Source organism: Gavia stellata, chromosome 11 (genome assembly GCF_030936135.1).
Source record: "Gavia stellata isolate bGavSte3 chromosome 11, bGavSte3.hap2, whole genome shotgun sequence".
Taxonomy (NCBI): Eukaryota; Metazoa; Chordata; class Aves; order Gaviiformes; family Gaviidae; genus Gavia; species Gavia stellata.
This window is the reverse complement of record NC_082604.1, coordinates 25,676,960-25,748,381: the sequence shown is the minus strand read 5'-3', so window position 1 is coordinate 25,748,381 and position 71,422 is coordinate 25,676,960. Positions and strand designations below refer to the sequence as shown.

Sequence of the window (71,422 nt, the reverse complement as noted above, 5' to 3'; positions counted from 1 at the left end):
ATAATTTTGTTCAATATAAAAAGCCGTGTTTTAAGGTGAAAGGGGAAATATATCTCATCTCAGTGAGACATATAATGGGACAAATCATTATTGCACATCAGTCAACAGGAGTGCTACATGCCACCAACTTCACTTATGATACGATTTTGTTTTCTCTTTCACGCACCCACAGATAAGTTGCCAAATGCAAGAGAAGGCAAGTTAAGTCCATTATTTTTTTGAAAAGAAACTTTCGAGAAAAAAAATCTCAAAACATCACTTACACGTGATCTTTCTTTAGTGTCAGAAAAAGTCTACTTCGTCCAGAAATTGTTGACCTACATTTTATTAGAAAAATCAGATTTGATACTGAAACAAGTCTCTCCTAAACGAAATAAAAATGCCATTCTTCATTCCATAAACATCTCTTTTTATTACTTGATCCAAAGACCATAAAATCAATGGAAAGACTCAATCTTCAGTGCCAGATATTGTCATTATGACTGCAAGCCCATTGTTTTTCCAGAAGAGAGGACCAAGTTTCAGTACTTGTTGCTTGGTTACAGCCCCTCCAACCCTCTTGGAATTCATGGGTTTACAACACCTTAGAAAACCAGACATATATAGTTTTCACTTCAATTATTTATGCAGCTAGTTGTTGATTCCTTTTTGTCTGGTAACCCTGATGAAATATTTCACTAACTCTGTTCTTCTTCTATCCAAGGCTTTATTCTGCTGTACTTGGCTTTTCCCTGTGAATGCTCTCCAAGTGGGAGCCAAGTAGTTTACTGGAATCCTGAATGGGCAGGACAAAAAGGAATTTGTTGCCTAGGTAACTCAGCAAAATAACCAGTTAGTTTATGCAAGTGTGCCTGCTTATCTACTGAAGCACAAATGAGCATATATGCATTTAATATTGTGTTCCTTTTCTAGTGCTTCCTATGAGTATCCATGCAGATTGTACTAATGAAATATTCAAAGAAATTCTCTCTCTCTAACTGATTCAGCCAACACAAATGCCGTGGATTCCTGGATATAGTCAAACCAGGTAGGATCAATATAGAAATTAATTTTCTGCTATCACTATAATGTCGTTAAGTTTTTAGATCTGATTTTACTGGTGGCATCAACCTAATGGTTTGATATCACCAGTAAGTATCAAGCTAACACTAAGTAAAGTAAGAATTTTACATAAAGAACATGAAATTACATCAACAAGCTGGTTTTTACAAGCTGCTGTATCCCTGTATCAGAAAAATGTTATAATAGAGAAGTGTCTTAAGTATTCTTTAACGATGATTAACATAATGTCAGATCAGAAAAACTCAGCCATTCAAATGCATAGACTTCAAAGCCAGATTGTTCATCTAGTCTGATCTTAACGAAGTCAGTCTCTGTGAATCCTGTATGAATGCTGACCCTATTATCTTTAACAGTTTTTGCTGTTGACTGCCACAGCGCCAGGAATTCATGGCCTGAGCATTTCAGTTATTTCTGTATAAAAGGGGGAGGGATAATATTATTTTCTTTCTCCTGCTCTTTGTCTCTCTGCTCTGTTCAATTAGACTACAAACTCTCTGGAGCAAACTCTATTTTACTGGCTTTCTATGGTGCCCAGAACAACAGGGCCTCTTGTGGCCTACAGCAGTCATAATAATTTGGATTGTTTCCGTCATTAATCAGATCTCAGGATGAGACGCATTCTGCCCTGTTCATACATATTTCAGGAGTGCACCAGCTGTATCTGTAGGACATGCAGGGAAGCATCCGACTGGTCAAATGTAGATGGGAGAGACACGTGGTAGAGACTGATGCCCACCCTGTATTTGTCCTACTCAGACATTTCAAAGACAAAATTGCTGATCAAAATTGGATAAAGTGGGAAAAACTATTTCTTTCTTGCAGGGATAGGACACGCTGCTGAATTTCTTGACAGAAGCATATTTTTACGGGCAGGTTGTAAAGATCTGAAAAATAGTGTTTATAATGGAAAGGCCGATACCATCTTAAATATGCCATTTCACTGAAATAGCACATAGATAATTTTTCATATGCTTTATGAGAAATGCATTTGCCATAGAAGATCTGAAGCCTATTAGGCTCTGATGTGGACTAATACCTTTCATTTTATATATAGAGGAAAAATGGTAAGTAGAAAGGCCTCAAATCGCAGTCCTGTTTAATTTAGAAATAAGTTGTGGGTTTTTTTCTTAGCAGGTAGAGAAGAGATGTGCTCAAGTGACCTGATGAAACTCTTAATACCCCGTCCTCTGCCCATCCTGTAATAAACTCAGCTCATACCACCTAAAGTTTTAGAGAAACCTGTGTGGAATGGTTACTTTGTTAAATTTCAGATAATCTGACAATTCAACATTTGGAACCACAAAATACCTTTGCATAGGAGCTGAAATTTTCTGATAAACATTATGCTCCTGTACTTTACTGGCACAGTGAAGCTTGCCAGCAGAATTTCTAAGAGAGTGTTTTGGAGACTTCAGTCACTGTTGGGGAAAGCACATGCCTTTATATACAGAAAGATTTTATAATGATCAGCCTTTGTAATGACCAAGAAGAAGAGAAAAGAGAAATCTGAAGGAAAGGGAGGATAGGGAATAATTTTTCTGTGAAGAAATGGAAAGGTGGGAAGGCTGAACCATAGAGGTTTGTGACTATATGGTATTTCCAGTTGAATATCCCTGGGCAGAGGGGTTTACGGTGTACTTTTTTCCACATTGATCTTAATCTATTTATCCCCTCTTCTTTCAGTGTGGAGCCTAGGAGCTCAAGTGAAGAAGGAACTATGCCTGCAATGTGGGAGATGCAGATCAGTAGGGCATGATTGACTGCTCTATTATAACCTTACACAGCACAGCACTGAAACTTGGTTCCCGTAACTACTGTTAGAATTTAAAAGCCATCTGTAAACTTCAGCAGGGACTAACCAATGCCCGTAACAATATTGGGCTGCTGCAATTCCATCAGTGGCACACTGCCAGCGTCTACACTTTGTCTGAGTGAACCAAACGAACATTTTATCAAGCACATTTTGAAGTGAATAGCTTCACTAGACTTATTCTCAGAACCTATAGCTTTAATGTTTTAAGAAAAATATAATATAAAAATAGACACAAAACTGACCTGTCAGTTCCCACCAAGAGAAGAGTCTCTTGTTTTCATTCTCAGATGCAAACTTGAAAAAGGAAGCCTGGAAAATTGTGTGTAAAATGGCTGAGCACGTTCAAACGGGGCAAGGACATTCAATAGAGTGAAGAGATGCACATGAAGAACTTTCATGAACATTACATAAAATACAAGACTCTTTAAGCATCAATTTTCTTTTCTTGGATTAATTAATAAGGCATTTACTAATGAGGCAGGGGATCTTTTAAGCAAAGACAAAATAAACTTCAAGTGGGAAAAATGAGAAAACAATTTAGAAAAGTGAAGTCGCTGGAGTGAGCACACCAGAGATTCATCTGGATGATCACATATCTTGCTACAGGTATCATCAACCTATCTTTAGCCACCTTCTGGAAAGACGGTTCATTGATACCAGCTAGATCAGCACAGGAATTTGTTTGATGTGCTTAAGAGATTGGTAACAATACCTCCTAACGTGACTGCGTTGCGAGGTGACAGTGTTTCCCTGGAGACAGTGAATCCATCCAGCCCCAGCCAGGATCCTTGCAGGTTACCCCTCTTCAGAGGATGTAGAACTACCTCTCTGTGCAGGGGCAAAGATGGGAAGATAAGCTTTGACCGTAGACAAATAGCCTTATGCAAGATGTGAGGATTTTATGCAACAGCAAGACATGTCTGAAAGGTAGGAGGGTGAAAGAAGAGAAGTAACTGTAGTCATTGCACAGCTGGCTTGACATGCTTTGACAACAAAGATAGTGTTACAGGATTGAGTATCTTTTTAAAATGTACCAACCTGTGTTGCTGGTGGAGCTCATTGTGCAGTGAAAACAGGAAGAAAAATGTTTTTTTTCTTGGTGTCATTGGCTGATTACTGAAAGACAAAAGATGTCTCAACAAAAATGTATAATTTGTTGTAAAAATTTGTGAAAGGCACATTGATTGAGATGTGGAATTTATATCGTTGCAAGTTAGATCCATGAAGAGCTGCGTGGAAGGTTAGTTAATATGCTAGGAATATATAATTATGGTGATAAGACTTAATTATATTAATCATGTCTTGGGGGGGGCAATTTTATGATGCATAAAGCAGGATAATTGATTATACAGCTAACAGCAAGGATGCATTGTAACTGTAACTTAGAGGTGTGCTTGTCACTAAATTATGCTCAAAAGAACTGCTTCAAAATGTTGCATAATGTCTCATAAAACTCCTATAAAAAATAATTGAAAGGTAATAGACCATGTAAACACAATGTCCAAGTCCTCTACTACTCTAACGTCAGAGAGTTCTTATAATAAATGTTTGCATACAAGCAACATCTGCTACATAGCATTAAATTGTGTGCATTTTGAACAAAGCACAGCCTGAATTCTGAGTTTGCTGCTTTTTAAATACCTATACAAATTGCATTTGTAAGTTAACCCTGCAGTTCATTTCTGTTGATCAGCTTTGGCATGTGCAATTGACTGAGACAACATAAATAACTGGGTGGCTGTATCATGCAAGGAAACAGCTATTTGTGCAAGTGGTTTGGACGGATCCATAACCAGCTTTCTTAGAGCCTATGTGAAATCAACAGCTCTGACCTAGATATAAGAACTCTTCGCTTTGGGAGGGTTTATTGCCCTTTTCTCTGTTATTTGCTTGTTTTTCTTTTTCTTAAAGATGATCTTGAAATTCATCAGATTTGGTTCCTTTAGAATGATCCATGTTTTTCACTTCCATAGTAGCAGGACTGAAAGAGCTCGGGGCACTTTGCTGTTAAATAGCAATCTGACCAGACTTCCGCTGAGGCTAACCGCACGGGAGCCCGAGGGCCTTTCCATCATGTATGTGCTCTGGTTTGGTGGGATGTGAAACTGTGGCGAGCACCAGAGGAATTCTGACTCTGAATATGTGTAAGAGGTAGTATAAATAGCCCTACTACTTGTTCCCAAATCTTTTATCAAGGGTATTTCATATTTACAGGGAAAGCAGCCATGGTTCAGTGAAAGCTGAGCCTGCTCGGGGCTGCTGATTCATGAAAAGTAGCTGGAAGCTAGACCAGACCCCAAAACTCCTCAAAACACTGGGACAAAAGCCTTTCAAATCCCAATTACAAGAGTTTGCTTATAACCTTCTTTATCTTTACTCCTCTTCCACTGAGCTTTCCATTTGCCTTTTTCTGTCAGGCAAAGCTGAACCTGTGCTGTAGAGTCTAAGATGTTTGCTTATTGAGCCTGCTGGTTATACCAGGAGAAAGAAATCTTTTGACTGATAGTCTTCTCTTCATGGCCAAATATACTTGCACTGCAGTTAGGAAATCTACAGCATTTTGTTGCATATGAAAATTTTGCCAAGCTGTCAGTGGGAGGAGAAGCAGACCCGTTTCATGGACACGTGACTGACACTGACATCTTGATAAAGTTTGACTTTTATCAGTGAACTATATAGGAGTGCATGATTTTCCAAGATATGGCCTGATATAAATCATGTTTTGAAAACTGCAGTAGCTGTTCTGTATTCATTCTTTCCAGTTTACAAGATATTTCAGCCACTTAATTCCCCACTGGGACTTCCACTGAGGAAAATGCATAAAATACATTGGGTTAATCATGAGTACTTTCACTTACCCCCACAGTCCATGCTACCTCTATTCAGCTCATATGCAGCACGCTAGATTTCAAGGTGCTAGCAAAGAATTTCTTTGTACAATTTTTTTGTGTGCTTGTTTAATTAATTAGATGAAATTTCTATTTTATATATTTCAATGATGCTACATGGAACAATGATTTCCCTGAGCTTTTCTGAAGTGATCAGAAGTCCTGCTATTTCAAAGCACCCTTTAGGCACTTAAAGTGGGATCCTCCTCATCAAACTTGAGATGCCTTGAAGTTGTGTCCACTCTTAGGAAAGCCTGTGGGCTCCTCGTGTAGACAGTGTGGACTGTGGTCCGCTCCAGCTGAAAATAATAGGCATCAAGCCTGGGTTGATTAAGTGGGTATCTGGACGTACCCACTTGTCTCCACCGACTGTAGAGGGAGCCAAGAAAATTTGCTAAGCCTGGCTTTGCAGGCTGGCAACTCCAGCTAAATGCGAGAAACATACTTTAACCAGATGGAGGGTTTAGGTATTTAATGTTGACTTGAGCATTCTGAAATTTTGTCCATGGATCTGACATCATGGCAAAGCTGTAGCCATGGTAAGAACAACTAGACTGAGGACTAGCCTCAGAAGTTAGAAGCTGGTCACACACAAGATTTTTCCCCCTTACCATTTTAAGTTTCCTTTCCAATCCTCTTTTATAGGATTCTTAAAATATAGTCAAGTATCTCTGCTTAAAAGACATCATAAATACCCTCCCCCACTCCAAAAAGAGAGAGAATGGAGGAATGCTATTGCCACAGAGGGTTTCCATTAGTGAAATTAATTCCTCTCTCGTAAGAATTTAGGTCTATGATTTACGATAACCACCAATTTTTCACTGCAGGCAAAGTGAGAGGAAATGACTCAGCCTGGACAGACATCATGAATCTAATTTTTTTCCCCCTAATGCTTGACATAATCTAGTGTGCTGCTCCCAGAGGTGTCATTGGAGATTCATATCCAGCCAAAGGGCCTCACAATCAAGGCAGAAAATTTTGTTACTTTCATATATTGTGTGATCTGTAATTGTTTGGCATTGCATCCTGCCTCATTCATTGCCATTTCTTTTGCATCAATTTTGCAGCAAAATAGTAAGGAAAACAAAGCAAGGGAAAGAAAAGCAATGTTGCACTTGCTCCTTCAGAAAAATCTTCTGTGACATAATGTTAGGGTCCAGCTGGTGCTTATTAAACTCAGGCAGTTTTGAGATGAAAAATGCTTCCTTCTGTTGCTCTTTCCAATAGAAATCTCACTACCCACCTGACTGGAGAAGTCTTATCTACCCCATATTGATTCTGGAACTTTATGGTTTATTTTCTATCACCGATACAGAATTTTGTGAGTGGGCTTCTGCCAACAGATCAGAATAGATATCACGTTAAATGGTTCCGCTGAAATGTTTTATCCCATATTTTAAGGGACTAGGAGTGTATATTCATGTCTCAGCAGAGGAGGTAGTATCTAGCTGAGAGGAAGGTAGGGTTTCAAAAGTCTTGCAGTTATAGTCATTTGAATACATCCTAACAAATTGCTTCCAAAACTGAAAAGAATAATAGATTTTTTTTCTTAAATATTAAAGAATTTCTACATATTTCTCTGGTACGATTTCATTTAACATATAAGGAAGCAGAAGCAAAACAAATACCAAGATAGGGCTAAGCAAGAGTTCCCAACACTTTTTTTTTTACTTTTTTTTCTAAACTGACCAAATGTAAATCCTCCTTTCACACGGTTGCTGTGTGTGTGAATGCCTGCTGATCTGTAGCAGCACACACACATGAAAATGGTCTGTTTGCCTCAGGATGACCTCTGAAAGTGCCTAAGTGAGTAGCTGTTATTTTCAGAAACGCTGAGCTTGCTCAGCTTCCTTTAAGTCACCTACAGTTTATTATGGCTGGTTTGATCCCATTAAAAAAAAGCATAAACCATGAAGGGAGGAGTAGTTCCGTATGTCAGTACTGTTCTGTGCAGTCTGTATGCACTTTCAGGCAAAAGCCAGGGAAGATATAATATTGGGGTTTGGTGATGTTTAAAAAAGGCAAAACAATCTTAGTAAGGTCAACAGAATATGTCTCTTCATGATTATTTGCTAATAATCTGTAATCGTAAGTCTTAACTGATGTTTTATTTAGCTTGTCTGTTACTCTCAATATGAAACTTTCATTACCATCCTCACTAGACCATTTTAAAGCGGCATTTTTATTCTCCATTTCTGCTCCTGACTATAATTGTTTTAATGATGCTTACTGACAGCTGATACTTTCTGGCAAGCTCTCACCGAGCTTGTACGGTAAGTCAAATTCTAGTGCTGTATGTACACACTTACTAAGTTAATTTTTTTTTTTTTTAAGTATTCCATGGTAAGTTTCTAAATTGCAGCTGCCAGTCTGCAAATTCATTCTCTCTGAAGCTCAGTTGGAGAAATTGCATCATTTGGGGTATATAAAATGTACTTTTGAATGTGTTTTTAGGCGATGAGCTAGCAAAGCACAGGAGGAGCACATGACTCTATTGAACAAAGCTCAACTCATCTTTGGAGCCTTGATAGTCTACTAAAACATAGTCATGGGATTAAAATAAATATTCACTTGAGGTATCTTTTCATACAACCTGGATCCATAAAAGCTATAGAGGATAGAAGGGGACATATCATGCTATTGAACAAGTTCAGTTCTTCATTTTCTCCAAGATTGAGTTTTTCTAACAAACTGCCAGTAAGTTCCTCTTTCTAATGTTTGGACATATCTGTGAAAACCTTGTCTGTGTAAGTAAATGGTACTTAGGTGAGAGGTCCTATTAAGGGACTGGAAGGGATTGCCCTACCTATGGTTTGACCTCCGGATCATGTGGCTGTTGTCTGGTGGTAAGTCCTACCCCTTGCTACTCTGTATTTTCTGCTATTATAAAATAGTTTGCATTTCTCCAAACAGAATTGATTATTTGTTTAACATCTCCTCTCTAGTTCCTCAGGTCTGACTACAAGCAATCAAAAATTCTGTAAATCCTATTCATCCTGCTGCTCCACCCTGAGCAATACACACACTATTCCACCAATTTTATCAGAAAACAGAGGATTCATCACGCAGAACTGTGATTCTGGGCTACCTTCCCCAGTAAGTGTTTGGCTTATCAGTCTGATTACAAGTTTATAGAAGAGAGACACTTAACAAGAGTAACTAAGGCTGAAATCTCTTCCTCAGCTTTGAAGCTGATTACATTTTGCCTCCTTTTATCTTCCAAAGCTAGAGCAGATGATTATAAATAAGATTATAAGACGTGGTGTCAGCAGTGGCAAGGGATTTGACTCAGTGGCCCAGGAAGCCTTTGAGCACTAGGCACAGAACTGGATGCAATGGGCAAGTATATAAGAAGTCCTGTAGAGGCTGTGTACATTTGCTATAAAATGACATAACCAGGATTGCTATGAAAGGTAACAATACAGATATTCTGTGAGAAAAATCTCTTTCCAATATTTGAGCCAATTTGTAGAAGTAAACCAAATGGGGGTGTGGTAAACTACACCTAAACTGTGAATCCCCACAGCATTTACCAGCTTCTGGATGTGTGTATAGCTCAGTTCTAACTGGAGGGAATGAGTCAAAGGTGCATGCTCCATCTCTGCTCCCCCCTCAACTCCACCATCGTGGTTTTCAGTGAAAGAAATGCTGGAATTTTGAGCAAATAACCAAGCTGCATTGCACTGAGAGGTTCCCCCGCTATAGGCAATCATGGTGCTGTGTCTGTTGGGCATGACAAAAGTCACACTGACTCCATACGCTACAGGCAGAGTTAGAAACTTTGTTCCTTGCTCCCTCCTGGGAGACTGATACCCTAGAAATATAGAACATGTTTTAGTGGAAAAGCAAAATGGGCAGAAACCTTATATTATCAACTGCAGCGGCAGGTTTTCTGTATTTAGATTTAGTGCCACAGTTGCATTCAGGATATATTGTATGTAGGCTTGTGCCAGAAATGTGTTTACGTGCATATGCATTCAGAAATGCATGCCATTGTATCCTCAATTCCATACATCATTTTGCTCTTCACCAGATGGTATTAAGGCAGAAGACATTGTAAACATGTATGAATATTATTTCTACTATAATAAGGCCAGAAATACGAGAAACTATAATGCCAGAAAAATCTTAACTGATTCTTTTGTATCTTTACTTTGCTTTTTTTAAGCTTCCTTCTGATTCCTTCAAGTATCTTGGCTGGTGTGACATAGAAGAACATGATGTTCGAGGAAATCAGCTTCATTGTCCCCGAGTGAGAGAAGGTAAAGATCAAAAAGATATATTCACATTTAAGCCTTAACTCTATTTACTCAAACAGCATGTCCTTAAATGTTATGAGCTTAAATCATGGAGTTTGCCATTGTTTTGAAAAGGGGCAGGATTTCATCCCATATTGTACAAGTTTACTTTTTTTAATCACTAGGAAAATTCCCTTCATAATTTTGAAAATGGGAAACAAAAGCCAGAACTGTAGTTCGAAAATGTTTAGTATTAATGTGGTGTCAATTACTTCTCTCAAAAGTTCATGAATGTTTAAATACTGTTCAGAATGCAATAGCCATATGCCAAACAAGAAGAGGAGAGTGAAATCCAGTCCTGCAAACAGTGGCACGTATATTTTATTTTAAGACAGAATTGGCCCAATTGCAATCTATAGACACACTCAAGAATAGAGAATGAAAGCTGGATTTTAAAATCCAGTGTTTGCACGTTTGGGACTAAGCAGTGGAGAAATTCCACACTGTCCTTGCTTTAGTTAGGAATTTGAAGATGTCCATAGCTCTAAGCATTTCAGTAGACCTTAAGACTTTAAGTCTTCAGCATATGTTGTTCTTAATACAAATGAGGTTTTGAGTATCGCTGTTGATCCCGGTTGCAGTTGTCAGTGGACTGGAAGCTACAAACATATCCCTTTCTCAGGACAATTAAAGGATAAGTACATAACCATTATATAAACTCATAACGTGAAAGAATATATAGAAATAGTATTTTAGAACTCAGATGCTTATGCTCAACATTCAGAAAAAGCTTTTATTCTGAGCTGTAGAAGAAATGTCACTTACTAACCATGTACCAAATCATCATGACCTTAGATTGCTTGCTGAATTATGGGCCCAGAAATAGTAGAAAAATCTTCACATTAATTTACTTCTCAGAAGCCTGGAAACCTATGCACCTATAATATTATATATGTTTCTTCATTTCAGATATCTTCCCAGCAGTATATATCATCTTTCAGCAAGTAACAATGTGCCAGTTCCATATCACATCCATTATTGTAAATCTTTTTTTCTGAGCAGGGCCTTCAAAAGAAGAGCTATTTTTCAGAGGAGAAGAACATACTTTGAAAAAAAGAAAACAAGTAACTGACACAGAGAAGTGGCAAAAGAAATTGCAAGAGAACTGGGAAAACTGTGCTGTAAAACTTTCTCATTAACTCTTTGTACTGTAGTAGTAAATAAGCCAAATAATAACATGCCAGGTGCTCCTTGCAGTTAGCAGTTTTAAAGCTCAGGTTGGCACCAGGACATTGTAAAACAGAAGGTTTTTACAAGCTGGAATAAGCACTGGAATATATTGTAATTTGGGTTCTGACCCCATGCAAAGAGTAAACTGCTGTGCTGTGACAGGGCTTCATTTGCGCTTGGGCATATAAGAACTAGTGATGTTCTTTGTCTGCTTAGTGCCTGATGGTACAAGAATGGTTAGAGAATGGAGTAGTTTAATTTCAGCTCTTTTACTCTCTCCTCATACCAGCCTGAGTAGTTCTTTTGGCTGGAGGTACTACATTACTGCTGGTTCTCATCAGCAGTAAATTGTAACCTCCCTACGATCAGGTAGTAACTTCATCTAACACTGAGATCCAGTGGTCTGGATCATGCCTCTCCCTATGCATGAACACTGAGGAATATTGATATTTAGCTACAGCGTGGCACTTTTTTCCCGGATTAATTTAGAGGCCAAACCAATAAGCCACAATCACTTAGTCCTCCTTTCTCCACTCTGAGCACACACACAGGCATGCCCACTCAAAGAGGAAGGAGGGGCTGGGCAGTAAGATTCACATGCTTAAGAAACGGTTTCTTTCTTCTTTACTTGCAAGAATTATGCAGTGCATCACTATGATTCTAAGATGAAATTGGCACCAGAAATTGGTATAAGAGCAGCATAATAAAACAGATTCACCTTTTAACTAATTCTGACATTGAAAAGAATTAATGATGTAGTTATTAGAAAGCAAGAAAAAAAATGTAAGTGATTTCTCTTATTTTTCCCTTCCCAGGAGTTGAACCTTTCATTTCAGGACCTGGGTGATCTTTACCAGGTGGAAAACTTCAAAAGGATTCTCCAAAGATTAATTCGAGTGGAAAAACTTTGGTTGGTGGACAATTCTTTGACAGACCTAAGTGCCATAAGATTGCCAAGGTAGACAAAATGTCCTGTTTCTATTTTTATGCAATATCATAGAAATAAAAAATGTCAAGTTCAGTGATATTTTTGCTAAAAGGGAAAGTTGTTGAAAACTGAAGGAATGTATGTGAAGAGATGGTGGAACATAATCCAAGCAGAGAGGCCAGGTGTGACCATGACAACTACATTTTTACAATCCATCTATTGCTACTGTGTTGTTGAACGTCTAGGTATATGGAAAGTTGTAATATTGAGAACAACAATAATGATGTATCCATTGTACAATGTAAAGAAAGCTGAGAGTATAAAGTATAGAGATCTGATATTGCAGTCCATGGGTAGGCAAAAATAACACAAATGTAAAACTAGCGTGAAAGCAGGTCTCAAGGAATCACATTCTTGTATCTCTCATTGAAAGCCTTAAGTTGCCATGACTTCAACTACGTGAAAGGCCATCCCTGTGTTGGCTTACAGGTATATAATATTACAGATATGATCAGTGATGTCGTATGCTTTATACTTTACAGATGCAGAGAACTAAATGTCAATAAAAACTACTTTACATCCTTCAAACAGCTGCCAAAGATACCTCAGATTCAGCACTTATCACTTGCTGAAAATAACATTATGACGCTAAGTGGAATATCAGACTTCAGACATACTCCACTTGAATCCCTTATACTCAAGAGGAATCCCTGTGAATTTCAAGAAAGATACAGACAACTGTAAGTAAGTCTTACCGTCTCACAGCCAACAAAAGTTGAACAATACAAAGAAATGATTGTGAGAGTTCAAAAGGAATAGGATCTCAAATACAACAAGCTCTCCTGAGCACTGTTTTTGTTTTCACACAGTCTCAACCATCATAAATGCTGCAGGAGCATGGGCTGGTGAGCCAGTATCTGAGATCAGCCTCAAAATATTCAGAAACTGCCTAGGAGGCTTTGTAATCAGATGACTAGCAGATCTTGAACAGAAGTTGTGTGTTTTTCCCCACTGCAAACACAGAGTCATGTCAGCCATCTTCAGAAGGCATTGTTGATATTTTAGAGATAAACCTTACAACATGTGTCTAAGAATTTTTCTCTTCCTGGGAGGGGAAAAAAAAAAGCGAAGTTTAAAAGAAAGTGCTTAATGAAAATCTTTCGGAGTTTCCAGTAGGCTTTTTCCTTCAGTCTAGTAGGCATCCCTTTGACAGTGTGATGGCGATGCTTGTGCTTTCTAAAGGTAGATAGGCAGTTATCAAAGTGAAAGTTAAAAAGTAAATTTAAAATAATGGATTTCACATTTTATTTACATATCAAAAGGTTCAGAAGAAGAAAAGCTGAAAAGCACTTTTTAACAATTACTAATTATGTTTCTGCTCGCAATCTTTACCAGTTCTTAAGGCAATTAAATATAGATTACTCTGGTATTACTTTCACTGCCAGTGTTGGAAGACAGAATGAATAGTTTTCAAGCATAGTTAAAGCCCTGAGTTTCATGCTGAGCTTGAGCACTGGAGTCCATGCTTGCCTCAAAAGGCGTGGGAGCAAATACCACAGCATGTGTGTTAACACCCTGTGTGATGCTTATGTGGGGGCTACGGCTCCATCAAACTCTTCTGAAGAAGAAAACAGCAGTCTTCATGACTGAGGTTAGAGATATTGATGTGTTGTTTAAAAGAGACAGTATGTTAGGAGGTACAGCCATTCATTTCGGTTTGGCATCATGCCCACAAAACAGGGACTTCTTTGGGAGAAACAGAAACGCAAAAAGGTTTGCAGGGAGCCTGGTTTCTCTATCACAGGATGAAAGCTGAGTTGCACTTCTTGCAGTCTGAATCTTTGCTTTTCAGCAGTCTAGGAAATTCAGCCCAGGCTAACACTGCGTCCTCTCTTTTGCATTAGACAACTGGTTTTGTTCTACTCTATTAAAAATGTAGATACTTGTAGTGCCTTACTGAGTCTAGGATAGAAAACTTGTGCAATGGAGTGAAAACTGAAAATTTTTAATTAGATAATCAGATAAATTCTGCAACAAATGGCAAATCAAGATTTCCAGTAATACAGCTCTATTTTGGATATGTTTGGATCCACTATTTGGCTTTTATCAGTGTCTATTTTGTTCTCAACATTTCCCAAGAGTATTTATCTCAATTTCCACTTTTCTTTTGTCTCTCTTTAAGTGTATTCTCCAGTTTGCCAAATCTGAAAATGTTGGATGGTATCCCAAAACTGCCAGAGGACTGTTCACCCCCAGATATCAAGGTTTTTTTCAAAATGTGTACTATACTTTAGCACTGTATTTTTGTAGGATCACAAGTCTGCTAGAATTACCTCACTTCAGAGATGCAATAAATCCTGTGTATGGAAGTTACAATTTGTTTCTTATCAAAGAGACATTGAAGCAGAAATATAATTTTTTTGAATGCATTTGTGATACCACAGACTTCAAGTAAATATGGATAAATGACATGTAAATAACACGCAATGTGTATGCTGAGTGTCATGATTTTGGTGTATTAAAAATATTGGGTGACTGTCTTGTCTAGGAACTCTATATAGACAGCAACTCGCAATTATTGACTCCCACCTTAAAACAGGTCCAAGTTCAGACCACATGTCCATTGTGGGATGGTACAGGGATTAACATCCAAGCTGCAAAGAAAAGGAGAAAAAACAACCAACTTAATAAAAGGACAGGCTGTGCAGTTTCCTAGTTTGTGTCCCACCAAATTCCAAGTGATCTTTAATGCGCTTTTGTAGATGGGAAAGGCAGAGCCACCCCAATCATTTTGACCCCTGCAAATAAAAAATTATGCAAAAAGTCCTTGCTTGGGAGTTTGGTATGGCTAGAGAGCACTGGGGAGGTAAATCATGAAAAAGAAAAGAAGTCTTCTGACTCGTTGCTGGTGTTGTTTAAGAATGTCTTGTTGCATAATAGAGGTTCCTCAAACGAAAACCACAATAAGGGAAAAAAGCTGCAGAAGCTGAAAAGGGATTTGTAAGGACTTCCCAGGATATCTGAATGCAATTAGCTTTGAGAGGTATCTGTCCTTGTCTTTGATTTATTTGCTGCTCAATTTTAGCTTTTTTGTTTCCAGGCAGCTCATGCTGGCACACAAATATCTGTGCCACTAATGGTTCAGGAAAAGAATGACAGAGTCCTGGAAAATGAAGACAATTAACAGAATTGCCTAATTCCACAGACAGTCAATAAATTCTCTGCTGTGTATTGGCTGCAGGCACGGTTTGGTTCAGTTACACGGGGAGGAGTGACTGCTCAGCCCCGTAGAGCTCTGCAGTGCAATGACTTATCTGCAGAAAGGTCGCAGCAGCTCTGGATAATGTCTGTATTGGATCAGGGCAAGAGAAATGACCAGCCTGAAAAGTTTCCAGGCTCTCCCTTACCTGTCCCACAGCCTAGCAGTCAAAACAGCTGATCAAAATATTGCATGAACTAGATCACAAGATTCAGAATGTATAACGGTATCTAGCTCGAAGTATTTTCTACATCTGTGAAAGGAAAAAGACAACGGACCACTGCAAAGAGGTGTCAGGTTGAGGGCTCACACTCAGGAAATATTCTTGCAATTCATAGAAGCAGGCCAGTTCCTTTCCAGCATTTACATGCTCACAAGGTTTGATAACTAGATTCAGTCAGCGTAGTCCATCCCAGCAGCATGAACAGACCGCGCTATGATAAATCCCCCTGTAAACATACTACAGAATCAAGATGGTACAGTTCAACAATACACAGCAACAAACTTTTACAGATTCAGAGGAGAGATGATGTGGTTTACACAGAAACAGCAAGGCAACCAGAGCTTTGAAACACAAAATCAATGTAAAAAAAACCACTGTTGTGTTTGGGAATGGAAAAGGTAAAAAAAAAAAAGGATTAAATATATTCTTTCGACTGAGAACGTACGTGAGAAAACATCATCTTCCCAGAAGCAAGGCAGGGAGCAAAAGCCGAAAGGAAACACAGCCTGTAGGACCACCCTTACTGACCCAGCCAGAGACAGACAGCAGCAAGCAGCTGAATACTGACTGCAGTGAGGCTGTGTGTCTGGAGACAGGCAAGGGAAACAGTCCTTTCCCAAGGTAACAAACACTAGAGAGCATTCAAATCAGTGATGTTCAAATCACAACGAAAAGCACTTGAGGACTAGGCTCTCTTCCCAGAATTCGGCATAAGAAAGTGAGATTGAGATGGGAAATTGCCCCAGTCCTGTGGGTAGACATTTCAGTTAGAAGCTCCTGGTGAAGTCAACACCCATTTCTTGCACATGTAATTAGGAGCTGGTTGATTCTCTCCTGGGAACATGCTCAGAGGCTTTGCTCTTTAGACCTGAGTCCTGGGTCAGTCACAAGAAAGAGGCACAGACAGTGATTTATTCTTTCCGGACAGGAAGTTGGTTCTACTCTCATAATTTTTCCTTTCATTATTTTAATGGTCTGGCTTTGGAATCCCAGAGAAATATGAGGTAATATCTGGGGAGTCTTGCTGATTTTATTTAAAGTGCATCCAGGAGCAAGAAGGTACTGGTAATGTTTGAGTCACTTTGCTACAATGAGCTTTAAATGAGATGCTCGCTATCAGCAATGTCACATGGGAAAATGGGAAAAAAGAGCAATTAAGTTCCAGCTGGTTGACTGGACAACAGCCATAAGACCGAGGAAACACACTGGATACACTTCAACATTACCGGTCAAGTAGAAATCCCAGCAGCAGGTATCTTTTGAAACTGGCCTCAAGTTCATGCCAAACCAGGCATAAATTAATATACATTTTGGGTTCTAAATTAGATTATTACTATCTAACTTTCTTTTCCTGCCAAACTTACACTCAGCGTCATTCAAGAAAAAATGGGCCTGCAGCAAATTACTCTTGAGTTTTACTCCCTTGCTTTTCCACGGTTATGTTATGGAGTAGTCTAATCTAAACCTAATCTACGACTTCAAGAAAATCTGGAGGGAATGGAACAAAAGTAGAGCCTTTATTTTGCTAGAGCTTTTGAGATCTCATCTATTGTGATTGCACTCTGAAATCTAAAATAATAGCTACCACCTGTGAGGTCAGTATCAAAGTATCATGAAATCAATTTTCAATTATTTGCAAAGATTCCTTCAAACCTGACATTTCATGAAAATTTAGCAGTGTTCCCAAAATCTTGCCTAACATCATGGAACAGGTTCAGGGCTGACAGAGCTCAGAAATGAGTTCCCAAGTCTAATTTTAACTGTCTCTCCCTTTCTCATTATATCTAAATCTCTCAATACAAAATAAAAAGTGAGCAATATCAAATCAAAAGACAGATTCCTTAAATGAACAGAGAGAAAACAAGATGTTTCATTTAATGCATTTATTATGATCCTAGGAATTCCAGAGCAGCATTTAAAAAATCTGTAAGTATTACAGTACATGGGTCATGGAAGCAAACAAAGTTGTAACAGAAAAGAAATCATCAACTACTGATGAGCATTTCAAAGAAGCCTGTTTGCTCATATAGACATTGACCTTGTAGAACACGAAGGACGAACACCCTATGTTCATATTGGTCCAAATTATTTAGACCACTCAGGAAATCAGGACTTTGAGCCAATATCCTTCTCCAGGACTGTGCATTGCAGCACCAGTATTAGATGTGAATACCATGAAGAGGAAAGCAGTGGTTTTCCTTGCAAAAGGAGACCTTGCAAAAATGTCTTCTTTTAGTTCCTTCCACTAAGCTTCAGAGGCTGAGAGAGTGCATCAGAGGCAAATCAGAGCTGATCAGTTAAGCTTGTAATTCATCATCATGCATGTTAATGCAAATGGCTTAAGCCCAAATTTATACACCTATATGGAGTAAATAACTTGTCAGTGATTCCCTAGAGTTTAGCCTGCTAGTGCTGGAGCACAGAACAGTTATAAGGACATCACAAGTGACTTCCTGAGGTCCTTGTCAACTCTCAGGTCACTGTATCTGTAAGCAATTTGCCTGGCACGCACTTTGAAATATGCTGTGGGAAAGGATCTGGGTGACGTGGTAGGTCATGGTGCTTGCTGCATCATCATAAACCGCGGAACGACTGGCACAGAGGGCTGTGCTCTGACAGTTTGCTGGCATCTCGCTGCACGGCAGGCTCTGCTTTGGCTGCTGCTGAAGACAGTCTAGCTCTTCCTCCGTGGACCAACCTGCACATTCCTGAGGCCAGGAAGGCGATTAGTTTTCTTTTGTCTGCCCTGGCTTCTGTTCATGGTGTGTGTGTATTAGTGATGCTAGGACAGCGATGCTTTCAGTGCTTGCCTATTCCCTCACCGAACACAAGTGACTACCAAAGTCCTTCCTGCATTAAATTCAACAGCAAAAATTCCAGTGACTTCAAAGCTGCAGAAGCACAGCTTTATTCTGCGTGGAAGGAAGGAGGGAAACTACTCAGAAATCAGCGATCAGGTTACCAAAAAGGGCACTATGAGGCTGTTAACCTTTGAGAAGCAGAACACTCTCCCCTTTCCCTGGAGAACCTCTTTTTGAAGATCAGAGTATATTCATTTGTTTTACCATTTCCTTCCTGACTGATTAAAATCAAATACCTTCTGGTCTATGTAAGGCAGCTTTCGATCACTGCCACTTAAATTTTGCTGTTCAATAAAGAACCTTCATCATTTTTGATTATTTCCTTGCTATCAGCACTAAAAGAAAAAATGAATTTAGTGAGTATACTGACTGATGTTTTGATCTATTTGAATACATGTATGAGACACGCAGAGGCACGTTGGCAGGAAGCATGGGTGGAAATAAGCTATTAAGATGTCCTAGAGCATTCATTTTTCATTTGTAATCTATCAGCCAAGATACATTTGCTTTGGAATTGCCAGGTACCATGCTACATTATGTAATTGAAAGCACTGAAGATAAGGAAAGAAGGCCATTGACAACATATGCTTTGGATAAACGCAGCTATATAAATAAACATAATGACCATAACAGGGACGAGACAAGCATGGACAGTAACAAATTGGGAATGACCAGAAAGTTCATGAATAGTCAAGCTGCAGGAAACAGTGCAGTCAGCCTTGGGCAGTGAAATCCAAGACACTTTTTTTTTTCTTTTTCATACTGATCATTTTATTTTTACTATGTGTTAACATAACATACCTCCCATTCCTACTCTGCATACAGTCTATTTTCTTTCTAATAGATCGCTATAATTACTCTTTACAACCTGCGCACTGAACCGGTTTAAGGATGCTCCTATTAAGAGGCATGGATGATGAAGTCAGATGTTTCTCTGATGCAATTTTAATTTTCTGTGTAAAATGTACAAAGTTCCATTTTTCTGAACTCAAGGAAAATCAAACAAGAGACTGCATCTGCGCTCAGGGCTCCAAGCCCTTTTTCAGTTAGGACTTAGCTCTCACCTTTTCTCAGCATTACGCATCTTTGAGCTTTACTCTCCTAGGTTTTATCTTGCTGCTTTTTCTGTGTTAGCTCAGTCATGCTCATGTGGCTTCAAACACCTTCACCATGTCGGGCTAATGCTCCCCATGAGCCTGAAACTCTAGCCCAGGGTGTCTCTGGTTGCTCGGGCTGCTGCAAGCCTTTCATTGCCTCCCAGACCTAGCTGTTCTCTCCGTGCTCGTGTCTCTGGTCCTGCCCTGCAGTTTCTCCCAGTTCCACCTTCAGGTCCACCACTGCATTTGGTATGTTTGGTATCATGTAGGCAAAACGAAATTGTTGGTGGAGCAAGAAGTTCTGTGGGTTTAAATAAATCAGTCAAACAACATCGATTCTGTATGAGCTATCCCTATTTGTCTTTAAAAGGCAGAATTCTTCATGAGGACAGATGTCTAAATCAGGGTACACTACAGAGGAACGTGTTCAGCTTGGAGGCCATTTGAAATCAGCAGCGTCTAAAAGACAAAGAATAAGGAGCTTAGACCTGCTGCATTTCTTCACTCAGCTTAATGTTTTTACCACTGGTTCTAACTTGAAGTACTGGAAGTCTGTTTGCCTCTGCTATTTTTTTTATTTAATTGTCTTCCTTTAATGTTACAACAAATACAGCTATAAAATCACAGCTTGAGCTCAAAAGGGTAGATGTATGCCTGTAGAGAAAATGGAATATTATGTTATTACTACAGAGGGAAGTGCTCAAAGTTCTTATCATGTTCCATGCCACAAAGATTAGATAAAAATGTCCTAAGTATTTTACTGTGACAGTATCACACTCGAGTACTCTGAAGCAAAAACCTCACAGTAACAGAGTGCCTAATTATTATATTTGGTGCCTAATATTTGTCAGCTTCAAGGTGCTAGAATAAGTCCAGGACAAATTTTTGTGCAGATATAATCCTATAATTCTAGTCAGGTTTATTTACACCACAGATGTCTGTCAGTTATTGAAAAGGCCGTAATTAGGTCTGCCCTAAATCTGCCTTTAAGTTCTGGATCTTCACATCTTGATTCAGTGCGATGCCTGAAGTAGTTCAGATGCTGGATGCAAGATAATGTTAGCACAGCACGCATGAGCTCGGGCAGGGCCACAAGGCAGCAGTTTATAACACGAAAGGGGTCCAAGTTCAAGCATAGTTGTGTGGCACTGCAAAGTCCTACACAGCGCTGTCTAGGGGATATAACAGCATGTATAGGTATCTATATTCTTACCATAACGAGTAATTCCAGGGAGGAAAAAGGAATTCCTTTTTTAATCAACCCTGCTGGAAACACAGTATAAATTATTACAGCTCCAAGCCTGCACTACTGTGAAGTAGTGCTATTCCTCCAGGACCAGATGTTTGGGAACTGCAGTCCCAAGGCGGGGGAAAGGCCAGTGCAGAGGCAGGTTTTTTTGCCCAGGGAGCCTGACGGGGAAAGGGCTGGTGAGAGGGTGCGTGCTGGAGAGAAACCAGCTGGGCTGTGGGGATACACCGGAGGGGCAGGTGGCCAAGGACTGCGTAGAGCGGGAAGAAAGGACGGAGCCTGGGCAAGCGCTGGGAATGCGGTGTTACAACAAAGCTAAAGAGGCACACGTCAGCAGGAGTGTTACAAGGTAATGCCTCGGTGGTCTAGAAGATGTATTGCGGGGCCTTCCTTGTGACTGATGCAGTGCTCAGGGCAGAGTTATCTTCAAGTTTAGAACTATGAACATGTCTGGAAAGTTGTTCTGGTGTATGTACCAGAGGAAAAAGTCCAGGTGAGTAACAAAAGCCCCAGATATCCCAAACGTCTACATTCACAGCAAAATATAATGTGACATAGTAAGTACATGTGTGTATTTAATGCTAAGCAACTTGACAGTATGCGCAGCTAGATAGAGCAGTTCATAGTGCAAGAGAAGGACCAGGGTTTGGGGGAGGTGGGGTGGTTTGGCTAGTACATGTATGCAAATAGTCATCTCTGAAAGAAACTAGGTATTCTTAAAAATAACTACAGTGAAAGGTATTACATGACAATGCTAGGAGAAAACAAAAATCTCGGTTTCTGTTTCTAATTATAAACATCTGTGTACAAATGAAAGCCATTTCTCTTTCTATAAGCATATCTCCTCCATGTGCCTGATTCCTCTGAAGGGCAGGAATCCAGTATGGATGCTGTAAGGCCCATCATTAAGTGAGCTGGACTCCTGATGTGCTCATATTCCAGTTGCTACTGGTCTTCCTGTTACTCGCTCTCCTCCTTCCCCTGCCTGTAAATTAAAAAATGTGCTGCCCTCCAGGCCTGGGGCCCATGTAGCTATCTCCAGATATAAGACAGCCCTCCTAACGTGGGAAGGGTGTTTGTTAGGCTCTCTGGGAAGCTGAGGACAGAGGTCAACAGTCTCCTACAAAGCAGAACGGGTGACAGACATTTAAATAAAGCCCAGACAAGAAGCATAGCCAGCTACAGCCAGTGAACCAAGATGTCTGTGGGCTCTGCCTAACAAGGTAAAACTTGGTGAACTGAACTTTGGAGCCTCCAAAGAAAGAGTCGGTGAAGGGCTAGGATGTGCATAGAGTGGCCGGGAAGCGGGGGATCACTGAGATTGAATTTGGTTTGTGTAAGTGCTTGCCCCCCAGAACTTACTGTGGTTTGCTCCTCCAGCCTCGGCGGATTTGCTGAAGCCTCGGTTCTTCCTAATAGTCGGATGACAGCTAGCAACCTATGAGAGGAAACAAATAAGGAGACAACATGGTGCTAAAGAAGGTAAGCTAATTATTACACACCTTTTCGTAGACCAGAAAGCTTGGGTTATTAATTACTGAATGTGACTTTCCTGGAGAAAAGCAGCTGGTAAACAAGTTTCTTGAAAGACTATATACTGCTGAAGGTTAACACTCTCCTTGCATTTATGTACTTTCCAAGAGTACTCTCTGCTTTCCAACATGGGACGGTATGCTGAAACACCCTCTTTGGCTACTGCGCTGTAAATTACGGGTGCATTTCATGCTATGCAAGTGGCACATCTTTTGTTCTGTCTGCTGCGACTTTAAATCTTTCAGAAGCAGACTGCTGCTGTGTTCCCATTCAATCTCTGTTCCTTTTTGTTTCTAAATACAAACTGACTTTGGTGTGAGTGATTTCTGAGCTTGGGAAGTATGCTGTGGTAAAGAGGTATATTTGTGAAGCTATCTACCTAGAGTCGTGCCTCCTGGGAATAACTAATGGAAATTCTTCTGCTGATGATGTATGGTACCTGAATGTCTTCTTTCAAAGCGCTGCGAGGACTGGAGTTCCCTTAGGACCGGCCTGAATTCATCCTTCCTTCTCCAGCCTTCTTGTGTTGTCTTAATTAGGTTGTAATTCATCTCTTTCTTTAAAACAAATTGTTTTTCTAATTTACTTGGAGACGCATCCTTTAATTTGAGATAGGGCTATACGGATGGTATGCTGTTTGCAGTAGAGCCAAGGTGCAATCTTTCAAAGAAAATGAATAAGGTTTCTCAGATATGCTTAGCTCTTGTCCTCTTCTAGAGATAGGTGAAGGGCAAGTCTGCCTGTCACCAGCCGGTACGTGGTCCATTCCTGAAGTGTGGGGCTTTGTAACTCCCTTAGTACTAATTTTAGCTACTCGCTATAGAATGTCCTTTTATTCATTTCAGTGTATAATCCTCTTTTAACAAAGCCCATTGATTGGAAGAGAAGATATTCACAGAATTAGTGGCTTATCTATTAGATAGATGTCTGTATGAGCACTGAAAACTATCACAGCAATTAATAGTCTTGGGCGAAATAATATGACCTGAACCATCCAGCAATAAGAACTGTAGGAAGCAAAGCAGCCACCAAACCCTGGCTGATAAACTGCAGTGCAACTGCCAAAAGTTAAAAATAATTAGAAAAATAAAAAGATTTTTTTTCAGTGGAATGAACTACAGCCGAAAGAAACACAGATTTCACAGAGAAACACTGAAATTTTTGACAGTAGTAATCAGGTGCAGTTTGCTGCTCCTCCTCTCATCTATAAGACATTCTGGGTCTCACAGTTGTTGACTTTTTGCTAAAGTGCAGTCTGTTGTGTCCAGCACGCCCGAAAGAGCCTACCTGAGGCAGCTGGCCATAGGCCTTGGGCTTAAAGTGCTTTTTTCCTTCTTTGTGCTGATTTTTTGGGTTGTGGAAATTATTCTTCAAGGCTTCCTGCAGGGCTCAAAGAATTCTGTTTCATAGGATGCCCAAAGGCATAAAATCTCTTTATTATGGTGCTTCTTAAAATTAACTAGATGTTCGTTTTAAAGGTCTCTAGACTCACAAGGTGCTGTTTCTGTGCAGAGGTATTGAGCTGCCAACAAATACTGTAGAGCTGAGCACATTCAGCTCCTCAAAGCACCCCATGTATCTATCACAAATTCTTTCTGTTGCACTTTGTTTAACAATTCCTTCGTACAAAATTATGAAATTTAATTTTCCCCCCACTAATTTCCACTTCAAATGACATCATATCAATATTTCCATTCCTCAGTTTGTGCGTGCGTTAGTGACCTGCCCCCATTGCTGCATGTTTGCAGTCATCCTGTAATCAAGCATCCTTTTTTCTTGCCAAAGGCAGCTGGGTTTGATTGCCTGCCTCACAGGTGTATCTTGTTGCTGGAATACATTGTAGTGGTCAGAACAAGGCAACTCAGTGTTAACGCTTGTGATAGAAAGGTTGTGATGAACATCACTTCGCAGGATAGTTCAGGTTGGGATGGACTCCTCTGGAAGTCACCTGGGCCAGCCTCACCCAGGTAAGGGAAGATCCTGTACCCAAAAAGCTCCTTTGCCCAGAATGGTAGCACAAACTGATGGGTCCTACGAATGTTTGAGATTCAGTACCAGTTATACCCGCGATCTCTCTTTTCATGTAATCTCTGTATTAATGAGTGCATTGGAAAGAAACTGTACAGAGTGCAGCGCTAAGCTGTGATTTGAGAGCAGTATTTAAGCGGTAATGTCAAAGTAATGATATACTCTAGTTTGCTTAGATATCGCTTGACAAGCTGAAAGGGACTTTAGACAATAGGTATTTACCCAGCGTTTTTCCTAGACATAATAATGTCCAGTATAGCTTTTTCATCCACTCAGCTGCCAGTGGGGATCAGGATGTTATATACAGGGAAAAATAGTTCTCATAACCTGTTTTTGAGGGCTTTTGTCATTAAGTTTTTATTGTATAAGGAGAGTCCAGGCTGCTTTAATATTGTACAATGCCTTCGCTAATTCAGCTGTCCATATTTCCTAATCCTTTCACAATGAGGCAAATATTTTTTCCTTTATTGAGAGATACCAGAAATCCCACTTAAAACACAAAGAAAAGCTAAACCAAAAAAAATTCTTGTAAAATTAAATTGAATGCAGTAATACTGAGAAGGCATTTCAAAGACGGTGAAGCTATACAGAAAGGTGACTTCAGCCAGCAACTGCTGTCTGCAAGAACGGTTTTAAAGTATTTCCACGTTTTTTCATGCTCTTTTCTTTGACCTTTAGTTCAAGGCCATCTGTGCTGAGCAGCTGACTTTTCTTGGTCCCTTGAGTGGATGTTGAAGATAGGTTTTGTTCCTCATTAGGTATACTGAAGCCTATTGGAAGTGTACATTTTTAAACCTTCCCCCTTCCAGATAAAGTATGATAAAACTAATTTAGCCCTTGAAGGAACAAATCTATTAGCCCTTTGATAGCTAATTTAATTCCTGATAATTTATTGTGCTGTATGAGTTGGGGAAAACAGATTCAAATGCCTTTTGGAGGGTAATAAGAAATCATTATCAGGAAAAAAGAAACTATGGAAAAGGAAAATAGTTGAAAGATTAGACAGAGAGAGATGGAAGTGCCTGCCTGCCATGGGTTGTGTAAGGAGGTTGGCAGCTTGATGGGCGGAGCTGAAGGCAAGTGCAGTATCTGGGGAGAGGATAAGGTGAAGAACTTGGCTTGAGGGAAAATACTTTCTGGTTTTAGGCTGGCTTGTCGTCTCAAGGTTTCAGGGGTTCATGCTTTTCACTGTCAGATAAAAAAGCCTGGTTTAATGTCCTTATGTGAAGAAATAGGATGCAATGGTTAAGTCTGAGTATGTTTTTTTCTGGAACCTCAGGGACTTATGTAATTTATTTGATTTTATCTATTGTTCCCATAGACCTTTATCTCTAGATAAGGCCACAAAGTGCTGATTTGTGTAGATCCCCTGTTGGCTTTTATTGTTGAATCTGGAGGACGGCACTATGCTCCCTAAGTGAACAGCCAGCATCAAAACAAGTTATTTGTATGGTAATCCAAAAAGAGATAATTTATTGGCACATGCTAGGTTTCTGGAATACAAGGGTAGGTAAATGTTCTGCCAGCAAGCTCAGGGAGCAGCAAAGTTACTCATGTTTGCAGAACATCTTGCATATTAACATGCATTTTCCTCAAATTCAGCAATCCTACCAGTTCAGTGAGCACAGTGCAGCCACCGAAGTCCACATCTCTGAAATATGCATCTTTTCCTCTTGTTATGTATTTTGTAGCACCACAGTTGCTGCCAATCTTATTTGATGACTGCCATGTGTTAACAATTTTCATAACACAACACCAACTAGCTAACGCTGCAGCTTTCTGCTTTGGTTAGGCCCTGTACCGGGACACAAATTTCAAAGCATGTGGGAGCCCTGTTCCCATTTCAATTTGTAGCCTTGTCATAGATTTTTCTATTTGTTTTCGGGCAGGCTGCTTTCTCTCTCAGTGCCTCCTTCTTTAAAATGGAGCGATAATGTTATTAGTGAATAACTTGTTTGTTTGAAGCGTAAGGCGTTAGGTAGAGAGCAGAACGCGTAAAAATAAACCCCACAGTTTAAAGAGGTGTTTGCACAGGTCAACTGACTGATGCTACGTTCACTCCAGCATCCTGCTCACTGCAGCTCTCAGTGGGGTCAGCCCTGTGAGGCTTGAGAGGCTTTCTGCCATCTCACAGTATTTTGGGGACCAGGCACAATATGGGCATATCCCTGCCCCTGGCTAACGCTCCAGCTCGTGGTTCCTGGCTGAAGAACAGGGCTGCTTGAGCACGGGGGCAGCTGTGTTGGGAGAGGAGCTGCTGCCTGAAGGAGCAGGTCCGGGGGATGGAGGCTGCTGTGGCAGCAGCACGGGAGAAGCCAGTTCTTTCCAGAGGCAAAGCTGTCAGGACTGACAGGTTGTTAGAGATTCATTTTCACTTATGAGCCATGAAATAAAGCTCATCTCCCTGGCGATTTACTACTATGCAGTCCCATTGACTTTTATAGGAGTTATCCAGTGTTTCATAGCAGAATGCAATTGGGGTTTTTTTCTTGGACATTTCTGATTTGCCTGTCATTCACTTAATGGTGCAGTCAAGAGCCCACTGAGCTTTTTATAGTATTTAAATGTGAGACATTAGCATAGCATCGATGCTTTAATGCACTTATATATGAATCTTTAATATAATCTTATTGATCAAGTCCTTGTATGATAACAAAGTGCTGTCCTCCCCATTTACACAGACAGAAAACCAAAACACAGAAAGGAAACTAATTGCAAATGTCATCTGCAGGATTTAGCAACAAAGACTCAAAACCACTTATTCCAAATCCAGTGTCTAACTCCAGGATCATCCTTTTTCCTTTGAGAAGGTTTTTTGGTACTGTTTGTAGATGCCGGAGTTTTTTTAGCGCACAGAAGGAGTCTCGTTGTCTCTGTCTCTCTCTTGGTTATTTGTTATGCACTGCTGTGTTTGGTTTGGTGAGGCTTAATCCTGCCCTGCGCTGAGTGTTGATTTACAGTTAGAAGAGAATTGTTGCAAAGGAGCAAAATCAGGTTCTAGGGTTTAAAAGGCCCTAGAGGCAATTATTAATTTATGAGGGTAAATTGCTGGTAAGATTATGTGAGCATGTGGAAACAACTCTTGGGGTCATTAAGAAACAAGAACAGATTTACTGACTGATCAGATGTCAATAAGCTTCCCTTACAAGGTGGACATTTTATCCTGTGAGGGAGTTAGAATGGGCAGGGAAGGTATCTGCTATTGCTAATTCAATATTAAATAGAAATCCTCTCTACTTAATCCTCTTATTAGGTATTGTATTACTTTGGCTGTTAGCATGTTGGCTACCTGTTGGTAAGAGCAAGTTATGAAGTGATCTGTCATTTCTTGAAAATGCTGTAAATGATTTGTATAAAAAGGGATGATATATCGATCAATTTGCATCGATACTGTGCAAGAGATGATACCCATATGGGCCCAAATCTTGTGAGGGGTGGGAAAAATTTACTACAAGTTTACCATTTTCTGTCTGTCAGTTAGATGTATGTGCTGTCTTGCAGAGGATGAATGCAGTTTCCTGCTGGTGGCTAAGCTACTGAATATGGGCCTGGTAATACAAAATGTGGAAGGCCTTTATCTCCCTGTGAAATCAGAAGGAACTGAACAAACCAAGCCCCTCCTGGGAGGGCTGTAGCCTTGTTTCTTTATTTCTCTGTGTTTTCCTTGTGCGTGTTGGCTGTGATGAAGTTTGTGGGTTTTAGAGGCAGACCTGAACTCCGTGCCGTTAAACATCCAGCCGCTCACGCCAGGCTTGCAATGGTAAGGCAGGGTGGAGTTGGGTGGCTGTACAGATGGGGTGTTGATTGTGTACAGATGGGGTGTTGATTGATGGCTGAGTGATCAGCACACAGAGACAGGCAGGCAGGGCTCTGCAGAGTCCCCTGGAAATCTAACCTGGCAGCTGCGTTGGCTTCTGGACACAACTGTCCCAAGAATACAGCATCAGAAGGAAAAATACCATTTCATGAAGGCAAGGAGACAAAAACTTCTGAAAACTGGAACCTGACTCTCTACTTTTACTCAAGATGAATACTACTTTCTACAAGAGGCATGTAGTAGCAAAATTCAGCTGCCTGTGAACAGAGTAAGAGATTACACAGGATGAGCAAATAGTGCAGACCAGGTTCTGTGTAAATGTCTTTGGCTATAGAAAATGTTAATCACAAAAAGAATTAGCAATGTATGAAATTGCAGTTGATCTGCATTCACATGAACCAACTGAGCAAGGCATGGGATTGCCATGAAGAAAGAACAATGGTGATTTTTTTTTTTTTTTTTTTCCCCTGATGCTTAAAATGCAGTCAACCCACACTAGATCTTAAACCATACATCTGTGATGCTGTACCTGGTATGAAAAAATCCACATCTATAGCACACCAGAAAGAACCAAGGAACTTTATTCTAGAGAGCCAGGGCTCTTTGAAATATTCATGATTCTTTAGCAGTTTCCTAAGCCATAGAGGAATTTCAAATAATATCCTCTTCTTTTTCCATACTGTAACATTTAATATTTTACAAGACTTGAAACCTTTACTATCCAACAAGATGAAAATGCCCTCTTTTTTTCCTTCACTCCTTACAACACTGATCATCATTCCTATAATGCAGATGGTCTACTAACAACGTGGATTAGATATGTACAGCTCAAATTTTGAGTTTAGGTTAATTTCATGGTGACATTATCTGCAAATCCATGAGGCTCAATAAAGCAGTTTAGTGCGTAAGGGGAAGACTTGAGGTAGCAGTGCCATTTGTGCAGATTTACATGAAATGGAAACCCAGTCCTCCTAAGAACTACTATTAAAGGCAGGAAACCTAACTAGTATAAATAAAAACAGGGTAAGAAAGGATACGAAGACAGTGCTCTGTGTCATATTTGAGTAGTGGTAGACAAACAGTTCTTTGTATTAACTGAAGCAATATGACATGAAGGTTTGTCTGGATGGGGAAGGTACCGAGCACTAAGGTAAATTGTGAATTTAATGACGTTTGCTGTGAGGACAAGCCCTAAGGAGAATGTCTGACAGTGTGGAACCACCATGCAGAATAACCTGGGGAACTACTAATTACATTACAGTCAAAATCAATATGGAAAATCGAAGCAAGGCTAGAAGCTATGACATATTCTTTCCTCATACTTGCACTGAGTCACCTTGCTTTGTAACAGAACCACCAAATCTCTTAGTTTTTTGGTTTTCAGGCTAGCAGAGCTGGATATGTCTCCTGGAAGGGTTTATGAACCTCTATACAAAAACACCAATGTAAAATTCCTTTCTAAATAACTTTTCTATTATTTTTAAACTGCAGAAGGGTATCAGGTTGTCCAGTATTCCAATTTTAAAGAAACTTTCTCCTGAATAAATCTCAATGTCTTTTCCGGAATAACATGGTTTGTGGCTTCACACATTTATCACTGTGAGTTATAACACTTCTGCAAAGACTTTCTTCAATTACAGCATTATTTTCATCAGCTATATTTTAAAACCTACCAAAATATTGATCTTGAGATTGGAAACATCTCAACACTTTTAGTTATCGCAGCACATCCTCTAATTTTACAAGCAATCGATCTGATACCACAGCCACCTGACATATCAGTAAAACAACAAGTGGAAACATTTCCATGTCTTCTAGAGCATTTGGAAGCCCAAGTTGTGTAAAGGAGTGCAGTTGTCTCTTCTGTGCTACACAACGTTCCTGCTCTTTGGTGAAAGAGGCCAGTAGGATGTAGATATTCATAAAGGGCAGTAGCTGCAAACTCAGAACTGAGCTCATCTTACAGGGGCTTTCTGCCCAAGGTTCAGGTAGATACAATTCAGTGCAAACTATTTCTTAATGTCATATATATTTCTGTATATCTGTATGTTCTTTGTACATACCTACGTAATTTCAAAGCAACGCAGATTGCTCCATGGACACTAAAGCCAATGAAATCTGGTGTCATGTGGTTTTATGTCCTTCATCCATCCACCTTTTCTGGTGCAGTAACCCTGGCTGTGTCTCCAGTCATTCCGCTTCTGCCCACCTCCTCTGGTCCCTTCCATATCCCCCGGTTCCCAGCGGCACTCCAGCACAGCGGCTGGCACTGAATTACGCTTGCCCTTTGTGGCTAATAAAACAACTGTGTTGTCCAATACTTGCCATGAGGTCACTTTTAAGCTTCTAAAGGTGTAGGGCAAAGCTGCAATAGGCATCTGCATATGTTCATGTCTAATACCTCTTGGTTATTCCTGTGGTGAAATGGAAAACTCCTTTAATCTTTCTTCAGTATCAATTTCCTGGCACAGGCCCTGGTTAGCTGTGACTTAAATACAGCGGTTTTCATTGGCACCACTATTGCTTTTAATAGATCATGCTGAGGTGTGCCGAAGTGTCTGGCGATAGTCCACCTCCCATTTGTGCTCTGCATTGACTTTTAAATGAATACTCTGATCCCCTCTATGTCTTCCCAGATACTGATTTTATTCTTTGGCATTACGGTATAAAACAATTAGTAAAGCTAAATCCAGGTAGGATTTGTTCGGGTCTGAGGACACTGTTTAGTATTATAAACGATTTCAGCTTAATGTATAGGAGCCATCGCATTTCTCACCTGTCACAATAAATGACCGGAAAATTGGCTCCCTGTAATGTGGGAGTGCTGTTCACATCCACCTTGCAATATCTCCTGTACACAAACAGCTCAGGGCTTCTGCAATCAGGAGTATCTTGCACAGGGCTGACCTGGGTTATTCACCACAATTACTACTTTACAAAGGTACTTTGCAGCTCCTGCCAGGAAAGATTGAGCTTGTCTTTTCTACAGGTCAGGGAGAAAGTGCAGGTCTTACAGTTCTCTTTGACACTGGTGGACTAATGTATCCCAAATAGTCTGTGGATTAATTTCATAACTTCACTTTTACACAACTTTGGCTGTTTTGTTCTGATGAACAGCTAACAATATCATTTGTTTATTAATTAAGGATGCTGCCTTTTCCAAAATGCCATCTAGGACTTTTTTTGTTCCCTTGACATAAGGCAGTGTATAAAATTCCCTGTGAAGTTTAACCTTTCGTTAAAGCTCACCTTTATCTACTTCAATTCTTAGTTACAGTCTTAATTGCACCTTGAGGACAAATGTAAAATGGTTGGCTTTGACATGAATATGAGCCCTTTCAGGAGAGAAACTGCTAGCTTATTTGTGATGTAAACCAAAATGCTTCATAAGGGGAGGGACATTTCCATTGGATGCTATGCAAATTCATGGTAAAAACCAGCAGCCTTTAGAGAGATGCTAACGTCAACCTCCAATTTGTTTGACCTCCGATGCATGAGCTCCCCTAATCCCACCTTTGTGGCAGCGGGTTATATGGTAGATATTTTTGTTCATTTGAGAAAAGAGAGGCTGCGGAGGCGGGTGTGGCTGTGAAGCCACCTCTCTCGCCATCACTGCCCCCAGCAGGAGGTACTGCTGGGCCAGCCCTGGCCATCTTCTTCCAGTCTTGGACCTCATCCTCTGCGTGAGGAAGGCGCGATGAATTGCATGAGCCTCCTGCGTGATGCTGAAGACTTGAGGAGTCCCTACAAACATTTAGGAAACGGTAACTAGTTTATCACATTGCTTGTGGTTTGCTTGACAGCTAGGCTCTGACCTGTGGCACGCCCTGATCCTTAGCCGTGAAATTTTTCTTTACCCAGAAGTTTTTTCAGCAAGCGCATCCTTACAGTTGCCTTCTCCCTCTTGGCAAAGGACAAAGAAACATAAAGAAATCACAGAACAGCTTGCTGTGTACCTCTGATCAGAGTGTCAACATTTTGGTTTTTCTCTACTATCAGATGCAGGGAGATGTTTGTTTCATCCTGCAGCCTGGAGTAGAAGAGCATCGTTCCTAAAAAGCACCATTACAGCACGTCCTTATAAAATGCGACTGGGGGATCACAAAGGCTGAGTGACCGAAGGAGGGATGCAGAACTGCCCGTGCTTTGCGCAGCACATGATGATGGAGCGCGTTGCCTGCAGAACTGCAAAAATGAGCGTGCTTTTTGCTCAGCGTGACTCATGGCCGTTCTGGAGGCCCATTTTCAAACAGAGAAACAAATGAACCAAGAGTTTAGGTGGTGGGAGAGAAATCTTATGTCGGCGCTAAGGGCTGAGCCATTTCCTGCTGTACTCAATCTGAGTCCTTTCTTTTTACCTCAAATCTTTACCGGTGCCTGTGACTCACATGCTTGTAGAAATCAAAGCTGTTTCAGTTCTATCAAGCACCGACCGTGGTAGGGTGATGGGCAGCAGGAATGGAACTGGCTAAATTATTCAGAAGGCAGCAATAGTTTATTTTATGAAATAAAAGAAGCGCTGGGGAGAAAGGACCACAATTCCTAGCTGTTGTACGTACGTGGCACCTAGAGACGGATGAGTTAGCACGGATTGATGCACAAGCAAGGCAGCATTCCTATGTTGGCGTGGTTGACGGGAAAGGGGACTCCTACCCAACCTGAAGCAGCAGAGCTGTTTGTGGGCATCCTGTGAAAGTCTGTAGGGCTATGGAAATGCTGGGAATACTGTCAATTAATCACTAAAGGCAACTCTATGAAAATGGCAGCTTTTCTAGCCAGTTAACTCTGCGGTGGGAATTTGTGGGAGGGTCTGCTCCTGTGGCTTCCAGGGCACCGTGAATGTTTTCAAGGCGTTTTGTGATGCTGTGGTCACGTACGTGGCTGACATACATAGCACATACGATGGAAAAATGTCCTGCTAGTTTTGCCACCTCTGAAATTTTGGTGGAGCATTAATTCATGCAGTTGCAATGTAGATATGGAGCTAAGGAAACACATAGGCCTTAGGTGACATTGGAGGTGATGCAAAGGAAGGCCAGGAACTCGCACAAGCAAGGGCTGTGAGACTAAAACAGTGAGAGATCAGCCCCAGGTCAAAAGTCTGTTGCAAAATATTTTTTGAATTGATAAAACCATTTTGCTGCGTGGTTGAAAACATGCAGAAGATACAGTTTAATATTGCAGATCACAATCAGAAGGTACAGCAGGACTCTGGGGCTAAACCCAGGCCCAATCTGATCTCTGCTCTCAGGTTTCACCTTGAAAACCTTTTCCAAATCACTTGCACTGCCTTGCCTCTGTGCCTTTCTCTAAGATAGGGTTTAGTGCTGGTTTTTTTTTTTTTTTTTAAAAATGCTTTGAGATCTGCAGATAGAAGAAGCTTTGAGAACAAAATATTTATTACAGTGCAATGATTGTGTTTCAAGGAAACATAGGCTAATGATGACGACGTGCCTGTGAATTTTATATTGTGCATTTCAGCATGTAGGAACAAGTAGAGGCATTGCTAATCTTCTCAGCTGAATCCCTGACTGTGACAGAGCTGAGAAATACTTTTAATATGCTGAAATTCTAATAAAAATTTAAAAATATTTTCTTAGCAGATATGGCAAAGTTACTTGGTTTTTTTATTCCCTTTAGAAGTGCTGATGATGAGAAAATAATGAATAATTTTACATTTGAACCAGCAAGAGCTATTAAAGCAAGAACTGTGGAAGGGAAGGGAAACCTGTTTGAAGGCTGATGATATGTCAGGTGTACTGAAGGCAACTTTTTATCTTGCCCTGGATACGCACCTTTGGGTTTCTCATTCTCTTCACCCTGCAAATATTTTGGCTGTAACAATATAAATTCATTTCCTGCATGTAGCAGAATAAGAAGTTTGGTGCACAGAGTAAACACATTTTACGTGCTCAGACTTGAAAAGCTGAGTGAAGGTCGTTTTTAGCAATAACTCCTCTGCAGCTCCTTTGTAATGAAAACCTGCAGCAAAAGTGGATAAAACTTGTCACTGAAGTACTAACTAGTTTCTAACAAGCGTATCTGTGTGTTTCATTCCTCATCACAGCAATTTTTCTAATGTTTGCTTTAAACTAGAGCCATCTAACTCACTTTTCAGCTCGGGTTAGATCAAGCCTTAAGTTAGCATGCTGGCATTTCATAGACCTGGACCAAACCTGGACACAAAGCGTGCTGTTTGCATGCCGGTGCTGAGAAGCTCCCTGACGGCGCATGGTGGCTTTCAGCCTGCAAGAGGTTTCAAACTCCCCAACATATGCAGAGCTGTTAAAGGCAATGTGGCAAGGAGCAGCCGTTTTACTGAGGTGAGTTGTGGAGCTGTAACACTCTATCTGAGCCGTTGGAGGATTTCCTGACCTACAGAATGAATTCCACTGGGTTTTATTTTTTTCCACTGAGTGTTATTGTCTCATGTATTTTATGGCTAGAGCACGCTATTATGATCCTCTTGACTGACCTTTCAATTTATCATAGGCAGTAGGACTTCTCTCATGATGCCCAAGCTGGGGCTGAACTAGAAAGTCTTTTAAAAGATGTCTGGTGACCAAGAATTCATCCCAGCCTTTAAAATAGTTGTTGCAATAACTAATTAACCCCATTACTCAATATTTCCACTGTATTTTTGGCCTGAATTTCTTTTGTTTTTCACTGGGAGGCTGAGGACTCCCATCTCGCCAGTTGGCTGCCTCTGTGGTTCTTCTAGCCTGCAACCAAGTCAACCCGATGTTTCTTTCCTGAGCTGTTGTAGCATGAACTTTCTTTCTATAAGATGAGTTTTCCTATCACTCGGTTCCCTGAATGGTCTCCAATATTTTGACAAGTGGATGCTAGACCTGGTCACAGTATGCCAATAGCTGTCTTGCTGCAGCCAAATCCAGAAGTGATGTAACTTTTCCCTTTGAATTCATACTTTCACTCTGTTGGTGTGGGACTCTCATTAGTCCTCTTTGCCACAGCGTCGTGCTGGGAGTTGCGCTCTGTGAGCAGTAAAACTGAGAGTGTTTCCTTCTGCCATTCATTCTGTATGCCCACAAGGCCAGAGCTGTGAGCCATCTCCAGTTTATTTTTTAGGTCACATAAACACATTAATTTCTTGATTTAGCAAAACATTCGGCATTCCCTATATCCCAAAAGACATCCTATGGCATGAGAACCAGTCATGGGGGTCCCCCTTCCCACCACCAGCTCATCTCCCTAATGGGACCATAGGGTGTGGCACTAAAAGTGACGTGTGTCAGGCAAAGAGGTCAGAATCATTTTAGAGTGAGCAGCTACAGAGCAGGCAGTTGTGCAAGGTCTTGCATGGTTTGCCCTTAGCCTTTGCAAAAAACACTGGAAGTACCGAGGAACTGTGTTTTGAGTCATGCCAACCTGAGCTCTGAGACGCTGGCAGGGAGCAACGTTGGCCAGGGAGTCGTGGGAAAGCACCATCAGTTGTTGCTAGAGTGGTGGCTGGGGCGCGTTACGGAGATTACACACTGCTGTTGTCAGCCAAGCCTGAAGTCTTACTCAGAAAGTTGATCTTCAGTCAAGTAACTCTTGTCTGAAGTGAATAGGCCCTTGATTAAGGACAGAACAGGCTTCCATTAAGACTTTCTCAGCCCATTCACATTAGATGTGAACTTGTTATGCTTGCTGAAGTAAACGCTGCATCTGCTGTGAATGCTGGCTCATACAACCCACAATAGGAGCCCTTATTCTGCAGCTTCTCATTCTGGGCAGAGTTTTGTCGCCTCTCCCAACTCTTGCTGGAGCCACAAGTTATCCAAGTAAAGCCCCGCAGTCTGACAGTAAACAAAAGGATATGGTCAGAGCCGCTGAATAAACATGCTCTATGCCCAGGGGCATTGGGAACGGCGGGGTCCACAAGTCAGCAGAACACACGAGCACCGATTAATGTCATCTGTAGCCAGCAAGTTGCTGCAGCAATTGGAGAGAAGCAAGAAGCAGCTTATTTTGGTGCGAAGATGCTGTGCTGGTAGATAGCTTGTACCTGCCGATGACTTTAGAAGGGGCTTTTTCCACACAGTAAGTGTGGCAGAAGACAATCCGTGTTCTCCACATCTCCCCAGGCAATGCTGTAGCCATTAACAGAAATGCTTGATGATGTTGTAAGTGCAAGAGATACTGTGGAAAGACAGAGCCCTCTGTATTCTGGTATGTCCCTGTACCTTCAGGGTTAGTCTTCTCCCTCTGCCAGGGTGGAAGGGCTCTCCTAGCTTGAGTGGGCCCAACATGGGCAGCATGGATGGCTTCCTGCACCGTGGGGTGGGCAGAAGCGAGGACAACTGGTCCTGTTTGTGGGAGAAGCTTGTGTGGAAAAGGGGCTTGGGCTCTCCCTCCCTCCTCCTCTTTCACAGACCTGTGTTTGATACAAGAGGCTCAGATGCTTTATGGCTCCAGCTGGAGAAGGGCCTCAGTTGCAGTGACGACTTAAAGAGCACATCTACAGAACGCTAAAACCACCACTGCTGCTCACGTTGGTCCTAACCCTGCTCCGCTTCACCAAAAGTGCCCTTGTGGCTCCTAGCTCCCTCCCTTTGCCACTCTCTACTGTGCTCTATTAAACCAGGGTGTGAACGCATCATTAGGAAAACTAAAACAAACCATCACACTTGTGAAAGATCAGTAACTATAGTCTAGTTTATTGACTGCAGTCAAGTTTTATTATGCCTCAAATAATTAAATACTGCAACTGTGCCATTAAAAATACAGGCCAATTTACCAAAATAATTGTATTCTGAAGATTATGTACATATTATACATTTTACAGTATCATGTAAACTTTTTTATACATAAGGTAAATCTGATTTATGGTAACTAGAAAACCCAAAATACTTGCTGACAAAAATATTCCTATGAAACATAACCCCTGTGTCTGGGACATTTAGGAAAATTGCAAAGAATGGAAACCGACTAGAAAACATAATATAATTGAGTTAGTTAGTAGAAAACTGAATTAAATTACATTCATATAAAAAGTTAAACTAAAAACATTGCTATGCATCATTATTAAAAAAAGGGAAAAATCCCAAACCCTTTCCTTTTATATATTAACACACACTTTCATGGGGAGCTACTGTGCGCCTCATTTCCAGCAATGGGGCATAGCCTAGGAAATCCAGATTCCCATTCTCCTTTTAACATATATTAAATAACTAGGGTCTGTACCAATACAAATATTGTATATACTCATGCACTGGGATTACGTTCATAGTAGCCTACCAAGGCACAATTTTTGTGTCATTTCCCTCCCCCACCCCTTACATTTCAGCATGCAGTGCTAGAGATGTTTGCTGTTCAAAAAACTTCTAGGGGATTTGTCTCTAGTCCAATTTTCACACTAGGGGACACAGAAATCCTTCCAGCATAGATTTAAAATAAATAAGTACAAGAAGGTAAAGGCCTTAGTTCAACATCTTGCACCAATCATGTCAACTCAGTTAAGATCCCTTAACCCTCTCTACAGTCTCCAGAAAGCACGTCACTGAGGCAATGTAATTATATTTCTCCGGTCAAATATTTTATATATTAACTAGGCCAACAAAATTGTTCCTTCTGTAAATCTTCATTCATGTGACAGCTGTAGTGTTTTAATCTGGCATAATGGATCTTCAAGTCTAAATCAGTTTCTAGCTCACATCTCAGCATACCACCATTTGCATTATCTGCTATGTAGTGCATGTAATTGAAGTACCTAGGTATGCTCATTAAAATAAATGCATAATTTAACTGTATATATAAACAGCTGCCAAAATTAACAGCTATTAACCTCGCTGTATTTTGAAGGCTTGCAAAACTTGCATATTTTATAACTCTTCTGCACCTATAAAAGGCCTAGTCCTGCAAATAGCTAGGTATGTACTTATCTTCAAGGATTTGAAGAATCTCATGAGATTATAATGAATGAAACCACCCCTGGGCCTCTAGGAGCACCGCAGCTCACACCTGGGATGGGTAGCGTGGCCAGCCGTTAGTCATAAAAGTTGCATCAAGGAAGACAATGAGATTTGGAGTGACTAATGTTGACTGGGTTTAGGCACTAGATATATTCCCTCAGATGTTGAGTGTATCTGAAATTAGAACCAAACATCTCTGTCCAACTTGGACAAGGTGAGAGCGTATTCCAGAATGGCCTTTATAAAACATGCCCAGAATTACAAAAAATTAAACCTATATGATGTCTGTTTATGTACAGCTTTAATAGAAAAGAAATCCTAATCTAGAGTATCAAAATACCGTATTCATATAAACATATGAGAGCATCTAATAGAAAAGTAAAAAGTGTAAAACAAATTTTTTTTGAAATGAAATATCCTAAAAAAGTTGGGGTTTTTTTTAAAAAAACAAACAGGAATTTGTGTGCTGCAAAAAAAATAAAAAATAAGGAAGAGGACTACATCTCCCCTCGTCTACGAGTTTTTGCTGCAACAGCTCTGCCTTCCTCCTCCTCCTCTTCTTCCTCCTCATAATTTTCTTCATGAGCTTCTTTCTGGTTGTTCTCTTCTTGCATTTCTTGCTCTTGATCTGCACCTCCGTTATTCTTTTCATCTGCCTGATTGGAAAAAAAAATTTTAAAAAAATAGTGAGATTCAGTGCAACTGCCAGTTTCCTCATAGTTTATTTTAGGGCAATGAGATGAAGTTAAGGAAAAATGACTGTCAGCTGGAGTTGTTACAGCTGATGGACAGAAACAGGGGAAGATTCCCAAAGGCCTCCAGGCAGCAAGAATGAATGTGGGGGTGGAAGGATGAGCAAAAGGAAGTTGGGACGGCGTGAAATTCTAAGGTCTACGATCTAAAGCAAGCTACAACATTTATTATGTAATGTCAGTGTGACATGATCACAGCTATGTTAAGTGTTTAATCACGTCACCAAGTTTGTGGGTTTACACAGTACTTACATTTTCATCATTTTCACCATATGGCTCTTCAGCATTGCGTTCCAGTTCGCGTTTCTTCTCTTCAGTCAAATCTTCCTGGATCTACAAAGCACAGACGTGTTCTGTATATTTTAATTTCCTTTAAAAAAGTAGCCTGTGGCATAAATGTACACATTTTCACAGCTACACTTTCACAGAATGAAGATTTAAAAGAAAGGGAGGGGAGGACATGAAGAGGTTAAAGGAGGAAAAAAAAAACCCAACCACACAACAATCAGGAAGCTCAATTCCTCTGAGAGTATGTTTAACTTTTAACTACAATTTTCACAGACCCTCTCATCATCAGCTAACATGTTTAGATTTCCATGCCATGTTTTAACTTTCCATATATATTATTTTCTCCTTGTCCTTCATAGTGAGAGTGTCATGACACAGCAAAGAGGCATTACCGACACTTCCACTCCACTCTTAGACTATTTCAATAGGTTCCAATAGGTGATGTAGGTATTTCATGGTAACTTTGTCCATGTTTTCCCAGCAGCTGAGTGATCCTCCTGCCAACTGCTCCTGGGAAACCACAAAAGAGCAAAGGGGGATTGGGAGTGAAAAATAATCTCTTCCAACTCTATAGTTGAAGAGAGAGCAGGCCACGCTGATCTGTTTTCCAGATGTTCAGGTCTTATTTATCACTTTTCTTTTATGTCAGCAGTGTCCCTCACTTCCATGGCACTTTAGGTTCAAATTTGAAAGAGGCATGCTTTTCAAAGCAAACTCCATTTTCTTTTGGAGAACACTGTTATGCACACCTGCTTCAAACAGTGTCCTGCAAGCTGGGTAAGATGCTTCCATAAGGCCGTAGAGCTCTGCCCATGGAAAAAAAAATAGCTGCTTCACCAGGCTGGGAAGCATTTGCTACTCGGTGCTGCCACCTACCCCTGCCGCAAAGAGCAAGGGTGAGCTTGCTGCTTTCCACAGGGCTCCCTCCCTCTGGCAGCTGCTATCACAATTTCTCCTAAACAGCAGCAGCAACAGTCTTCTCAACATCAGTAGCAGGAGAGTATATTCAGCAGTCGCTTCCAACAGGAGGCAAAGCTGCTTGTGAACAAGTTCTTTGGGGTTAGATATTGCTGCCAGCAGAAGGGCAGCCATCAAATCTGGATCACTTTGCAGGATGTATGGGAAAGATGGGAACAACAGCAACATATATAATATCTGAGTCGACCTACTAAAGAAACTATTCCTGATAACAGCATCTTAACTCTTGATTGCTCATTCAATCACTGCTCACTCTTTAATACTTCCAGTAAGCGCACTGGTCATAACCCTTTATGAAACATGTATTAAATTACTTCCTGTAAGCCAAAGAGTAATTGCCAAAGGCCAACTATTCCCAGTTCCTAACGACCTGGTTTGATTTAAGTAACTGTATTTTGAACTGGTGAATTCTAAGTGCATAGCAGCTAATCTAGACAAAGTGGTCCCCATAAGGGAGTAATAAATAGCTGTTTCTATTGCTTTTTGTAAATTATTATGTATGAAGTAGAAAATAGCAATTGATTAGGTATGTACCGAAGAACTGCAGGGCAGCTTATGCTAGCGCATGCATAACGAGCATGCCATTCAACATACAAAGGAAAAAGTCCCTGCCACTCCTTTTCTCCTCCAGTTCAAAGCCATGTGCTAACAGCTTCCTGACTGACTCCACGAATAGTAGGGGCTTACATAACTTGGATTGCTTAGGAGGAGCACAGATAAATCAAAGTCAGAGCTAAACAGTAACTGGCCAAGGAGGCAGTGTGCCCAGAACAGCAGTGGGTGATTACAGATGCAAAGTTAATGGGGTTTTCAGTGACCTTCAGAGGGCTTGAGGTTTTCAGGAATTTTCCCTTGTGTTGTGAATGGCTTAATCTTTTCAATTATTGCACAATTAATACCATGTCATATGGAAGACTAATGGATTGCAGCATATAAGCTTGAGTAACACTGAATGTGTCCAGAAGTGGACAGCAGAGTAATGGCAAAGACTTCCTAGGTTTCATGAAGTTAGACAAAGTGATTTGGGTTCATTTTACAGTTATAAAAGACAGCAACGTCGAACGTTAATGGAGATGTGCTATACTACCTGAGTCCACATATGCCTTATGTCTGTTTTCCTACCTCTTCTTCTCCCTCTTCCTGGTATTGTTCATCCACATTATCTTCCTGCTGGTCTGGATTTCCTGCCATCTGCAGAAAGATCATATAAAAATTCAGTTCTATGTGCATGCCTATTAACTTCAGAAGACTGAAGGTTAAAGCTTCTTGTTCTGGAACTAAAACTTTATGTAAAGCTGAAGTAACAATAATAGCATAAGAAGTTATAGTGCGTTCATTAGCATTAATGATAGCCTGGCTACATGATTCAGAACTGCCCTAAATTAAAAAATAGACAGCAGAAAGATTATAATAAAAATCACTTCACAGAATAAAGTAAGACTTTCCATACCAAGCAGGAAGACAACGAAATATTCATACCATTAAAGACCAATGCCATAAAAATACAGACTATCTCTGCCTGGAGGAGTTCACAATTTAAACATGGTCGAAATGCGCAGCATTCGCTGGAACAGCCACAGAAGGAAAGTGACACCACTGCTTACAGTTGATTGCGTATTGATGGCATGGAAGCGGCATAGAAGGGATTTGTGCAAAGACATGAAGGTTGTATGAACATGAAGATTGTTCTTGGAGGGGCTTGTGTAAAGGTAAACACAGGGGCCCTGAACTACAGAACCTCGCTGAGTGGAGCCAGTGAGAAAAGACACACCAGTGTATCACCAGGAGTAATTCCACACTTTTACCTGCACACATCATATATGGCTTAAAAGAGATCTTTAAAAATCCAAGTTCAGTGTTCTCTTGCCAAGCTGTCCTACACTGTCCTTAAATAGGACCTACAGATGCTTCCTCTCCCTTTACTGACCACTAGGTGCTCTTCCATTCCCGGATGTCCTTGCTTCTGACTGGTTTGCTTGTGCTTTTCATTTTCATCTGGTAGATTTTCTTCTCTCTCTTGCTCAGCTTCCTCAAATTCATCTTCTCCCTGATTGTTGGGGTCATCAGCAGGATTCACATCTTCCATGGCTGCCTTCTGTAATTTTCAGAAGTGAATGTTAAATACGTATTTTTATCTCATAGTCAAATTCCATTTCACTTGAAAGCTACCCTAGCGTGAGCTACGTTAGAGCCAGCTCCATACCCACCAAAATGAGCTGGAATCTCTCCACAGGCATCAGGGGTCACTACATCAAACCCTAGCCAATACAGAAGTGTCAGTTCCTGAAAGAAAAAGGACTTCAGCACTGAACACAAACAGAACTGCAGTATGGGTGTCTGTCTGCTAAAAACCACATTGAAGCTGATGACTTATTTCACATAGGCTGTTGAACTCCTTTTGTTTACTGACTATCTGACAACTGACAATGCCTGATAAGACCACATGAAAAGAGATAAGAGTTTAAATGCTCATGGCTCAAAAGAGCTGATGTGATCTTTCAGTACCAGTCTGTCCTGCAATATTGACCTTGTCTATGTTTGTAATAAAACAAGAGAAAACAACACTCACTTTTCAGCATACTTTGCCATTCAGAAAACGAGCATTTTCTTTCTGCATATCATTCAGTAAAAGCATTTCTGACATCTTTATAGCTGACAAGTTAAAGACCCTTTCGAAATATTTACAGTACAACTTAATTTTCTGAGGGGAAGGGGAGTAAAGATTACATGCTTGATGTTCCACAATACTGAGTAAGATGGAGTTTGGCGGAAGGCACAGGACTGAATCTCCCGAGTCCAGATCTCTGTGCAATCGATATTGCAGCTGTGTTCAGTGCTGAAGTATGTTCTCTTTCAAGATATCACACTTCTGTACTGACTCCAGCTGGTTTCAGTGGCTATTGAGTTGGCTCTTACCCTCATAACTAATGACGGTATGACAAATACCATCACCACTCTTTTTGACTGATCACCAATGAGTTACTCCTGTTATTTGTTTTATATCCAAGTTTACCTGTTCAAGTCCCAGCTAAGTCCAAATCCTTTATTCCACCTGAAGCACAGATCAAAGGAATGTAAAAAAGAAACTTGCTTCCAACAAGGAAACTTTTTTTGATTTCTTCCCAAATCAGTAAGGACAACTTTAAATAGATCATAGACGTAGTTTTAAACTGTCAAACTTGTCTTCCTAGCAGACCTCTGGTTCATCTTATTTCTGTAATGCGCAATTACGTTAGATGAGATTCTGGGTTTTCACTTCAGTAACCACTGCAATCCATAGCATCTTAATTCATACTCACTGATTCATCAGCCTGCTGATTTTCTACTTGATGTTCTGGTTCTTGCTGTTCATTTGCATTATTTTGATCATCGTCTTCACCTTCATCCTGGTGCTGGTTGTCACGTTCATAAGCTGACAAATTTTTGATATTATTATTGTATTACAGCAGTTTCTAATTAGCCCTATATATTAGCTAGTCTCCTATATGTTAGCTTCCATACACACTTTTAGCAGTAGGCAGCCTTTACCTAAAGAGCTTACCTAAACAGATAATGCTAACAGAATTGTCTTACTGCTAGTAGGAAACCGACACTGAAAGATTATATAATTTGAAGAAATCAGACAAAATCATAGGCAAAGCCAGGAACGTAACCAAGATCCACAAAGCCCTATCTTAGTAGTTCAATCAAAAGGGCACTTTTCCTTTCAGGAATGTGGATAAGATCTTCAGTAATACTTGTATTTCACTCAGTCAGTTCAGCCAGTGTTATTTGAGCTTCTGGTTTTAAGTTATGAGTTTATATTTCACTTCAATCCAAACTGGATATGAAATGAATATTAAAATCTCGCACGAAAGGCAGTACACAGGGAACCTGTGAACATGGTAGGGACATAAAATTTATCTTACCTCCTTCCTCTTCCCGAATACCTTGCTCTTCTTCCCCTTGTACAATATCATGGTCCATGTTATCATAATGAGCCTGTTGGCTAAGAAAATTAAATGCAAATACATCATTTCAGTTTCAAAAAAGTGTGGTTTTGCTTTAATAAACAAACCATCCTACTGCATCTCTGCCTCTCCCAGCTCCTGCCAGAATGGGTTCCAGTTTAGCTTCCTATTACCTAACATTTTCTCACATCATCTTTCCTGAAAGAAGATATACTTTATAGAACAAAGACTTCCTTCTCCTACTAGATGAACTTCAGTGCTTGTATTTCTCCATATATCAGTGGGATCTACCTTGTATTTTCAAAACTCCTAAACTAGTATAATTCCATAATCAAAGCACAAATACTACAAACTGGAAGCAAAGAACCCCTCAGATAAAGGGTCTTAAAGACAGACCACATGGATCAGTTATTTTGTTGACTAAGCAGTTTCAGCTTTCATCTTGAAAGGGGTTTACTTGTGTGGTTGTTCTTGCAGGACCGAGTATTTTGACTATCAATTTATGAGAGATTTTCTCATACCAAAATCCTTTTAGAACATGGGTAAAGTTAATAATTAATATTTCAATGTTTCAGCAAAGAAAATTCAATGGGCTTAGGATTCCAAAAGACAAGAAAGTCACTAACAATTTTAAAATAAGCAGAAGCATAAGGAAATATGACAGGGAGGGTGAAAGGCATGCAGAAGCTACAATATCATGAATATAACTGCGTTCACAATAACTTTATGACACTAACAGGGTGTTGGTTTCTCCTGGAATCATGCTTTTTTTGTCTCTACAATGCAAATAATACTAGTTGCTCTTGTCCAGAAAGTCCTCATGGAATTACTTAAAAACAACATCTCGCATTTAAGAGGAACTTTAGCTTAGGTACCTTAATGCATATCTGATACCGGAGCTCCTCAGCACTGCAAGACTATAATTGCTGCTTAGTGCAAAATAATTACTAATTTAAAGCAAGCTTTAAGACAAGGGGCATTGTATGCCAGAAGTCCCTAACCTTCTCCAAGGACACGCATGGCAATGTGCACTCATTACTCCAGACTTCAGAGGCTTCCATAGTAAAAGGGGGGGGGGGGGAAGAGAAAATAAAAAAGGAAAAAAACCTTAAAATAGCAATCAGATTTATCCTTGGAAAGAAGGAGACGAGGGTCACTGAATTTAGTTTCTGGGCAGTCTAGGTTTATAGCATTAAACCACCCTCTTTTCAAAGGTGGTTGGTGGAAGCCATAAAACCTAGAGCACAGACTATGACAAACTCATGTAAAAGAATTTAACCTTAGCCGGTTCTTATAGAGTTTTTCTCCTTGTTCTGCCTGTTTCTGCAGCTGAAGCTCTTTTTCTTGAAGCTCTTGCTGCCGTAATAGCTGTCCTTGCAGCCTTTGCTGGTGCAGTGATTCCTGATGTTCTCGTAGCTGATTGGCTTCCTCTGCTCTTTGGGCTGCAAGATGCTGTTGCTCTAGTTGTTGTTCATAAGCTGGCTTATGTCTTTTTGTTACAGCTTTTGTTGATGTTATCTGTCAAAGAAATATGTTAGTCACAAATTAATCATAATTTCAATGATCAGAAACAAGCATGCAGAAACCTGTGACAAGAGGGGAAAATTATGCAGATGCTACATGCAATAGGCAGAATTACAGCAAAGTTATCTTAAGTTTTCTTGTCTCCGCTTAAAGTTTAATTATTTTTTTGAGCACACACTGGAAGTGTTGCGTTTTTTGTGGAAGACATGGGGAAGGAAGAGGAGATAATGGGCTGGGGGAAGCCATGCTTTTCTTACACATCAGTAATAATGAAATGCCCCAACATATTACCAGTAAAAGGAAGGTTTGATGGCTGACAATTTAAACAGCAAATATGCTTCCATTGCTTTAACTGGTAACTTCAGTAGGGGTTGCTCTGAGCCTTAAGTGAGACACTGCACGTTTTTTTACGGTCAGCAGTAACTTAAACTAACTCCAGTTTCACAGCTTAACCTATTGCTGCTGTTCTAATCCACCGCACCTCTCCAAGAGTGGCTTCTCATCACACTGGAGTTATAGAATTAATCTGCTAGGAGAGTAAGTGTTTACAAAGCCTAAGGTGAGATTAGTAAAATGTATTTTCCACTGGAGATCCAACCTAGAATGTAAATCCAGGATTTGCTGGTTTTATATAGAGCTGCATAGAGTAAGACTTGCCATTGCTGCGCACTGATTTCCCCTGGCTATTTTAGTCATGTTCATCTGGCTGTTGAAATTTCCTGTCAAATGACAGCAAACATTTAGATGGAAATGTGTTTACAGAAGGTGGGTATACCTGACAAGGAAACACACTACAGTTTGCTGAGATGCATCAATTAGTAAGGCAGGACAGCTCTCCACCAAAGTGCTGAAGATAAGTCTCATTCTATCTTCTTCCCATCAGCTACCACAGGCCTCAAATTTAAAGTAGGAGATGGGATTCAACCTGACTGCTCTTTTTTTCCATCTGTTGCTTTTTATCAGCAGAATTAATGTTCATTAAGCTGCATTTGGCAAGCACTACAGCACGTGTGTGCTGAACTTGAGCCTGAATCCTATGCATCCAAGTGCTCTGAATCCCTAATTTTCTATAAATATGACAATAATTCTATCTAAAAAACAGTAAGTGCTCTGAAGCCCAAACTTTCTATAAATATGACACTGATTTTACCTAGAAATAGGCGAGTGCAATACAGGGCCAGCAACGATAAGAGATGCCTCCATTTAAACAGCAAATCTAATCAACTAGTAGAAAAGAGCAGAGCTCCATACCTCTGAATGAAGATGATCACCCAACATGTTGGTTTCTTCTTCTTTCTGTTCCTGCTTTTTCCACTCATGCTCTTCCGGTACTTGATCCTGTTCCTCCTCTAAGTGCTCAGGCTGACCTGCCTGCTCCATTTCTTCCTCCTCAAGTTCTTTTTTGCGTTCCTCTTCAACTTGATCAACATGCTGCTCGTCATCCTCTCCAGCTTCTTGTTGCTCCTGAATATTTAGTTCCTTGGCATGCTGGCCCTCATTAGCCCTTCTTTGCAGATGAAATGGCTCAGCTCTGTCTTCTTTTTCCTGGGTATTTATTTCTTCTCTCTCTTTTGGCTTCTCATTCTGCAAAACATACACAAGATTATGTGTGCACAAGATATTATGGATTTCGTATTTTCAAGAGAGCCAAGGACCAGATATGGATGCCTTCATTCCAGCCTGCAGTAGTGAAGCTGTTGTCAGGGGAGCCAAATGCCTACTTTGGAACAAGCTACCCCGCCTGCCAAATGGTATCAATACCTGATTCTTGGCTCTGTGCAGCTACGTAAGGTGTGGTACAACTGCATCATGAAGTAGGTTAAGCCTCATTTTATCTGAAGTAGAACAAAAACCTATTACAATTCTGTATCTGCAAAGGAAGCTTTGTATTTTTATTTCCTCTAAGTTCTGCTGGCCAAGAACTCTTGTAAAACAAAACCACAACTGATATTGTAACTTCTAGACTTTACCCACAACTTTGCTTTTTTTCTTTTTGAACATGGGGTAGTATGCCAATTTTAAAAATACTGACTTCAAGTGTGCTACTGAAACTTTATAAAACATGTGAAAAGACAATTCTTTCAGAACTTGTTAAAGCTTTTCTGTAACACAAGATATCTAAAATTTTAGACACCAGTTATTATTAAAAAAAATTAAGATTTTTAGCAACTCCCTAAAACAGTTTACGTAAACCAGTTTTAAGTGCATTTACAGTCATGTGAGAAAGGTCATCATGAATATATTTTTCTGCTACTCAGTAAGATTAAACTGTTCCTTACTACTTTACTCAAGAACTGACAAACATGTACAATTAAACATATGCTTCTATTGGAAGTTAAGCACATAGCTAGTATTTTGCTGAATAAGAACGATTTCCTATCGCATCTGTAGCTAGTCAGTACTTTGTACCTCCTTATGCTCTTCAGCTACAGCTTCGTGGTGTATTGGGAGGTCACTGTGGGAAGATGGTGCTCGCACCCCCGGTTGCTCGTTTGGTCGTTCTAACTTCTCAGGCTGTCGGAAACTTGGCATTTTGTTGAGCGTGTCCTTCAACTGTTTGTATTCCTCCACCTGGGACTAAAGTTAACACATTAATTATAGTGTGTCCAAATCAATTTCTTAATAAAATATAGTCACCTCGGAGTGAACTTGCTGGCAAGACATATGGTAGAAAGACTCAATATTCACATCAGAGCAAATACCAGGGAGGAGAAGGGATGGGAGCTTTTAAAATTGGTTGTTTCCACACACTAGATAGCATTGATTCATCACAATCTTTTCGGCCAAAGTGCGCATGCATACAAAGTATATTAGAAAAATCTCTGTGGGACAAAGACGAAGATGTGTTTTATTCATGCCAAGCAGGAGAATTGTCAAAAGGCGATGATGCAGTTTTCTTGGCAGACTAAAGAAAGGGAAATCGAGAGGACCGCAATTTCTCCTTTACTGGTAGAAAGAAGTGCAGTTCTTTCAGAAACAGTAGCTTTAAAGTATATATATACACATCATGAAAATGCCAAATCCTCAACATTTAGACAGGTGTTATACAAGACAACAGCCAACATACAGAACTGAGGCAAAGAAAGTTATAGTATACCATTGGTGAAGAGCAAGGGAAAAAAAAGAAGAAAAAAAAAAGAAGAAGAGAGAAAACGTAAATTTCTAAAGTCTTCCTGAAATGCAACAGTAAAATGTTGTAATTTGATTTGCTGTTTAACTTTGTACAAGACCAGGGTACTTTCAAAAAGCTTTGAAGTCCAGTATGAGAATCCAGACTGGTTGGTACACCAGTCCCTGTCTATACAGCAGACGTACAAGAAAGATTATCTCAAAGTAAAATTTTTGAGATGGACAGGATTTATAAAAGCTGACCAGCTGCATGTACAAAAGGTGATGACCCACGAGAGGGTTTCTCTGTCGCTCCAGTGGTAGAGGTGGGTGTGTTTACTACCCATTTTGAAGCTGGAGGCGCATTTCATAATCCTTTTTAAAATTCAGGTTAAGAACTGGCTACAGTTGACACTTGGTGACTGTGTACATCATTTTGTGTGTTATGTGGTATCATAGCAATCAATAGTACAGCAGACAGGCATGATGCATTGATGTACAATGCAAAATACTCATACAAAACAATATCCACAGTGCTACAGATTGACATGATGCAATGCATAACAGCTCCGAAGCTAGACGCACCTCGAAGCATCTTCAAAAGACTATGGCATCCATTAAAACAGACGGGCCTAAAAGCAAAGCAGAATGCACAGTAATTACTCTTGTCATTCCAGAGGGATACTACTGCTTCCTGATTAACTGCTGGAAAGTCCAATAAGAAATTTTAGAGGAAAAAATAGTATTTACTTAACATAAGACTAATATGCAGGTCTCATTTTTCCCACACACACTCGCTGACCATGCAGAGAGACTAATATACTGGGATATTTAAACAGTGCACATCCAGATCAGAATTCAAGTACTCCGTTCCACTGCACAAGTCGCTAAGCTGAACATTGCGATTCAAGGCCATAGCCTGAGAGGTATTAATACTGACAGAAAGATAGGGTTTATAAAAATATATAATGAATCTGTCTGGCTGTTTGAACTATGGAAAAGTACAAAGATTACAATGCCTTAAAGATTCAGGTCACAAATTCATTAGTGCAGTATTGACTACTGATATTTAATGTCTAGAATACACTTAGAAATAGAGGGGTCATTTATTGAGCTGTGTTTCTAAGCAATAATCCCTTGTGAACTTTCGGTAGCTGGTTTGTAGGAGAGAAAGTATGCAACTGTGCTAAATACCTTCTGTTCCGAAAGAATGTGCAAGACCCTTCTGTTGAAGGAAAGGTTCTCCATATGAGAAATGCCACATTCTGATTGCAGATAGAATGCCTTTGTGTGTCACAGGTTTTCTAATTAAAGAACTGAATCAAAGCCAGGAGAAGTATATGGACCTTCCCTTTGGATTTTGGTGAACCTTAAATCAGACCCTGCATCTGCCCATGTGGAATTTCAGATGTTGGCAAATACATACCAAGCAGCTAACGTGGCCAGTGAGAGAAGAGATTGAAATTAGCTGCCAGCACATTTTAGTACTGGAAATTAAGTTTCTTCATATATTTAGTCTATGAGGGACTTTCCTGGTCTTTCCCTATTTTTTTAATATCTACACATATTGACATGCACAACAAGCAGAACTGGGGAAAAAAAAAGATCCAATGCTTTTAGTGCTGCTAAAGATTTTGTGGACCATGAAAATACTTAAATGAAGAAAATTAGTCAGAAATACAAATAATTTCACACTGCCTCATTGCGTTCCTCGCTGATCTTTCACCAATAGTCTTCCTCTGCTCCAACATTACTCCTACTTTCAGATTCCCTGTGGCCTACACAGCTTGTACTGTCACAGCTGACTGAACTGGCAATAGTCTAACAAAGTTTGTGCTTCAAGGATAGTTCACTTGAAAATTACATTTAAGAAAGGTAATGCTGCTGCTTCTTTTTAACTAATTTGAGTTCCAGCTGGAGTTTACATTCCTCCGTATATACTCTACCTCTGTTGCACTGACGTATATAGCCTTATAAACCTTCCAATCATACATAAAAAGAGACTTTACAGTATAGCAGCATCCAGGTCTTTATAATGATACATGTGAATGTCAGAGTGTGGGATGTTAAACTAAGATAAGTTCTATCAGAGAAGACAGAGAAAGAAAGGTATTCGACAGCTCTCACGGAAGCAGAGATACTCTTCTTATCAGTAATACATGCACTCTTGGGCCTGTAATGCAGCTTTTTGTTTTCCGACAGCCCTATGATCTGTTGCAGCTTCTTCTTAAGAGCAACCCTTTAACTCATGCATTTCCCTGCAGTGTGCAGCATGGTGCTAACTGCAAATTCCCCATGCGAAAGGCTACATGCATAACATTACAGTCAGCTGAACTAGGAGAAACAAGTCTTAGGAAGGTTAGAGCTAGTAGAAGCTGCTTTCCTTTCTGACCTGTGCAGCAGCTAGTGCACTCTTGTGGTCTTCCAATGTCACTACAAGCTGGTTGTGTTGGGAGAGTAAGTTCTTATGCTGTTGCTACACAAAAAGAAGAACATTACACGTTTCACACACAAAGTTCATTCTAAAGGTAAATTACGTAGCCTGAGGGATTTTTGAACTAGGAAGATAATTCAATTTATCTCCAAAAGAAAATCCTGACTTGGAATGACAGCATTTATTTATTTAACATGGAATGCATATTAAACACGCAGAGAACGCAAGCATGCCAAGAAAGAAAATTTTGGAGGCCAGAATTTGTGTAACTAAAATAAAGTTAAAAGTTGGAGTAGATATTGATGAACGTTTAAAGAAACAGAGGTGGAAAACATTCATTTCAGCAAACTCAGTTTGCCAAAACACAATTCTTAACTTGCAAAGTCAATTTTCCAACTCCAGTTTCTATACTAAATACTTCTCTTTCAATTATTTTGTTTTTTTCAAATGAGCAGGTACCTAAAGTGCAGGTGGCGAAAGACAAGAAATCCAGTTCAGCCACAGTCCTCTCCTTTTTGCCATGTAACAGAAACTAGAAGTCTTCAGCATAGCCCATTTCTGGCTTGTTAAAACTTGGGAAAATTTTCCCTTTTTCCTAAAGGTTTTGAAAGTTCTCCTCAAAGCAAAGCCTACCTTGACATCTTGTAGCTGGGTGTGAATGTCTTGGTGAGCTTTTCTCAACTGTCTGTTCTCCTCCCGTAAGTTATACAGGGATTCTGTTTAGAAGAAATGACATATAGCATTTAGAGCTGGTCAGATTTATCATACTAAATTAAGCACCAAAATTAAGACTATAACACAAACTACATAACACCCTACACAACTGCTATAGTAGAAATGCATTAGGGTAATTGTATGGCTTCTTTACGTCCCTATAAAAAGCCTTATATTTTCAAGCAGAAAACTAAAATTTGGTAAATTTTATATTAGCGCACCCAGTATGCAACTGGAATTATGCATCAGTGCTCATGCTGGGGACTACAGACGGTGAAACTCATTACAGTAATCTGAATCTTTAAAATGCAGAAAGGAAGCCACCCGTCTCTCTTCCCCCACTTCGCATCTGGTGAGTGAGAATTTTATATCGTAGGACTAAGCTATTCTTTTCGAAGAGGTACCCAGATGGCCAGCATACTTAAAAAGCTTTACGTTCTGGGACCAGGGAGAGGGGCTTCTCTTCCCACTTCTTACATTATGTTTATGTGGAATATTGCAAGCGGACACAGGCAAGCTCTCCCACACTCCAAGCTGCTAGGCTGCAATCCAGCTCAGTCCAAGAGCTAGCTGCATGACTTCACTGGTGTGGTGCCAAGGCAGAACTAATAAACACAGCCTCTGCCTGCAAAATACTGTGCAGACAAAACTGCAGACAGCTCCAAAACTAACTCATGCGTTAGTGACACATGGCAGAAAGTGGCTGAAGGCCCTTGATGAGGAGAGCCCCATCCCTTTGCTCTATGCAACTGTGTACTTTGGATTGAAGAGGTCTGCAAACTGCAAAGAATCTCTTTAATAGGAAACTGGATGCCAAGAGTAAAAAATGAATACTTCATCCAAGTATACAGGTGCAACGTGTTTCAGAGAAGCTGATACATATAGAGAAAATGAGGTCTAAAATGTATATGAAGTCACTTCATAAAGAGGCACAATTAAATCTCTGATAGAAGCGGCAAACATTCTTAGATTGACTTTCATTTACAAAAAAGAGTAAAGTGGCAAATTGATTTTTCCAGGTTTATACAAGTTTTAGAACTAAACCTGGAAGACTGGATAAACCAGCCACTGACACTTGATGGGCTTTTAAGTGCTGTGTTTCTTACTATTTCTCTAATCTAGATAGAAACACGAATCACACATATGAATAGATTTCAGAAAGAGGCCACAGAAAATCATCAATGACAAATACACATTTTAATATGGGCAGCCAGATACAGGTTCCATATACCCTTCAGCTTTGAGATTTCCTGCTCTTTTTCCTGCTGCAGTTGTAAGTATCGCTCCTTGTGATCACTGAATGTTCTGCTAAACTCTTCTCCTTGTTTTCGGTGATCTTCCTCAAGGTCAGCATGCTGTTTCTTTAGTTCTTCATGTTGACTCTGCAAACACCAAGTTGGACACTGGAACAGTTCTGTATCTGCACATCTGGCTAATATTGTCTTTGGCAATTTGTTAAGTAAGTCCAGATGAATAGGAAGCATTCATAACAAGAAGTTTATTATTCAAAGCATGCATATTGCAGCTCCTCTCAAACACAAAATGATCTCTGTGATGAGTAGTCTCCTGTTCTAGGGCTACTTCACCTCACCCTGCAGTTGCATTGTCCCATTGGGAGCTGCTGAATGTGTCCAAGAAATTCCTTACATGCCAAACTATGTGAAGTCTGATAAGTCAGCGCTCCATACAAGTAATTGCATTTGGTAAGATTAAATTACCCACTGGAAAGCCTGACTAGGAAAAAAATGCAGTAAAGCATCTTTTAATGGTACTGTTCTAAGAGAAAGGCACCATTGATGTACTGACGTTCTGGAGTGAATTACCAGAAGCCAGTGAGGCCACATCTCCCTGACATAGCAGAATGCCAGTGTCCCGTGAAAGTGGATATCTCAGTTACCTACCTTTAACATCTGGTGTTGTACACTCAGTGCACTGTATCGGCTATTTGAGTCTTGCTGTAAAACGAAAACACTAGCGTCAAACAGAACAATACTGTCATTCCTCTAACCTCTGCACATGCAGTTATTTAGGAGTCAGAAGCCAAGGGACACAACTCCCCAGGAAACAAATTAATCTCTCCACTTGCTCTGGAACATACCAAGCATATATACTTTACACTTAACTGCAGCAACAATGTATTTTAACTTTGGTTACTCAGCTCACAAGCTGCTCCCCAGTTTCAACATGAAGTAGCCAAAAAATGCTAGTTTACTTGCTTTACAAGGAACTCTCTACAGGTCTCCGGGTCCTTTGCCAGATACAGCTTTCCTTCTAGCACACTTGGTACATAAAACAACATTTCTTGATGTCTTTATACTTTCCAGTCCAAAGACCATGTGTTAGGAAGTTATCACTGTCCTCTTCCCGGTGGACTAAGCTACAAAAAGATTTCTAGTGCCTTATTGTTCCCCCTGCCCCTTAAAAATGGTAACGTTATGTTTGAACTACCATAATATAAACAGGAAGATATTTTCTAAATTAGTTTTCTGGAAAGATATTAGGATGTCCTATTACGGCTCAAATAATTAGGAATTGCAGAGCACTTACGCATGCAGAGTAGAAACTGAATGAGTGAGCGTTCTTTCAATTAGTATTTTGTGAGGCCTCTTTGAACAGTTATAATTGCAAAGCATTTCCTTTTTCTTGCAACTCAAATAGCATCAACTATTAAAAACTTGTACTAGAAGTGATGACTTACCCTTCCTTTATTTAGCGTTTCCTGTGCTTCTAGTTTATAAACAAGAAAATCTACAACATAAAAGGGAAAATACTGATGAAAAAATCCAGGAAGATTGGAATCTGTACTTAAATAACGTAACTGTTGCATACATAAATTCTCTGACGAGCTGAATACTTATGCAATTACAATTTTCCAAAAGACCTTCAAAAAAACTACAGAGAATTTAACAAAATGCTCAAATTTTGACAAAATATTTTCATTAAAAGTGTCATAATATATTTTCATTAAAAAGTTTCATATCTTAGTGTGAGATACAGGGGTACAGGCTGAAGATTACGGATGGGTAATTAAACCTGTTACATGAACTCTCTCAGTAGAAGCCTAGCAGCATCATTTGAAAGGAAAAGTACATTTATAAATCATGTATTCTTGTATTAGGATAAAAAAATATGTACTTTAAGAAGTCTGCAAGTCTAGACTAAGTTTAAATAAAACAAAAATTTCCCCTTTTGTTCCTTGATCCTCTTTTCAGGAGTTGAAAATGCCAACTCCCCTTTGCATAGCAATGGGACAGCTCTGCACTAGATGGCACCAGAAAGCTATCGAGAACAGCACGGTAAGAACAATTTCTTACATGTTCTTAACCTTTACTAAAGCAGTTGTTTTAATTCAGCGGCTGAGTCCTCAGTTTTAGGAAAAATACAGGCTTTATTCTGAGAAGTGTAGTGAATTTAGAACAACAACAGACTCAGAAAAAACTCAGAGGATTGCATTCTGCTGAAGTTTCACACCTAGAACTTAGTTTTAATCAGAAAAAAGGTATGTAAGCATGTGTTTACCCTTAAGCATGTGTAAAAATACTGATTCAGAGTCTAATTTCACATTGGTGGAATGCCGGAAAAGTTCCCATGTTTTTGGTACAAGGTTTAAATTTTCAGCACGCCGGAATAGGATTTACACCTGCCCATACTCCACATAGGTGTTAGGTTTATGTACATCGATATACACCTATTTTCCACGTATACTATGCCATGTTGCAGTGATCTGTAAACAGTACTAAAAAGATGATTAGTTTTTAAAAAGATTAGATTTTAAAAAATCAATTAAAAAATTAAAATATGTACTAGAAAGACTGCCACAGATCTGCCAAGGTGGTCCAATGTGTTATACACTGGTAAATGGTTTAAAATTGAACAAAATACATCTGAAGTTACTTTCTAAAATAATCAAGTGAAAAGTGAAAAGCATATTTTTACCTTCTTTCGCTTTCTTATGTTCAAGCCTTTCCTTTTGTAATGACTTTTCTAATCTTGACCTGTGCTCATATACAACTGAAAAGAGAAATTTTGTACAGAATTGATTTTAAAAGTAATATATATAAAAAACACCACCCACCCCCAGCACGCCCAGAGAGCATTGGCACAGAACGTACCAGGAAAATACAAGTGGAATGAGGTCATAGGATAAAGGACTGTTTGTATCATTTGGGACAGTAACTTTTTTTTCTTTTTTGCATGCTTTATTGATCCTGAATTCTGGGTTATTTCCATTGCATAAACATAGAATGTGATAACAGTGCGATTTGTTTATGGAGACAGTCAGCTATGGTGGCTCTACACGAAAGCTACCAAATCCTCTTTCCTTCTTAGGTACGCAGGTACACATTTTCCCATGCTTTCATTCACTCCTGCCTTATTTGTAAAGAGACAAGGAAGTTAAGACAGGACAGCCTTCCTGCCAAGAGCAAATCCTTGCAGCAAACAAATTGTCACGAGGAGGGAAGAGATATGCACGCGAGCAGGACGGCTTAGAAAGGTGCAGTAGTACACCAGACAGGCTGCTTAGCCCTTATAAGACACGGAGAACCCGAGATATATTCCTAAATTCTTCCAAAAACTTGGACAATTCTTGTTTTCTGTGACCTTCTTTTTTCTAAAGCCCAGATCCTTTACACCATGGTGCTGTTGACCCACAAACCGCACAACAAAATGCTTAGGTATCATGTCCTCAGTTTCTTAGCAAGCACATGCCAACAGCAGGGTGTACACATGCGAAAGCACCCTGTACTTGCACGGAATAGCCACATAATCCGAAGAGGATTTGGGGTTCTTTGAGGGGTTTTTTTTTCACCCCTTAGTTAAGGGGATAAGGCAGGAAGAACAAAAGAAATCATCTGAAGAGCAAGGATAGCTAAAGTATAAAACTAAACTGGATGCTTCTCTGTTAGGGTAGGGCATCAGAGACTGCTTGTCAGGAAATCATTTCCCTTTGAGAGTAAACTTTAATCTTCACTGATTTTAAATTCATGTATACATTTTCTTTAACTGACTCAAAATACCTACACAATAGTCTAGAGATGAATGAAGAAGTGGTCTGCGTACAGCGCTTCAGCCAAAAAGCAACAAGCCGAGGTTTTAGGGGCACCACTCGTAGCACAACCTGCAACATCCTCAGCAGACCAGGTAACGGTAGTCACACAGTGTGTCACGTGGTGCGTCGCTGTCCCCTCCAGCAGGGTCACTGACTACAAAAAAATGCGTGTGGTTTTCTGGAAAGATGCTTGGACATCTTTGCCAAACTCTACAAGCCCTTGGAGCAGACATTGCTATCAGAAGAGGTGGTTCTGCTGCTTGTTCTTATACTGTCCTTCCCTTCGCTCTCACTGCTGCGGGTGATGGGACAGCAGGACCTAGCAGTTGGGGACAGGGCGTGTAACAATTTCTTCTGGTGGCAGTGCTGGCTTGTACAGTTTTTAAGAGAGCAGCACTGATGACTGGCAGTGACCTGGAATGCTGGGTGGCATGGCAGGAGACGCACTGCTCCAGGTTTGATGACAGAAAGCAGACAACCTTATTTCTAGAATTTTACAGTATGACAACTACCTTTGGTTGTATCAATGGTCTGAGAGACTAACTGTGCCATCTCTCAGGCTCTGACAAGAGCAGGTGCCTAATACAGAATACACACAACGAGTTTACGGTATTTCTTTGGCAATGTCTCCCAGCAATTTATGACTCCCAAAGATTGTCCAAGGCACCCACAGGTCCTTTTGCGTACACCATTCCAAAATGGATTTTACTTTTATGAATTTGTCTAATTGTTTGTTGTATCCACATGTATTTAGGACTTCCGATATCCTCTGGCAGAGAGTCCCACCACTTAGCTGCCAGTAAAGCAGCATTTCATTCAGGCTTGTGTTTTGAACACCGAGTTTCAGACATCTCTCAAGCGATGGGGCACATCAGTCCCTATTTACCCTTTCTCCACCACTCGCTAGACTGAAGGATCATTACCTGAAATAGCCTACCAAGTTTGAAGCAAAGGGAAGATATTAATTAATAATTCCTGCAAATGTACAATTATATTTGCTCAAGCTCAGTTTAACGTAAGTACTTTTCACTGTCCAAATTATAATTTGCACTCTTTTAAAGAGTTATTAAGTTGTATTAATGGAACGTGTGATTTTTCCTTCAAAACTAGGAAACTCATTTTCTGCGAAGTAAACCGTTGGTGAACACAAGCCTTCAACAGGAAGCATCAAATAAAGATTTGTATCTTGGCAGCCACAGAAAACTCCTCTTGCACCTTAAAACGTGTTCCTAATTCCACCAAGGTGCATTCTGCAGGCTCTTTAGCTACTGCCTTATCTACAAGTGTTTATGTTTTGGCTTAGAAGCTGGATTGCTAATCAATCCTTGTCACCTATCTCTACTTTGCTATTTATCTTCTAAAGTCAAGGGCATCAGTCAAGATGAACTAATGTATCAACATCCTCTGCAACAAAACAAGCATGTAATGAATATTCACAAAGTCATCGGCACGTAAGCTGTCAGAGAAGGAAAAAAAAATGGCAGCACTACAGCAATGGTTTTATCTAGGCACGGAAAACCGTGAATGCTGAATTACATTGCAAAAGGAACAGTGGTTGTAGCATAGCAACTCAGAAGAGAAATGAAAATCCATAATGGGTTTCCCCTCCCATGCAATCAGAGGTGGAAATAGGTTTTTTGGCAAACAGACTAAACCACAAATGGATTCAGAAGTAACATTTTCCATTTCACTTCGCTGTCTGTGAGCGTACCTTCCTCAGCTCCTCCCAGTGTTTTAACAAGTGTGTGTGGGGGGGGAACCCTGCACAACAAACACATAATGATAAGGGCAGGAAGAAAGGAGAAAGAGAATGCAAGTTTGGGCTTTAGGGACGGCGATGCTCTATACCTTTTCACAGCTAACTGCTTCTCTGCTGAGCTTTGACTTTCCTGTCTTCACCCTGCACTTTCAAGCAATGTCTCTACACCCCTACCAGGTAGCGCATCCTCACTGCTACCTTCTGCGTGCAAACCTTTGAAATACTGGAACAAAGCTGGCAATGTCTTAAAATAGCCCTTCAGATGGCCAAAAAGGGCTAAGAAAAACTTCCTCCTACACCTCTCCCCTTCCAGTTCATTTACTGGTTGGTTCAGCAATGTTTTTCTCTGATAAAAGTCCATAATGTGCAACGTAATGAAGATTTTGATTAATAAAATAATTATTAAGAAAGCATAGCTTCCATATTTTCTCACTTGCTCTTTTGGGGGAGTAGGTTGCAGGTCAGATTTTGTAAGTATATATAGGAGTTTATCTCCCATAAACATAAATCATTCCCACCAGTCAGGAACTTCCTAGGCAAGAGTCCAAACTACAAGTTTTGTTACTACAGCAGGGGATTACTCCTTCTTCACTACCAGCCTGGATACAAGATGTCTGAGCAAGAATCTCAAAGAAATAAATACATTGAAAAATATGTTTTCTATTACAGGTTTCCCAGCCGGGCGCGGTGGAACCTATATAAGGAATCTGGCAAAATCCTACTGGTGTGATGCACTGACATGGCCCTTCACAAGCTTTTTCATAGGGTGAGTTCTTAATTTTGTACTGATCTTTCCACAAGTAATTAAACTTTGTTTCTATGTTATATTTAATAGGATGGTGCAAAAAGGGGGAAAAACATTGTCATCTAATGGCTAATATGGACTATTCCAAAGCTGGAATAACTGCAAGTATCAGTTTAATTATTTAAGTTACCTATATAATGTAACCTACATGAACGAACAAAGAACAACATGAATCCACAGAGAGGTGATCCAGCCTCAAAGAGCAAAGACCAGAAACAGAACCAGTAACATCACAGCTAGTTAAAAGACTTTTCGCCTTCAACAAGGAAATATTTAACAGTTCTTGAATTGACCCCAGTTAAATCAAGTCCTTCATTTAAGATTTTTCTCATGCAGAAAGAAAAGTGGAGGAGAAGTGGGGGGGTGCGATGCCCTATAGGTTCTCAGAAGGTTACACCACTTTGACCATTGCTGAACGTTAATTGCAACACAGGAGTCAAGCAATCTGATGAAAGCAAGCTTGTTTAACAGTCATGGTTATTTCTCTTTGCTTTGCACCCCTAAGCAGTAAAACTTATTAAACAAAATCAGCCATTACTGTATATTTAAAAGAAAGTATTTCCTATTTTACATTATCAGCAATTTTGCAACTGTGTTGTTTTGGTATTTTGGTCTGTCAGAAGCATGATTCAAGACTCTAAAATAGCCCAGCTCCCACTATCTTACATACTGGAAAATAAAGCTTATATTGGGATTTAAATATACATGATACAAGAAATATTACTAATTTCATTTTTATTGTTCCTTATGCAATTCTGCAATCTTTCTCTGAGCTTACAGTAATACCTTTCATTTAAAACCAGCAGATTTCAGTAGTCTTGGCAACATTCAATGTTACTTTCTCTCAGACTGTGGCAGAGTTGAACTGAACCAGCAGTGTGTGGTAAGCCACACTGGCACTTCTCTAGTAACACTATGAAGGTCTGTAGAACATAGACTTGTTATAAAAATACGGTTAATTTCCAATTCTCGGCACTGCAGATAGAACCATTTAAAATGTGAACCCACGCAAATAGCTTTTCTGCTGAGAGTAAAGCATTTCTATGAGCCGAGGAAGAATCCCTTCAATATGGGATGTAGGATAGATTTTCTAGTCCAATGACAATAATAACAATTTTTATCTCAGAAGAGATTTCTTCACTTATCTGATGCTAACATTTCGTGTTGGGAGAACACATTATTAATATAGCAAGACCGGCTCCCCAAGCTTCCAGCTCTGTATATGACTAAGTCAGTGAATCTGGCTTCAAACAAGGAGATCCACTATTTCACTACTGATAATCTTATCAGAAACACATTATCAAACTGTGGGCAGCTCCTGGACAAGTATCAGGATTCCCCACCGTAGTACAACCCATACTGGTCACAGTATACACTCCACCCATTTCAAACATTCTTAATTAAGAGTTTAGCAATAAACGGATATTCCAGTGACGTTGCAAACATCTAAGAAACAATGCAAGTGTTCCCACAATAAAGACTAGAAAACTGTGTTTTAAGTATAGCACAAGAAAACAACATTACAGAAACCATATATTTACAATCTATTGAACAAAATATTGACGCCATTTCATATTTTATGCCCGTGAAGTTTTCTGTTTTGAATTTATGCAAAAAGGACAGAAATAGAAGCCAAGATAATGTGAAACTGATTGTGTGTGAAAACCAAGCATTCTTCTGCCTTAATTATGGAACAATTTTGCATACAGGCAGGGATGGACTACTCTCATTTTGTTCACTAAAACCACAACTAGCACTGTGTGCAGTATCACAATTGAATTTACTTTAAAATAAACTCCTACTCTTTTCATTTTACTCACATGAAGAACAATCAAGTGATAGCTTTCTCAAATTACAGCCAGTTACTGCAAAAGAGCAGAAATCCTTCTGGCAAACTAAACCATGCATTGGCAGTTGTGCTTAAAAATAACCACTGCTTTGACTTAATTCTCTAGTCATTTATATTGCTCTGAGCATTAATAATTTTAAGAGAGAAGTTTGTATTTAATATCCAGATCTTCATATTCAAGCGTTTTGTAGTGTCTGTCATAGACTTACCACTGATTTCAACTGCACAAGGAGAAAGCAGTAACATCTACTGCTTTCAAAGATCCTGCACCAAAAATAACCTATCCATTAAAATAAATCTGTTCCTCTAACTTAGTCAGTACTCCAGTAAGAAACTAGACTGAGAGATCCCATTCTCTTGAGAAAACTATGGAGATTTGGCTCTGACTAGCTTGAGCGCAGGCAGCTAGCTATATATACACCAGAGCGATGTCCCACCACACTGTGCTCCCAGTGCAGAGCGGTTCTACACAAATGAGATACACCACTGCTACTAAAACAGCTCCCCACAGAGCTGTGGATGGAGACTGAGCAAGTGCCTGTGCTTAGGTCGAAGTTTAGCCATAAACCAGATAAGATCCACCCAAAGATAACAGAGAACTGACTACATGTATTTTTATATAACATTTTCAATCTTGGAACACTGAAATCTTTTCTGGGTAAGTTGGAATACATCTGAAAAAACAAATAGTTTGGAAATTACCTGTATCCTGGTAGTTGACATGACACTGAGTGTTGTGAATGCATTGAAGCTCACAGCTGACTCGTTAACTAACACTGTGAGACTCCTACTTTTGGCTCCACAAACTCCAACTCAGTCCCTGGTGTCTTGCCCAGGACAAGAATTATCACCGATGCTCTCTGTGAAGCTTGTCTTCTATCAAGGGGTTTTCACACACTAACATTGCAGAGCTTGGTAACAGATTAGACATGGTATCAGAACTAATTGTGAGAGAACTTCAAAAAGCTCTGGAATGTGTGGAGAGTTCAGATAAGCATATTATAAGAAAATTCACGTGCTTATCAAACCTTCAGCTTTGCATCCTCAAAACGAAAAGAAATCTGAAGCACAACATGGAGAAGTGTGGCAGATCGTAAGTTTTCCTTGACTTCACTTCTGGAAATGGGGGAATGCTGGGGAATTTGGCCCACTAACACAGTTCGCCCCAGAAACACATGCTTATATTTCTAAGAAATCCTTGTGGCCTCTACTCAACTATCAGGATGACATGAAAATTAATTTCTAAACTGGAGTAAACATCTACGTTTAATAGAATCCTTTTACTCCACCCTGCCTCATGTACTCCCTTTCTTAGAAGTCAATAACACCTCGAGGAAACAAGAGGTTTAAAAACAAATTGCAAGTAAAACATAATGATAGGTTGGGATATAGGGAGGTATTTATCATGTTGAAACAGTAAACTGTAATAGCTACTGCTAAAAAGAAAAGTTTGAGAAGAGGTATTAAATGCAATTAAATATTTAAGCCCTAACTGTTAGGCTTCAGACATGACTTTTACTAGGAAAGAGATGACATTTTCCATCCCAGAAAAGATTTCCTGTGCACTCCACAAAAGATTTCTTCCACCCTTTGGTGCCACCCATGGTTATGACATGCTGGGTCAGATTAGCATCTCACCTTGCATATGCTGTTTTCTATACACCTATCTATGCTAAAGATTTTTTTTAAGTGATGATAAATGCAAATAGTTCAAACAAAACCTGTTTAGTGATTTTAGACTTAAATTCTTAAAGTTCGCAGATTTACGTCTCAAAAAATTGCATACCCTTCTCTTTTTATGATTTTCTTCTCTCCATTATTCTGTCTTTTTTGTCACATGACACATCATTTTGAAGAAAACACACAAACATTCAGAAGAGCTGCAGAGACAACAGCTTCCTTCTCACATCATCTCTGAATGGCTGGGTCTGCTCAACTCTCAACTCCAGGAGACGAGGGCCTGTTCTTTCTCTCAAAATTGTTTTAGACCTTCTTTTCAATTTTATGCAGAAGTCTAGTAATTCTATCCTCGTGGTGTTAGGATCTATATAAATACATATATTCAGAAACTAGTGCAAAATCAACATTGAAGAAAAACAACATAATCTATAGATACACATTGTTTTAACGGTCTCTCCTAACTGAAACGTATCTTTGCATTTTTATCATAATGGAATATGGCAAAAACTGATGTAATAGCTATGGTTATCACCTTACAAAACTGCTAAACCGCTTCCTTAAATTAGACCTCGAGAGCTCTAACACAGGGGACTTGGAGTCAGCTCCAGTTGTACGTTTCAAAAAACGGCATACAGAAATCAATAGTTTGAGTTAGTGGTTCGTAATGCTTTTTGGTAACAGAATATCACTGTCAAACCTCAAAATACGCATCCAATTATGACAGACTAACTGAAACACTGAAAATGGCATTGTTCAGCGTGGTGGCGTGGATAGGAATAGTCTGCTTACTATGCCCTCCAGGAGCACAAGCAGGCCATACTTCTCTCAACATCTCTGTAATTAAGCCCTGGAAATGACTGCCAAACTTGGGGATCTGAGTCACCTCAGGAAAATAAGATACTAGGCTGATTTCAGATACCTTAGGGGGAAACAAATGTGGAGGAAAAGGTGGAGTAATTGCAGTTTCTTTTATTTCTTAATTAAAGATACATAGTAGAAAAATCTTGGGAAGTTTGGTTTATGCTAGATCACCAGAAAAATATCAGAATTGCATCCAGCTCAGAAGACCCTTCTTGAAACTAGGAACAGCTTCCAAACAGGCTGAATTCCTTAAGTGCTTACCTCAGGCTCCAACATGACTAGAAATTCATGCACCTGAATCCTAAAAATCACAAGAAAAAAAAAAATCACCCAACAAAGATTCTGCCTTAGTTAGTTGTTCTGTATAGTTCATTTTTTCAGCAATCTGAATTATTTAACTTTCACTACCATTAACCTCAAAACAGCACCTGACTTTTAGCAGGACAGACTTAATTACTTTTGGTATGCAAGGATCCTATTCCAAACTGAGCGAAGTGAACTGTATTAGCCACAAATTGCTGGCAATATTCTCACCACTATATAAGAGATGCTATAATGCGTATTCAAATCTCGTTGTGGGTGGAAACATTACTCATAAGGTTGTCCCACCCGGGCTGATGAGCCTGTATCCTGCCCAGCAAAAACAACCATCCCAATGAGACAATGGGTTTGGAACATCGTATTTAAGACAAGAATTCAAGCGGTTTTACTCATGTAGGAAGTAAGGAAGTAATTCCACTCCATTGTTTAGGCTTTGTTTTTAACAGTAAAGCAATGATCTTAACTGAACTACTGCAGGAGTACCTAACACTCAGGCATTAACTTTAAGGTTTTGTCAGTACAATTGCAAAGTCACAACCACCCTAGAACTCTTTCCATACAGTGTGCTTAGCACAGCCAGATATCGCTTGAACTATGCTGTTGACTACAGGATTTCTGGCTCGGTTTGCAGCTACAGTTGTCAGATCATGACCGCCGCTGTTTCACCCGCTGCTTCTCTACTGGTCTCCCTCCAACAAAGCTGATGATGTTTTAGGTGATGCAGAAGCTTCTGTCAAACCTTTGCCTGCTAGGAACATGTGACAGAAGATGACTGTTGAAGCAGCCAGAATGCAAACTTGCCAAAGTATCCACCCATCTTGCATCACTCCTTCTCTCTCAGCTCTGAAGTGTTCATAAACCCAGATAGATCAATCACTCACAAGCTTTAAAAGGCTTAAATCGTAATCAGTAACAAATAGTTTCAGGATATTGGCTCTATCTTGCATCAATCTGTTAGCTACCAGGCCCAATATTAAACGGGGGGGGGGGGAACAAAACCACCCTATTACTTCATCCTGCTTAGCATTCCTTCAGACTACATGCTCTGTGATCTTCAGCCCAGATTCCAACTTGAGTGCAGATGTAACATTGCAGCACTGGTAGAAATTTATCCTGGCAGTATTATGCCCACAAGGAAAGTGATTTAAGAGCATTTGGGCACAGATTACAGGAATGAAAAAAAATAAATATGGGTATTTGCCCAATTTGTCTTTCCAGTCACAGAATTTAGCTGCTGGGACTCTTACTATGGACCTAGAAGCAACAAACCAGCTCCCCAAGTTAAGTGAACCAAACAAAGCTCTAGCACCTTTTCTGTACTCAGATTATGAAGAAGTCTTGATAATTCCAGATAATGCGAAATCTTCAGGTTGACTGCAAAACAGACATATAGCTATCTAAATATACATTTTATACATACATATATGTACATACAAATGCATATATGAATATACATTTACAGCATATCGATCTTCCATACAAAAATTTTGCACAAATAATTTCAAATGTTTAATGTGCTTTTAAGTATTTAGAACATTAGATACCCAGTGGAAAATGTGAATGGAAGTACAAAAGACAGATTCTTAGATCAGGCAACAAACCAAAGCATACCATTTCAGTAAGCCAGGTAGCAGAATTAGGGATGCTGTATTTGCCATTTCATGCAGTACTGTACTTGGTGTTGAAGTATACCCACGTGCCAACTGCACACAGAGAACTAACCTCTACTATTACAGTGCTACAAGAGACCTTTCAGATCGCAGATAGCAACACACGATCAAAATAAGCGTTGTAGTGTTACGTGCAATCTGAAACTAATAGGAATGACAGGAACTCAGGCTGCTGTTGTTATGGAGAACAACCAAACCATATAGGAGCTGCGTAGATGTAGCTCTACTTGTATGATGCACGTGAAAAATAAGCCATCAAAAGCACTGTTAGTTCTTCCTAGCTCTGCCAACTTAACATACAAGTTTAAATAGAGTACTATAATAGAGGGGTGAGATAGTGAACTACATCCATACCTGTAGGTACTTCACTAAGAACAGCTTTGGCATCTACATAGTTAGCATGCAGACAAAATAAATATTAACCACTAAAGGACACGTGGAACTATGATGTAGTATTGTGATGCATTATGCAAGTCTCTGTACGTACAGCTGCTATAGATCTGACCAGCTTCTAGCAGGTCAACTCCAAGGAGGGGCCTTGGTTTAGGACAAATGGCACAACAGGCACAGAGGAATTCCACATTTTCAGCTGGTGCTTTCTAGAGCTGGATCAGATAGCTTGGAGGAAATCCACACCTTGTCTACAGTACAGCAAACTCAGAACTCAAGTTCAGAGTCCCTGCTGGGTTGGCTCCCAAGATTACAGTATGGTCTCAGACTGCAGAGATTGCCTGAAGCCATCAGATAGATACCTTAAGACTCTAAGAGAAAGAGCAGGAAAATTAAGGTAGTAAAAGACACTAAATGTAAGCTGGTATTAGGATAAGGGATTAAAACAGATTAAACAGATTAAAATAGCACACGAGGGTTTACTTAATACCCAGAGGATGAGAAGACAGAAGCTGTAAGGGCTAAAAAGACATTTGTAGAAACTTTCAATCTTGAAGCAGTCAAAGATATGATCAGGTTCATCTACAGTCGTCAGTGTGTTTCTGTTCTAGCAGCTGAAGTCTGTTCCTACATGGCCAATAGTTTAAGACTTAGTTTGACATATCTTTGTAGGAGGCAACTTTGTTAAAGAGATAAAAATGCCAAAGTTAAACATTCTTTTTTGTGAGAAGTTTTGCTTTCAAATACAAAATCTTCTAAATGTGAGCTGTCTAAAGGTGGTGAGCTTAAGATCCCAGCCTCTCCAAACCAACTATTCTTATCATGTTCCCCAAGTCTGCCATCCTTCCAATCACAGCCTGGTCTTATTTCAAGAGTGAGTACCTGAAGCTGTGAACACCAGAAAAAGCAGAACTCCCTACAACAACAATGTATGCAGCCCTCTTCAGATCAGGTGCATGGGCTAAACGATTTTGAGACCTCTTCCTGCACCATTTAGTGATCTGTAGATTCTGCCTTGGTAGACAACAGTGCTATTTTCCCACAAGTACAGAAGATTTAGCCTGGTTCACGTGCTGCGTTTGAGCAAAACAAGGCAATGAAAATGATAAAAATCTAAGACGACGGGCTTTTCAAGCAAAAACAGAAAGCACTGCTCATTCAGGCATGAAGAATTGGCAAGTACCAAAAAGAAGGTTCTTATTACCTACATGGATGAAAAAACTAAAAAACTGTGCAGAGCTAGAAAAATAGTAGAGGGGCAGTAAGAAGTGAGGGGAGGCTACACTCTGAGCTATATCTGAGGATCCTTCTTAAGACTTTGGGCAGACCAAAGGCATTCAGGTCCAAACCTGCGACCTTATACATAAACTTAGGAGTTGCCTATGATCCTTAAGCATTTCACAAACTGACTCAAGTTTCACCCAGAAACCCTAACAGTGTTCCTCTGTGTACAATCAGGAAAGCAACTGCCTTTATAGGCCCCAGCAGTCACAACAAAACCCAACTGAAATTCAGAAAGCAGGCGATATTTCACTGTCATCCAAGCGTTTCAATTCAGTCAGCCTTCCAGGAGCACAGGCAGCCTGGCACACTGCAGCCTCAGGATCCTCAAAAGGACAATTTTAAGAAGTTCCTTTTTTTTTTTTTTTAATTTAAACAATAAAAGCTTACTGACGAAATGTTTGTTCAGGAAGTAGAAGTCCAAAGTTCGGTACTCTCCTCAGCTTGTAATGAGCTTTAAAGTCTTATTTAAACACCCAGAAAAGAGCTGTAAACACTAAGAAATCAACGACTGTTGATAAAGCACCCTCTTTTCCTCCTGGCAGTGCTATGTCAGTGACCTTGCCCTTTAACTGGTTCCTGTTTAAAAGATCTCAGAGTGCTCCCATCATATTTCAGGCCCCAAAGTTATCTCTAGACCAGTATCTGTAGAGAAACTGATTACGCTGCATGGAAAACGTAAGTTGCACTGCTTTAGTAGTGATACATTTTGTTGTTCTCATAAGAGAATAAACTCAAAGAATAATCTCTCGTGTTGTTAAGGACAGCAAAGATATTCTTACAGAGTTTTTTTTGTTTGTTTGGCAACAGAAACCTTGTTGATTTAAAATCCAGGCCATTTAAAATCAAAAGTTCAAAGTGCAGTCAGATACTGCACCTGCAAACACAGGATCTTCTGTCAGCATTTTATGTTGTTTCAAAGTCTCTGTTTAAAGATAATTCCTTCCTGTTGTTCCATATCAAAGAGTTAAGTAGGAAAGGTTCAGAAACGGGTTTGGTGTTGTCTATCACCAGTTAGCATGGTGTTCGTGCATCTCCGGGTGAGTTGGGCTGAGGCACAGGTCCTGAGTTCTCTATGTTCTCCTCACAAATAAACTGCTACTGCAAAAATCCAAGTGATTATACAGGGCAGCCCATCCCAGAAAGAGTCATTAAACATACAGGGAAAGACAGAGAAGAAAAGTTCATTTCTAGCTCGATAGGCCCAAGTCCTCCAAAGTCCTTACGCATACAGCTTCCATTTACTTTAGTGGGAGATCAGGCATCAAATGCTTGCTGCTGCGTTTAGTATGTCTCTGGGCTCTCAGCCTCACCCTCTTTTAGGTATATTAGCTATTGCCATAATACAGGAAATTTTTAAAGAATCAATTTTATTGTTACATTATTATTTCCCTTGTGTTCTGTGACTTAATTGCTAGTAATTTTTTTTTTAAAAAAACAAGGTTTACTGGTGCCATACTAGGCATAGATAAGATCTCCTGCTTAATAGGCTTGATACATTGCCATGGGTCCCAGAACCATGTGAATTCATTGCGTTGATAATGTTTTCAGATTCTGGTCCATTATTTTACATTTCTCACTGACACACTGAAACAAGCACAAGAATACTTATATAAAACGCAGCAACGTCACTGCATTTATCAACTACTAATTGCATGATGCTTCCATGAACTTGCTTGGATAGATGATGGCTACTCAAAATAATATTTCAGACACGGAAAGTTTAAACTCACAGTCCAGACCCAATATATCTGATCAAGAGAATCTCTCATCTGTTCTAGGATAAAGTTTGTTGCATGCTCCTCTTTGGTATAGCCAGAGCAACAGAAAAAGCTAACTTGTTGAATTTTAGCTTGAGAACAAGGTGTTTCTGTGCCCTCTTCAAATACCATTGGCAAATATACAGACTAGCAAAACTAGCCCTTTAGCCATCTGCCACACACCCATCTCCCAGCCAAACCTTTACACCTTTTTCATGACTAAAATAAAGGTTTCTGTCAATTTTTTCCATGGCATTACCTGGAATTGGCCTGAAATTGAAAGACTAAGTAATGATAGACTCAGATTGTAGCTAAACATATTCAAGTAACACATCACTATAAGAATCTAACAGCACAAGCCCAATTCCGCGCTCCCTGCATAAAAACTGTATGCTTCCAGGCATGCTTTTATGTATGCTTCCACAGTGAAAAGTATGGTTGAAGATCACCGTGAAGTTAAGTACTGTTACAGCTGCTAGAGCAGACCACTCTTATTCTTGTTTTATACAGTTTTGGGAAATAAAAACTCTAAAAAGAGTTTTTTAAAGTTGGCTCTGGACTTTGTATATGTCGACCTGATAATCTTGCACTTAATAATTAGAGAGGTGCTGAGGTCTTGCACTTCCTAGAGCACTGACGCTTCATGTAGATATCTGCTGCTTTGCATCTGATTTCCGGACATGCAGATGTCAGACATCGGCATCTTTTTGATGCCACCCACATTTGGTGCATCCTTAAACCAAGATACACAAGCATCTGTATTTATGTGGCCAAGAAATTCAAAGTTATTCCAAAAGTAATAGAATAGCCTTATCCAAATAACTTATTTGAACTTTACTTTCAAATTACACTTTAAAAAAATGCTTTCTTAGAATACTCCTCTCCCTCCTGGAGGTATATAAGGTGAATGCTGCCCAGGAACTGCAGCCTTGCATTTTTGCAGCTGAATTTTTTCTCAGCAGCATAAAATTAATACTGCTAAGACAACGCAGAAGCACGCAAAAGTCCCAGAACTGGACGTGGTCTGTACTGTTAGATGAGCAGCAGGCAGTATGCCTTTTACCATTTATACCAGGAACTGCAAAGTGATGTGCAGTCCTTTGGGAATAAGAGTCACTCCATAAAACGTGTGGGAGTGAGGGGGAATTACAGCTCTCTAGGAGTCCATGACAAAAACTCACACTGAGTTCAGCGCAGCTAGGATCCTACCCACGGTTAGATATCAAAACCCCGCAGGCTGGAGGGAGAGAAGGAGACGAAGCAGCATATAAGGAGCAAAACTTTGTGAGAGGCTGGACAGCTGGAGTTCAGACTTCCCCAGAGGAGGAGGGGGAAGAGGAGGGTATTCTGCAAGCCTTAGGAAAGGGCGGCAGAGGCTCCTGCCGGGGTAAGTACCTTGTAACTGAGCTGAGAGGGACTCCTGATGTTGCTGGTACTTGAGCGCCGTGGCCTCAGCCTTCCTCAGCTGGCCCTGCAGCTCGTAGTAGAGCATCGCCCCGTAGAGGAAGCCGAACACCACAGTCAAGAGCAGGAGGGTCTGGAAGATCCGCTTCTGTTTTCGGGAGCACATCCCGTTGCCCATGTCCCCGGCGGGGTCCCGAGGGCCCCCGCCCCTCACGGCTTAGCAGCGGGCTGCTGGAGGCGGCGGACGGCGACGAGGAGGCGGCATCGGAGGCCCCGGGCCCGCGCCGGGAGGAGGAGAAGGGAGGGACGGAGGGAGGGACGGAGGGAGGGACCGGCCGAGCGCCTCAGCCCCTGGGCACCGCCGCGGCCGCGACGTCCCGGGCGGCTTCGCCCTGCGTGCGGGCCCTGAGCGTCGGAGCGGAGCCGGCGGGACTCTGCGCGGCGCGGGGCGGGCGCCCCAGCCGCATGCTGCGGCCGCGAGGCTGCCCGGTGCTGCCCGGCCCTCCGGCGGCGGCCCCCGGCGGACTGTCCCGGCCCCCGGGTCCCCGCGGCAGGGGCGGGCAGCGGCGCTGGCTACCGCGGCCTGCGGGAGAGGGGCTGCGGGGCGGGGGCGGCTCCCGGCTCTCCTCAGGCGGCGCCTTCAGGCCGGCCCCGCCGCGGGGACCCGCCCGGCCGGTGGCTCCGCCGCCGCCACCTGAGAG

At 40.3% G+C, this 71,422-nt stretch overlaps 1 protein-coding gene across 3 annotated transcripts; it reads right to left on the bottom strand.

Moving 5' to 3' along the window:
* Nucleotides 1-36,871: 36,871 nt before the first annotated feature.
* GOLIM4 (golgi integral membrane protein 4) lies at nucleotides 36,872-70,952 on the bottom strand. 3 transcript variants are annotated; one of them, XM_009820917.2, is made up of 16 exons: nucleotides 70,713-70,952; nucleotides 55,828-55,902; nucleotides 54,590-54,639; nucleotides 53,793-53,846; nucleotides 53,123-53,273; nucleotides 51,811-51,893; nucleotides 51,136-51,219; nucleotides 48,045-48,212; nucleotides 46,887-47,219; nucleotides 45,391-45,629; nucleotides 44,070-44,149; nucleotides 43,461-43,573; nucleotides 42,089-42,256; nucleotides 41,284-41,352; nucleotides 39,148-39,228; nucleotides 36,872-38,799 (listed from the first exon to the last, which is right to left on the bottom strand). In XM_009820917.2, exons 1-16 carry the CDS (start codon nucleotides 70,897-70,899, stop codon nucleotides 38,641-38,643), a joined length of 2,094 nt encoding a protein of 697 aa, XP_009819219.1. In that variant the 5' UTR covers nucleotides 70,900-70,952; the 3' UTR covers nucleotides 36,872-38,640. The 3 variants fall into 3 exon arrangements, with proteins under 3 accessions (XP_009819219.1, XP_059678451.1, XP_059678453.1); XM_059822468.1 differs by lacking the exon at nucleotides 51,136-51,219; XM_059822470.1 differs by lacking the exon at nucleotides 51,136-51,219 and having other exon boundaries at nucleotides 48,045-48,206.
* Between the last annotated feature and the right edge of the window lie 470 nt (nucleotides 70,953-71,422).

Excerpts from the sequence above, each read along its gene's own strand:
- GOLIM4 (XM_009820917.2), bottom strand. The coding sequence starts at position 70,899 with ATGGGCAACGGGATGTGCTCCCGAAAACAGAAGCGGATCTTCCAGACC. Across the intron at positions 51,220-51,810 it reads CCCAGCTACAAGATGTCAAG|CAACAGCATAAGAACTTACT; the intron begins GTAGGCTTTGCT and ends CTTTTTGTGTAG. Across the intron at positions 39,229-41,283 it reads AGGAAGAGGGAGAAGAAGAG|ATCCAGGAAGATTTGACTGA; the intron begins GTAGGAAAACAG and ends TGTGCTTTGTAG.